Source organism: Bidens hawaiensis, unplaced genomic scaffold (assembly GCF_021521415.1).
Source record: "Bidens hawaiensis isolate Kalapana, Puna unplaced genomic scaffold, B.hawaiensis_p1.1 tig00016075_1, whole genome shotgun sequence".
In the NCBI taxonomy this organism is placed as follows: Eukaryota; Viridiplantae; Streptophyta; class Magnoliopsida; order Asterales; family Asteraceae; genus Bidens; species Bidens hawaiensis.
The window spans coordinates 181909-253997 of NW_027505002.1; the positions used below are offsets into that span (position 1 = coordinate 181909).

The 72089-nt window shown below is 35.3% G+C and overlaps 4 protein-coding genes and 2 pseudogenes across 5 annotated transcripts; 2 read left to right on the forward strand and 4 right to left on the reverse strand.

Annotated features, from left to right (window-relative positions):
- Nucleotides 1–10402: 10402 nt before the first annotated feature.
- LOC143609810 (uncharacterized) lies at nucleotides 10403–12015 on the reverse strand. The gene has a single exon (XM_077084459.1). It carries the CDS (start codon nucleotides 11611–11613, stop codon nucleotides 10654–10656), a length of 960 nt encoding a protein of 319 aa, XP_076940574.1. The 5' UTR covers nucleotides 11614–12015; the 3' UTR covers nucleotides 10403–10653.
- An 8980-nt stretch (nucleotides 12016–20995) lies between these two features.
- Nucleotides 20996–23131, forward strand: LOC143609817 (U-box domain-containing protein 1 pseudogene; annotated as a pseudogene).
- Nucleotides 23011–29007, reverse strand: LOC143609816 (UTP--glucose-1-phosphate uridylyltransferase 3, chloroplastic-like; annotated as a pseudogene). Its single transcript, XR_013149482.1, has 17 exons — nucleotides 28116–29007; nucleotides 27532–27715; nucleotides 27297–27446; nucleotides 27039–27200; nucleotides 26780–26952; nucleotides 26643–26709; nucleotides 26388–26551; nucleotides 25898–26056; nucleotides 25139–25230; nucleotides 24939–25033; nucleotides 24659–24736; nucleotides 24433–24528; nucleotides 24268–24342; nucleotides 24095–24183; nucleotides 23860–24022; nucleotides 23691–23751; nucleotides 23011–23551 (listed from the first exon to the last, which is right to left on the reverse strand). The product of XR_013149482.1 is annotated as a UTP--glucose-1-phosphate uridylyltransferase 3, chloroplastic-like (transcript).
- Nucleotides 29008–34408: 5401 nt separating this feature from the next.
- Nucleotides 34409–36942, forward strand: LOC143609803 (large ribosomal subunit protein uL11c-like). The gene is made up of 4 exons (XM_077084452.1): nucleotides 34409–34763; nucleotides 35602–35774; nucleotides 35871–35934; nucleotides 36584–36942. The coding sequence occupies exons 1-4, from the start codon at nucleotides 34529–34531 to the stop codon at nucleotides 36790–36792; spliced, it is 681 nt and encodes a 226-aa protein (XP_076940567.1). The 5' UTR covers nucleotides 34409–34528; the 3' UTR covers nucleotides 36793–36942.
- A 964-nt stretch (nucleotides 36943–37906) lies between these two features.
- LOC143609814 (non-classical arabinogalactan protein 30-like) lies at nucleotides 37907–38425 on the reverse strand. Its single transcript, XM_077084462.1, has one exon. It carries the CDS (start codon nucleotides 38423–38425, stop codon nucleotides 37907–37909), a length of 519 nt encoding a protein of 172 aa, XP_076940577.1.
- A 6162-nt stretch (nucleotides 38426–44587) lies between these two features.
- LOC143609798 (inactive receptor-like serine/threonine-protein kinase At2g40270) lies at nucleotides 44588–48123 on the reverse strand. The gene is made up of 8 exons (XM_077084450.1): nucleotides 47332–48123; nucleotides 47076–47214; nucleotides 46925–46996; nucleotides 46694–46837; nucleotides 46121–46596; nucleotides 45846–46036; nucleotides 45635–45767; nucleotides 44588–45446 (listed from the first exon to the last, which is right to left on the reverse strand). The coding sequence occupies exons 1-8, from the start codon at nucleotides 47435–47437 to the stop codon at nucleotides 44884–44886; spliced, it is 1824 nt and encodes a 607-aa protein (XP_076940565.1). The 5' UTR covers nucleotides 47438–48123; the 3' UTR covers nucleotides 44588–44883.
- Between the last annotated feature and the right edge of the window lie 23966 nt (nucleotides 48124–72089).

Here is a 72089-nt window from a genome sequence, read left to right on the forward strand (position 1 = left end):
GAAGGGATTTAAATTTAAATTAACATTTTTTAGTTAGTTGACAATTATATTTTAATACTATGATAGAGCCCGTGTAACACATGAGTGATTAAAAAAAATACAATAAAAAATTAAATTTAATAATATGCATATTAACATACTTTATGGATTCATAAGATATAAATAATTTTCTAATATACACAGATTTATAAAAACAATTTGTATTTGTATTAGAAATCAAAATGAAAGGTTTTGAATCTTTACCATTTAAGAAAAAGAGAAGGTTACCATCAATTTATTATAGTTGAGTTGGTAAGCTACAAGCATTTTAAAAGCAAGATAATGAGTTTGATTCCCGCTAACAACATATTTTTCATATTATTATTCATGAAGTAGAAATTATAAAAATGCAAACTTTGGTAGTTTATGTGGAGGGTCTAGTTGAATGACATGTGAAAAGATTGTTTTGATTTAATAGTATAGGTAGATACTATGTTATGAATGACTAATCATTAATTATTCGTACTTATTATACGATCAACAACACTTAAACTTTCACTTTCGTTGATAAGTTGAATCTTATTTTTAATGAAAAAGTAACCCCGCCGTCTAGTAATATACAATTGATGAATTTTTATATCAACTAAAATGTTGTAAATTGTTTTGAGATAACTGAATGAAAGTTAAGATCAGACGAAACTACTTTTTTGTTTGAGTGAGATCCGCATTTATAATAAAAGTGAAAATTAGAAATGTAACCGATTATGTATTATCAGTAAAAAATTTAGTTTAAATTATTAAATTCTAATTAGCATATTTTGTTATATATTATATCGTTTCTTGATTGATATATGTTTTTCGTATTGTCACTTATAAAATTTGTTTTTTTCTTTCTAAACCATCTTTTATACCATGAAAATCTAGTACCGACCTCACAAGTCACAAGACCCCAATAATATTTTACTTAGTAATGAGATCAGATAAAATTGCAATACAACATAAAATGCATATTCTTCACGATATTCAATATAGAAAATTATTCAAAATTTAAATTTTCTCATTATGTTTCACGTCTTTTCTCTTAAGTTTTGCTTTTAGGCTTTATTATGTATTGTAAAACGTGTTATTAGTGCAACTACTATGAATGTTATATCTAGTAATCTACTTTTATATGCACAACTAGTATCATCAAGTCAGAATCAGGTTCGAGTTAGGCGAATATGAGAAGATGTAGTTGAATGCAAGAATTTTAACGGGTTCTTTTTAAATCCTAACTTTTTTCCTTCAATAGAAAACCAAATAGGAACTTTCAACCAACCAATAATGAAAGATTGAAAAAAGAAAGAAAAAAAGAAATAATAATAATATACACGTTGAACATGATTAACTAGTAAGTATATTATACATTGTTACCTTCACAAACATACACTTCAGACCAAAAATTAGACAAAATATTTATTATTATTTTTCTTTCCAATTTCAAGCAGATCTTAACAATATCTACTTCTAACAAATGCATTATTTAAGGTGTTTCACAGTGTTTATTAATAATAATCATGATATTTAGTTACTTATACATTAAAGAAAAATCAACATATTTTCTATTTTTTCTATAAAACTCATTTAATAAATTTTTACACATAAAAATTCTTGTGCATGCTAATTTTGAATACTTGATTTTTTTAACTTAAAACAACTAACTGATAGAATTCTTCATATCCTTCCTATAAAAATTAAACTTTCTATTTGAACCTAGCTATAATATATAAATATTAATCTTATAGTGCCAACCAATCGTGTCGATATCATTGTGATACAAACTTCTAAATTTCCTTTTAGTTCTTGCTTATGTTCCACTAATGTAGTTTCTACTTCTAGCTAGCATGTATCAAAGTTCTTAAGTTTATAAAACAAGCTTGAATTGTAGTTTCCAAAAAGAGGGCAACTTTATTTATAAACACCATGAACCTATATTTATTTCTGGTCCAAAATTAATTATTTTAACCACCTATGGTTCTATTTGGCCACAAATATTCATCAACTTGTATATTAATACCTAACCTTTTAGGTTGCATTAATAGCCCCTAAATGAAGAAGTTGCATAAAAGGTAACATGCCACAAATCTTATGAACATCATTCTAAGAGATCTTAACGCGGTCTTCTTTATCATAGTTATTTCTTAAATATGACGTTCTTTTTATCAATGTTACATCAAACTTGAGAATTTGTAGGGTATGGCATTGCTAAATCTAATTACATTTTTAAGCAATTGAGATAGATTGGACGGCCAAAGGCTAAAATATAAACACACATTTATCTATGAACAAGCAAGATATAAATCTAAATTCCAACCAATCTACGAACAAGTATACAAATACAGAAAATAAGAAAAATTTTATTTTTGGCCGAATAAATTATAAAGACAGCCGTAACGTGGTAAAACGAAAACAATAAAAAAAATAAATTTAATAATATATATGTACTACATAAACATTTAATCTCGCATCATTTCTCAATATAATTTCATATATTCTAAGCAAACTCGCAATTCCAAAACAAGTGATCCAATTGCTCTTTTCAAGCGCACAAGCCACACATCACATATTGTGTTCTAATTCATGGCGGGTTCAGAAATATTTCTTGCAGGGGTCGGAAAACTTTCGGGTCGGTACTTAGTTGCGTATCGCTATATAAATTTTTCTTTGGTCCGGTTCGGTTGTACGGGTCGGGTGAAATTGGTATCTAAATGATTTTCGATCCGGTTTGGTCGTTTAAGTCGGGCCAAATGGGGCGGTTCACATTAAAAAAAGATAATCAACCAAAATATCATATTACAATATAACAAAAAATATAAAAAAAAAATACATGATACGTCATAACAATAATTAAAATACAATATATTTATAGTTGTTTTCTACAGGCTCTTAATTTTTGGTATCTAGATAAAAACAAAACAAAAGCTTATTAAAAGTTAATTAATCATATACGAAATAAACGGGCAAGTAATTTAGGGAAAAACATATTGATTTTTATTATATATTAGGTTATCTAAGAAATAAATAAATGTGCACAAATAAATGTTTTGTTGACTTTATCTTTATTTTCAAATGTCTTATTAAATTTTGGTAAAATAATGGGTTGTGAAATAGAGTTAATAAAGGCTCATTACATCTTAAAATGTTAAATTATGTATATTCTTTCTTTTCTTCTTTAACTGCAATATGAGAATACTTATTTGCGCCGGTTGCCGGAAAATATGGTTGGCTTACTCTAATCTTTTAATCTCAAGTTCTCTTAGTTAATGGTCGTTCTCAAATCCACAGGGGTCGGTGTCAAAATTTCACAGGGGTCGATCAGAATTTTAACATATATATACCATTAAAAAAATTTTTCTCACACAGGTCGGCCGATCCATCCTACCGCTAAGGTAGGTACGCCACTGGTTATAATCTATCTAGATAAACACATTATACATGAGTAAATAAAAACTTGAATTATGTATACATATGTGTAAAGGATTGAACATAAAATCTACATATTTACATTTCCAATGTATGGGGATGAAGTAGAGATATAATCATTTAGGGCCGTCAAAATGGCCATTTGTTTAGACACGATATGTCAAAATGGCCAATGCATGGGCATGTTAAGCAAAAAAAATACGCTCTGTAATTTTATACTTTTTTAAAAATAACTTAAATTAAGACAGTAGAGTACATTATGTCTCTTTCTTGGTACATAAAAACGTATAGCTGTCATGCTTAAACTACCAAAGTCAATTGTTAAACGAGTCATTTTCGTGTTTAATACTTGTATTAATCACATCGTCTCTAACCTGTTAAACACGTTAAGACACATCTCTAACCAAGTCAATCATTGAACCAAAAACTAACGTCGAGGAATCAGCCTAATCGTAGAAGCATATATGTATATCAGGATCCAATCCCAATTTATACATCTTTCATAACCACTCTAATTTTTATTCTAATACTGGCCTACCTTGTGTCTTTACTCTTTACTAGAGAGTGTCCTTGTATAGGGCCCAGTCTAGCAGGGCCTGACTTAATTCAACTCGGTCCATTAAGATTAGCCCTATTCACTAAGAAAGATAAAGAACTTCCCACTATGAGAAGCAGAGAAGGTTCGTTCTTTCCTTCTAGTAAGGGATATATTCGAGATTTCGAGTGTCTTGTACGAGTATTAAAAAATAGCCATTATATAAAAAAATTTTAAAAGATCAACAATAATTGTAATCCTTCATTACTAGGTACAAAATTTATTAGATTATTTAATATTTAATAGACTTGTTCGTATTAATTTTTTTTTGCCCGTGTTAGTTTTCTTTCAACCATTTAAAGCACAATTCACTAATTAAGGTAAAATAAATTTATATATCTAATTTCTTTTAAAATATCCCGGGTCGTTACGAAGACCATTTCCTATACGTCTGCCGAGCCCTGTATAAGATATGAGAAAACCATGCCTAGTCTTATCCCACAAAGCAACCCCTCTCTGGACCTCTATATATCTCAATATTCTTCGTTGCTTATGAAGTAATAATAAAGAGAACAAAAGGTAGAAAATAAAAGAGTTTTATTCTTAGGATTTACATTCACATGTTTTAATGTTTTATATTAGTTAAAAACTAGCATTTGAAGTTATGCATATTTTCAACGTACCTTAACAGCTTTTTTTTTTAAGAGAGCCTTGTTGCTCCGCTCTGTCTATACCGTGTTGTCTTAATCAAGCTCACGCTTGCTGTAGAGTTTGGTTTGTACGTTTTCCCGAAAAACCATACCACTGGCTGCTACTTGACAATTGTTGCGCTACCACAAGAACATAAATCTATGACGTAACACACTGTGGGGTGAAAACACGAGTGGACTTGGGTTCAAACTGACAACATTTGCACAAATCTTAACTCAAATCATTTATTGTCAATATCCACCACACAAATAGAAATCAAACTTGAGTCTCCATTAAAGAAACCAAATCTCTTATCACTAGAACACATGTGAAGATACGTACACGGCCGTCTCAACGTTTATGAAGGCCTAAAGCGAACTAAATGTTGAGGCCTTTTTTAAAAACATTTTGATATAAACTCTTCTTCTTTACCCGAGCTTGAGACAAACAATAATCTATTAAGTTTATAGTTGGTGGTGTTAAAAAAAAATTAAAGAAAACATATTTTTTTTTTCCTATCAGGTATCTATGCTATCTATGTGTCCTTTTGTTGTTTTGTTCTTTTTCTTTTCTTTTTTTCCTATCAGGTCATAATCAAAAGAAATTGGGCCTAACTTTTTAGTTTATGGCCCATTTTAAAACATAAATTGTATGCAGGCATAATACTTGAAGGCCTAAAAAGATTGGAGGCCCAAGGCAATGGACTTAGTTAGCTGGCCCACGGGCTGGGCCTGGATACGAACCTTAACAGATAATGAATTGATGTTAAGTATAAATCACCAAAGAGGATTTAATATAAAAATTGAAAATTTGAAAATTGATCAACAGAAAAAGCTCTAGATAAAAAAAATGTATTGAAATTGATTCTAATCTTCTTTTCTATCACAATTAAATGTATCAAATTAATGCCGTTAAAAGAATTTATATCAAGTTAAAATAGACCAATTTTTTTATTATGTTTATTTATGAAAGAAGTAATCCTTTAAAGTACGTTTTAATCTATTGTCAGGTGGTTGTGTCCTAACATCGTTGTATCACTCTCACATGTTATTTTTAGTACAAAAGTATGTCTTTTGTGTTTTCTATTTAAATGGCACAAAATATTATTAAACACCAACTGACAAGACATGAGATACGTAAGAACAAAAAACAATTTCATGAATAAAAGTCCAAGTTACTTTATGTTGGCCCACACGGCTACACGGATCAAACAATTATATCAAACGAACTTATCAATAAATAAGTACGAAATATTAAGATGATAACCATCGACTCTTTTCATATAATCAAACGAACATAACTTCACAAACATAAAAAGAGAAAATACTCTCTTGACTCTCTCTTAGAGAAACAACTCTCTTAAAAAAAACAATAATCTAAACTTCTATTTAGACATATTTAACTTGCTTTTCAAGACAATCACTAAACTTCCTTTTCAAGCCAAGACCTTTCCTAAACCTACTACAATTAAATTAATTAAAATAAAACATAACAAATAAAACCCTTAACTATATTACTAATTCAAGAATAATCCTTCACTTTACCGTATTCTTTCTACTCGAAACCCATAAATAAGATAAATACATAACATCATCAATCAACGACAAATTTTGGGGCTCGATCGTCAAAAGACACAACCATTTCGAAGATTCCATACAACTCACAGATCAACAAAAATAATCACTCTCACAGCCTCTTTCTTAGCCGAATTTAATGAACAATTATCGAGCCAATCCCTTAAATTAGAAGGAAATCACAAGATTGACATTTTCACACAAGCGACCTTTCCACCATATCTGATATCTCAAATCTTATTACCAAACAACAATCACCAAAAACATGAGGAATATAGAAAATCCGATCCGTTATTACACAAGGGGCATAAAGGAGATGGTATATCAATCTCTTAGCAACTAAATTGATCGTGTTAAAAGAGGATTCACAAGACTTTCCATCCGCATACATTTATTTTGGAAAACCTTTCTAAAAGTATGATTCTTTACGTAATTCAATATTCTTCAAAAATACGGTTTCTTAATTAAATCCAATATAATAAACCTAATAAACAAATTTATACAATATATATATAAAGTTTTATATTTTTTAATTAAGTTTCAAGTTTGTATAAATTAAGATTCCTTACAAAATTCAATAAGTTTTTTTAATCAAATATAATACAATTAGAAAACAAATTAATATAATTTTTTTTTTTTGAAATTTCAGTTAAGTTTTAAAACACGGTATCTTTTTAGGCTTATGCATTCGGATCTTTTTGTTTGCTTGATTTAGAGCACTCACATCTTAATTATTCATCTATATCCATATATTTTAACTTAAAACATCATTTTTCTCTAAATTTTATTTATGTTCTAAAAAGATCTCATATCGTATTTTCTATTTGTATCTATATCTTAAAAACTTTTATTTTTTATTTTCTTCACTTACCTAAATAATCATATAACTATATAAAATGATGAATATTATTTACAAATAGAGCTACTATATATTACTCTCTATTATACATTTTAGAGTAAGAAAATAAAATATGAAAACTAAATACGTAAAAAAACTTTATGTACGTACGTTTCTTTATATTTTTCGAAATAAAGGGTAATATAATCTAATATATATATATTATATATAAAACATGGTGGGAGACCTTTTAATTTTAAAAAGTACAAAACTTGTTGCTTTTAGTACAAACTATAATGCATAAGAATAAGACATTTTATGGGCAATTTTGTCTTTTAGCAAAAACAAAATCATGTTACGGTTGATTTTTAATTTATTCAAAAATAATTACAAATTTGATCTTTTAACTTTAATCACATTTTGTTAATTTACATAATAGTTACATATATACCACTTATTTTAAACCAACTACCTCGACGACATTTAAACGTTTATAACCTTTTCACACACTACTATTTTTTAAAAAAGATTATATCATAAAAACAAGTATTTTATTCTCTTTAATTTGAGTATGGTATTGCTATACTTTTTTTCATTTTACAAATTTAACGTGTTCCGTGATTAACATTAAAGACCGGCAAACGAATCGGGCGGGTTTGGCCGTTCGGGTCCTGGGTCTAAAAGGTTAAGGTTGAAATTGGTCGATATAAAAAGGTTAATTTGGTTTGGGCCAGGACGAGTTTGGATTGAAAGGGGTCAAGTTATAACGAATTTCAGGTTAGAACATTATCAAGCGGACCGGGTTGCGGGTCAAGACGAGTTCAATGTAGTGTTACGTGTGCACCAACACCTGATTGAGCGCGCACAGTCATTGTGTGATGTGCTTACTAACACCGATTAAGACTCCAATGCCACAATACAAGCATACTATCGTCCGGTTACAAGCGTACTATTGTGAAGTCACGCACATATAGAAACTTTAACATCTGTTACGCATTTGATGTCATGTTTGCGTGCATACCCCGCCGCATCGCGCGGGCACGCAGCCAGTATATATAAAGTGTGGGATTCTCTTTTATGGTTGACCGGCCATTAAAATTAAACTGTTGAAGTCCAGACGAATCATGGTATTCTTTTACCACTATGTTAATATAGGGATGGTTTCAAAATAAATATTTTATCAATATAAAACCCTCATATCGATAAAATGATTTGAACTACGTATTGAAGGTTTTTTAGCCAATGCTAAATCGATGAACTATTTATTGCGTATAAAGTAAAATAAACTTATTGGATTAAAAAAAGTAAACAACTTTGTTGTCAATTACATATTTTTTGTTTGGTCAGAAGAATCCTCCGAATATTTTGATCATGAATTAGTGATTCCTTTTGATATTTTGATTTCATTTACCGCTATTCCATCCCCGTTATCCATTGAACCCGCCCTAAATAATCCCCTTTTTTGCGAGATTATTTCCGATGTAATTATAAAAGGCTAATTTTTCAAGAATTTTAGCCCAAGCTTCTGATAAACTTTGATTTTCGGCTAATCCAGCACTGACTCTTCTATATATTTCTTGTTGGAAGTATCCTTGATCCCATTGATAACGAGTAGGCCCAAATAATTCGATGGGAGCAGTCGCAGAACCATACCACATAGTTCTGACAACAGTAAAAATGATTGATCAAATTTTATTGAGTCTGACTCATAGTGATCATTTATCAAAGAATGACTCTGGTTATCAAATGATTGAACAGCCGGGTGCAATTTACTTACGAGACTTTAGTTGACATTCGTAAAAAGTATCTAATGAATTATGAGTTCAATACATACTCTTTATCAGAAAGACGGATATTCCTTGCTCATTATTAGACAATCACTTATTCACAAACTTCGTGTGGGGCTAATAGTTTTCATTTACCATCTCATGGAAAACCCTTTTTCGCTCCGCTTGGCCTTATTTCTCTCTAGGGGTATTTTAGTGATAGGTTTTATAGGAACTAGACGATCTTATTTGGTCAAATACCTAGCGAGAGACTCCTATCTTCCTTTTATTACGGTATTTCTGAACAAGTTCTTTGATAAACAGTTTCAAGGTTTTGACGTAACATATGTGAAGAGTTCAAATATCGTTTGACAGAACTCATGTCTAAACCTAATTATATAGAAATTAACCAATTTGAGATAATCTCTTTTAAACATAATTAAACAAATAAATGGTTCAAGCCTTCATATCGAACCATTTTGGCCGGTTCGACCTATATATACAACCGAAAACAACCAACACAATCGATTTGGTTTTCCATGCAAAATTTGTTGAAATTGTAGCTAGCTGGAATGCAACCATATCGCCTCGATCAATCAAAAACCACATATTCATCATCAAATGCAAGTATGCAACCATGTATATCGCCTCCAAACTGGAATGCAAATTAACACACTGGACTCCATCAACAGTTCAAACCCCACATATTCAAGCCAAAACAAAAGTTTAACACAAAAGAAAACCTAGAATTGAAACAAAAGGCATACTAGTTAACCTTTTTTCCGAAGGGCAATGTCCCTTCAAGCTCACTGGCATGTCTTTTCATAGCCCAATGTGCTCATATTTCAGACATGATTTCAACCGTCCATCGTTAGTTTGACGCTACTCGAGGATGACGCCAACCCGTTCTAAAAGGAAACTGACAGCTCGTAAAACCCTCTGACTTGCCTATGTGCACGAGAGCTCATCAATAACTTCCATGTTAGACTGAGTGTAGTGGGGCTACAACTTGGGCGAGAACGGGCGCGAACACCGCCCCCCTGGGCGATTTCTGGGCGAAAAGGGCGCGGGCGAGGAGAAGAAGTCGCCGTGGAAGAAGAAGAAAATATTATTATTATATTAGTATGTGTGTGTGTTATATATATACATATATATATTATTATTATATTACTATTGTAGCCCCTACACCATTACACAAAAAAAAAAATTCTCACCCCTTGCTGACTGGGCGCCAAACGGCGCAAAACGCCCCAATTTGTAGCCCCTCCACTACGCATAGCCTTAATAGGAGCAAACGTTTTGTGCTAAAAGTAGGATCACAAGGGTTACCAAGTCTTATAACCCCGGTTGGTGCTAGTAGACCAAATGATCACTGACCGTACTAGTTAACCTTAAAAGCCTAAAGGGGGGGGGGGGGGGGGTGGTGGAAGCAGTCTTGAAAAATGATAAAGAAAATTAAACCAAGAGACATAATATATTTAACTTCTGTAACTAATCAAAATCAAGTACTTGGAAATATAAATAATCTAATTCACTTGGTAAAAACAAAATCCACACTTTCCAAACAATGAGACGAGTACATGAAATCTTCACGGTCAAGATCACTTAAACCCCAACTCTAGATCATCACAAATATTGGCTCATGATATCAAACCAACAGTTTCCAAACTGAAACACACTCTATATAGCCTCTTCGTCTTGAATTAACTTAGTTTCTTCAAACTCGAATCGAATAACAATCAATATACTAGCTAACCAAATAAGTATCACACACACGATAACACGTACTACCAAACAAATGAGTATCGTTCACCTTAAAAACGAAAAATCAAATGAAGGATCATCATAATCCCATATACTAGGAAGCGGGTACTCGTCATCGTCATTCGCCAACGACCAAAAAAAAGGCGAAGAAGGGCCACCGCCAATCACCACAGTGGGATCGGACACTGAATCTCCTACCACCATCGAGTTGGACACATGTGAAAAGTTTGATTCCACCGAACCCACCAAAGAATTAATCTCTTCATGCATTTGCTGCGGTTTAAATTGTTCTTGTTGACAAATATTATTTCCAGGGTTAGGGTTTCTGTTCGGATCATACGAGGTAGTACTAGGATTTGTAGTACAGCTGTCTTTATCCATGTAGGGCAAGTACGGATGTGGTTGTACAACTTGTAAAGAGTATTGTACTATATTATTATTACCACCAGCAGCATCCGTACCATGTTGTACGGTAGGGTTATAAAATTGGTAAGGCATATAATTACCCAAAACCGGCTTAGTTTGTGAATTTGAGAATGTCAAATTAAAAGCAGCCGGCCGAGGAAGTATCGGCCGGAAAGTCGGCACAGTAGACGCCAACGAGGACCCACCACTTCCATCAGAAGTAGATGCAGCGAGGGCAGTTTTATTATTTTTATTATTAATACCGCCCTCACTACATGGGTTCTGGAGGTTCAGTTGAGCCCTAGAACCATAAAGAACCAACGCGGCTCGATTATAGGCTCGAGCCGCGTCCTCAGCCGTGGCAAACGTACCCAGCCATCTGCGGCTACGTTTGCCCGGCTCCCGAATCTCTGCTACCCATTTTCCCCAACTACGTTGCCTAACACCTCTATACTTGAACTTATTATTATCAGGGCCTCCTTTGCCTTTACACTTTTTATTATTAATGTTCACCGGCGAAGTTTCGGTGGTGGTGAGTGGTGGTGGAAGAGGATCAGAGGTGGTGGGAATGGGAAGATGGGAATCATTGTTTGTGTCCATTTTTGATTTAAAGAAAGTGAGAGAGGTGGCGATAAAACCTAAGCCCTAAGGTGGAAGAGAGAGAGTAAGAAGAGAGAGGTTGAGAATGACGGTTGGTGATGGTAAATGGTGGAAAGAGGCGGTGGTGTTTGTTATATATATATATATATGTATATATACTGTTGGTCAATGAAGAGATTGTTGGATAGTTAAGAAACATGGGTAACAAGATTGGTGCATTAAGTTTGTGTTGGGTCGTGTCATTGTCATGTGACATGTGTCTTGGATAACCTTAACCTACTGAGCAAGCATCTTTTAATTTTATCTCAAGACACCTTTTAATTCTAACTAGAACTAGAATAGTACAGCTAGAAACAATATGCTTCCCATGCGCGACTGGTTTGGTTGATACTTAACCGGGTAGGTCAAGTTTAATACTAGTATATTTTTAAATAAAATAATACAAGCAATATTTCATAATTTCTAAAAGATATAAATCGAAAATAAAAGATAATCACATATGAAAAGAAGATTTTTAAAATCCGGTCATCTTATAAATTGGTAAACAACTTAATAAATATGAGAATTCTGGATTATACTTCTTGAGACTTCAGATAGGTTTATAGAAGATGTGTGTACGTACATTAAATTTTATGCACGTATGTAAGTGATTTATTTGTATGCATGTATGATATATATCTATGTACGTATACATGTGTATGTAAAATATGAGATGTGTATGTATGATAATTGTATGTGTTTGTTAGTTTCATTGTGATGGGTGTTAGTCTGAACTAACCTTCAAACTTTTAATCATGACTTTTAATTTCTTTTTAAAATTTGAATCCATAACACTTATGATGTCTTGAGCTTTGACCTTTGTGGTCGGGGAGAGTATATAGATCGATAGCGGAGGTAGGGTAGCTATGAAAGTAAATTGAGGAGGACCGCGAGGATCCCATTGAGGTTCTTTCCTCTAAATATCGTCATAGTAACATTTCTACCTAATTAAGTTAACATCTTTGCCCTGGAAAAGACAAATATTATCATCAATTGAGATTTCCAATTAAGCTTTCGTCGAGACGGAACCTTTAAATACAATGTTATAGAAACTAGAAAGACACTGGGTATACTTGAGAGTCTATCGAGTGTGGAAGAGGTAGAGAAATTATATGGAAGTAAATAGAAAAGGACCAAAATAATTGGAAATAGATGAAGGGTGACGAATACATAAAGGGATAACTAAAAAAAATGGGAACATATTGTACTTTTATAATGTAACTTGACATTCCGTATTTTATAAGTTGAAAACGGAGAATCTGTAATCATCTATCGGAATTAAATGTTATTTGCGAATTTTTTATTTTTTGTTGCTTGATGATTTAAAAGTTTTATTTCTTTTTTAAGTTTTGAACTTATTGACAAGTACCAAGAGCTAATCCGTCAGTAAACAAACCTTGGTTGGAGAAATGTCTGTCGATAATCCGTCGGAAAAAGTGACTCTTAGTCATTGGAAATATCCACTGGTAATACATCGGAAAGAGCATCACCCACGGCCAATATACCGACAAAGCTAATTTACCGACGGAATCTTGTCGGTGAAACTCATATTTTCTTGTAGTACGTGACACAAACATATATATAAATATATGTGTGTGTATGGGTTTATCGATGTGTGTGAACAAGCTAGCATGTCTGTGATAGGACGAAATGGGGATGAATAGAAAGAAAGCAGACTCATAGACATTGATACGTAACATGTCATATGGTACTTTATATAGTACTGAAATTCATAAAGCAAATTTAAGTATCTATTTATGTTTGGGCGCCCTTTATGTTTATAATTAATATCAAAAGGCCTTGTAGTTAAGCGGTATGAAGATGTATAGTAAAACAAATTTTGTTCAAATATAAATCATTGTAAATCTATTCGTATATAATCATATAATATCCGATCCACTATTTAGAAAATATAGAATATATTAAAAAAAATAAAGTGAATACGTGAAAAGTAGCTTATATATGAAAATTAATGAACATACAATAGATTAGAATTTGAAAATGAATATACGATAGATAAACAAAAGAATAATTGAAGTAGATAATTTATCAAAAAAATTTACGTGTATGGAAAAGAAGAAATACAATGGTACATCATTCAATAACATTTTTTTACATTCATGAACACAAACTTAAAACAAACTTTACCTATATATGTTAATAGTTATGATGTAAAACTGGTGACTAATAGTTCATGGTAAAATTCTTGTGCGTGTGTTTCTTAGTTGATAAGCTGGAGGGAATTAAAAAAAAGTGGCGGCTAGGCGTAGCAGCCTGCATGGACCAAACTATAGCACAACTGGAAGATGCAAAATCTGATTTTGACTCCATGGGTTAAGTTTATGTAATGTGTTTCTGTTTGTCCTTTAGTTTCTGCAACGCTAGCTGTCCCCGACCCAGCCACTATTTCAATATAACAAAATAAAAATGAATATTAACTTTTGTTAGGCTTACGTTTTATGGAACAGTAGTGCATACCTCATACTTCGTTAGTAAGGTAGCTGCACTCCACTCAAAAAAAACATTTTTTAAGAAATAAAATAATAAAAAACGGTCTATTAAATTATAAATAACGGTGCTGAAGTTTAGTAATTAGTAAATAAATCGGAGAGTTGGTTCCAATCTGGGAGGAGCCACCAATTGAGCACGTACGTACACCGTACACGACTCCTCTTGTGTTTTCTTCTGTTTATTTGTTTTTTTTCTAATGACTAACAAATTAAGATGACCACTCGGGTACACTCATTGACAAAAGGTCAAAAGCCTACTAATGCCTGCGATTGCAGACAGCCGGTAACCATGATCGCCTAGCTCGCGCATAATATTCTGTCACAAACAAGACTCGAAGTACGACTCCTCTTGTTGTTTTCTAATTATTTAAAATAATTAAGTTTGATTGTGAGATAGCGATAATATAATATGATTAATATCACACTGTTTGTGTAATCTCTTTTTTTTTTCATTTTGAAATGAAATTTAATTATAGTTTTGATAATTTAGCTAAAATTGTCAAGCTTAATGTGGTGAACTGATATCAATAATAAGCTGTTGTTTTTGTTTTTATATATACACCCAAAATAATCATGACATTTAGTGACTTTAGTCTAGGCACTTTCATTATTCAAACCAAACTGAATTCGAATTCCGAATTCGATTTTCTAAGTGAATCCGAACTTCGGAGTTTAGAACCGTATCAACATCTGTGTGTGTATATATATATAGGTTGGATCAAATACGAATGAAATTAACATGCTAAACGTAAGAATCAAGTAGAGTAATTATGTAATTACTCTTTGATAATTACTCTATGATGTAATTACATAATTACTCTACTTGTATATATATATACTAGTCGAGTGCCCGCACGATGTAGCGGGAATAACATTTTAAGTTAAGGTTGTTGGCGAGTCAAGGCTAGCTTGACTCGAACTTTAAATCTTAAAGTCGAGATTGTCTTGATTATTTTGATATTTATATAACTTGAGTATTATTAATTATATTTTTGTAAAACATATAAAATGAATATAAAAAAAAGAATTAAGTTGAGTAATTTGGATATACACGAGGCCAGGGGTCAAATTTGTACATTAAATAGTATAATATTTAATAAGTGAACTTTTTTTAATTGTAACAAGTTTATTTATATATTTGTTATCAAATAGATAAAGGGTTAGATATGTAACTAATGAGATGAAATTGTAACCATTTATGTTTAAAAAACTTGTACATTCATGCATATATTTATGCAGTTATAACTTGTACATTTTAAACCATTCATCTGATTTGAAAAAAAATTATATTGGAACGTAGACAAAAATAAGCCCGTTTAAATAGGTATGCTCGGATTTTTTAAATCATATTTTTGTAAAACACATATATATTTGATTAAAATAAAAAAAGTATAAAGTTGAGTTAAAAATGGATAAACATGAAGGGTCAAAGTTGTAAGTAGTTCTTGAATTACAAAATTTGAGTAAAGTTGGGGTACTATAATTGTAATTATATTTGTTAAAACTAAATGAACGTGGGTTAATTGTGTTGAAAAGACTACTTTACCCCTTTGTGTGCATATACCATATACATTAAAACTTATAAATTACTTAAAAACTTGCGACTTAATTTACCCCTCTTTGATGTATTATATATAGTAAAGATATATTTACTCTGCTTGATTCTCACGTTTAACATGTTAATTTCATTTGTACGTTAATCTTCCTCTGTATATATATATATATATATGTATTTTTTTATTTATATGCATGTAGACATATTCTCAATTTGAATCAGTTTCAGTTAAGAGTTTAAAAAATAAAAAGCTTGTTTAGTTTTTCATATCTTTTGGGAACAAGCATGAATAATTCTTTGATAGATGAATCCAATTAAGCGTCATTCTTTATTATCTCTTGGAAGTTGGAACTCAAACCAATTAACTATCTTGGTCAGTTGGTCAAACTTACCAACTTTAATTGTTTTTGACTTTTTTCCTTAGCTAAAATAACTATCTTGGTCAGTTGGTCAAACTTAACAACTTTAATTGTTTTTGACTTTTTTCCTTTAACTAAAATAACAATAATAATTAATAAAACTCATAGTATAAACCAAATAGTAAATACACTGATCGCCGCCGTAAAAAAAGACACTTAAGCCTATGTGTGTTACAGAAGTAGATGTGTAACGTAAGATGTAAGTTTTCTCATATAGGCGAGTGGCGACATGTAGGCAGGAAGGTTTCTCATTTCACGTCTAAAAACATGTGATGCCAGAGATAGAGAGCTTTGTTTCAATCCGTAAGCGCAACACGATTATCAGAGATATCAAGCATTCAATCAAGAAAACACTACAGTACGTTCACAGATTGACATGCTTTGTTTTTATGGATGCACCAACAAACTAATCATACATTTCCTTTGACTCAGCTGGTGGTTTGTCACATGAATTTGGCTCATTGAAACGTTTTTGTTCATTGCTTGTGAGTCTTATAATTCCAAATAAAGTGAAAGTAATGTCCAATTTATGTTTAATTATTACACGTGATATACCGACGACTAACTACTGGGAATCGTGGGTGTCGTTGAACTTCTCATGATAGAAATAAAAATAAAAATAAAAAAAACTTCTCGCCCACTTCTTACAGTCCGGCCTTACCCTTTGGGTAGGCTCTGAAGCTAGGATCAACAACAATAATTTAAGAGATAGCACATTCATAATTGGAATAATTGACAAAGAGCTAGAATTGTTGTTGATCCTAGCTCTTTGCCAATTACTCTAATTATGAATGTGTTATCTTTTAAATTAGCTCCGAATTAAGTCATTTGGATTATTTGGCTATTAGTTCAAGGAAAAGGATGCCATTTCAATCACTAAATCACTTATCAATGTTTTTCCTCACGCGTCTTCCAGCTAGTGGAATAATATGAACAAATATATAAAACTGTACAACATATTCTCTTTATAGCTATTTGCCTTTATGGCATAATTTAAAGTAAATCACTGCAATTGTTTTGTATTTTTGTAAGACAGATTCCATAAAGATAACCAATTTTGTTTTGATAATTAAATGTTTCTTTTGTTGAATGGGTTTTAGTTAAGAAAAAAACAGTTACTTTATGTTAGTAAATCACTGCAATTGTTTCGTATTTTTGTAAGACAGATTCCATAAAGATAACCAATTCTGTTTTGATAATTAAATGTTTCTTTTGTTGAATGGGTTTTAGTTAAGAAAAAAACAGTTACTTTATGTTAGTAAATCACTGCAATTGTTTCGTATTTTTGTAAGACAGATTCCATAAAGATAACCAATTCTGTTTTGATAATTAAATGTTTCTTTTGTTGAATGGGTTTTAGTTAAGAAAAAAACAGTTACTTTATGTTAGTAAATCACTGCAATTGTTTCGTATTTTTGTAAGACAGATTCCATAAAGATAACCAATTCTGTTTTGATAATTAAATGTTTCTTTTGTTGAATGGGTTTTAGTTAAGAAAAAAACAGTTACTTTATGTTAGTAAATCACTGCAATTGTTTCGTATTTTTGTAAGACAGATTCCATAAAGATAACCAATTCTGTTTTGATAATTAAATGTTTCTTTTGTTGAATGGGTTTTAGTTAAGAAAAAAACAGTTACTTTATGTTAGTAAATCACTGCAATTGTTTCGTATTTTTGTAAGACAGATTCCATAAAGATAACCAATTCTGTTTTGATAATTAAATGTTTCTTTTGTTGAATGTGTTTTAGTTAAGAAAAAAACAGTTACTTTATGTTAGTTTTCTAACCAGTTCGCTAATGGCGACAAATAGCAAGAGCCTCAACTTATTGTTGTGTGATCGAAATAAGCTTATATACATCCTTCATTCAATTTAGTTGTGTTCTCACTTCTCAGTATGTAGTCTTGGATGAAGATGTACGGAGGCATGGGAACATTCAAAGGCAACTCGTTACTCGTGCACTGTATCTGGAATTCTGGATCATACTTAATACCGAGCCGAACCGAGCGAAAGGTTGCTCGTTGCTTGGCTCGTTTACAACCGAACGGCTGAAATTCGAACCGAGGGAAAACCAAAACGAGCCAAAATCGAATCGAGCATTTTTCGATCGAACATCTAGCGATTTCCAGCATTATTTATTTATTTTTCAATTTAAAATTTTCAATAAGAAACAAATTTGAAGGTTGTAAATAATATATTTTATAAATAAATTAGTAGTTTTTAGACAAACATGCAATATATTGTAATTTTTTATTAAAAGTAAGTTTAGTGTGAGATATAATGACCATGTAAACAAACTTTTAGTATTCTAAAAACTTGAATCGAACAGATAAAACTATAAAATTGACGGAATATGAAAAATTTAAAGAGGTAAAAATAATTGTAAGCTTATATTTATGTGTTTTGTCTATACATTTATATATTTGTTCATATATAATTATATATAAAAAATAAATAAAAATATTCGAGCCGAACCGAACCGAGCAGGCCCTTGCTCGTTGCTTGGTTCGTTTACAAATTGAACCGAACAGAGCGGCTCGTTTTCAATCGAGCGAAAAAATGAGGCGACATTTTTTGAGCAATTTTCGAGCGAGCGGCGAGCGAGTTCGAGCGACGAGCGGTTTGGACGACCCTATCCTCACCAGTCACCACCCTCCGGCTCTCCCGCACGGCCTCACCAACCTCTCTAGATGCTCCTTACACATTGGTTATGCACTCATACAAATACCAATTATACAAGGGTGGTCTTGAGACCTGAAGACCCCTTCTAACAGGTTTACTATATGTTGCAATTCTAGATAAGATCAACGAAGGCTTAGAGCCAGTTCAAGCAGGCCCCAAGGCCCAAGACTGACAACCGGTGCTTCAACATGTACCTAACCGGCTAACCCAGTACATACTAGTATTTACATATTGATGCTTAATGACTATGACTAATGACTCTATAACACGAGTTGTTGCTTGTTCCAGTAATAGTTTCAAGCTCGAGAGGATGAAGAACGGCTCATCCCTCTTCACATGAAAGTACATACTAATATTTACCACCAAATCACCAAAAACATAGGGCTTTTCTTTTGAACGTTAAGATAAATTGTAGAGCCAACAATTTAGCCATATATTCATAAGTCATAACTAGGTCAACCCATGCATGTTTTATCTCTAACGAGTCAAAAACATTTAAAAAGGGAACAACTCGAACGTGTCAGCAGTTATCAGAAGTGTATTCAAATGCATTAACCTCTGAAGATCGCTTTATCAAAAAGTTGGATTTTCATTATAACAATATAACTTTTGTAATCCCATTAGAACATTAATTATTTACAGAATCTCAAAAACTCTAGATTAAAAATATAAACAGGCCACTCTACGTCTCTCACTTAAAACACCTAGTCACTATGACACTTTATTTAACCATCTTTCTGGCATTTCTTTATGCATTCAAAAGCAGTGGTTGTTGGGTTTTTGTCCTAGAAACTGATTCAAATGTATGACGAGGTCAAGGCTTTTTCAGTCAGAAACTTACAAAATATAATTCAAATAGGCATATTCTTGTTACACACCTACATGAGAACGACCCCTAAGTAAATTAATGAAAATGGAATACAATTAACTGTTAATTACTTGGCCTTTACCAAAGCCAAATATTAGGCTATTTTGGCGTTTCCTCTGTCTATTCAACATTTCTTGTTTGGAAACATCTAACCAAAACCGAGTCCTCCGCCAGATTTTCAACATGCCAGCTCTTACCCGTAGTCTTCATTATAAATGTTGGTAAGTTTAATAAGAGTGACAATATAAATAAATCTCAAGAATATTGAGAACAGATTTGTTGATGTTGATTTCAACAGATAATCCAAGAACAAACTGACAATTTCCCAAGTCAATACGCCTACTTCCTTTTCTTTTCGTCCAATAAAATAGCTCATATAAAATAATAAGAAATTGCTAGTCTTTCTCCTACCAAATATAGATGTTCATTAAATCTCACAAAAATGTATCAACTTGGACTGGTTCAAAGCGTGTTATTATAAAAAGGGCACGGGTTGAAACGCCGTTTGAGGGGGAAAAGTATCAATATGGGTTCAACTTGTCATATTGGCGGCAGATGGTTGGGGGAGGGGGGGTGTTATCCCATTTGGAGTTTGGACATGTAATAAGTTGGTAAGTTTAATAAGAGTGACCCGAGTTCAATAAGAGTGGCCCGTTGTATAATTTAAGTATACCTGTATTAAACTATCTAGCAACCAAAGTTACCCAAACCAACACATTTCTTGAAGAACGTGTCACGATTTCCGGGTGTAATATTCATGACTAGACCATGTTTGATTACATCAGGCTTAATGCAAATCCCACTTTTTCTGTGAATTATAAAAATAATAGAATTTATTCTGCTGGTTTCCATACCATAAGGTCCTTGTAGCAATCCTAACAGCTAATAATATAAAAGATTTTAGATCTAATGTAGCTTTCGAAGATCCGTTTGCAGTGATACTTGTACCACAGTTTGTATACAAGGTACAAGTCCTAAAGCATCAAAATGGTAGCATACATTTAACTAACAATAAGGAGGTGAAAGAAACTTGAAAGAAAATGACATCAAACCAGCTAATTAAAGCTTTGACATGGCTCTTGTGATTTAAATATTGAATATAAAATTAGGAATAGAATAAAATTATACTAGGACTTACAAGAAAGCCTGCAAATTCTCCAAGTGGCAGCAACCAAAGACTCTGCCGTCATTCTTCTTGCCATCCATATGAATAGTACAAACAGAAACAAACAAATTATATTAAAAATTCATTTATTAAGACATTTATGTATTGAAGTAATCTAAAACCAGCCATTGATCATGAATATTAGAGAAAAACTAGAACACCATGGATGTAACTTTACCTCCTCCAATCATGGTTTCTTCAGGCTTACTTCCAACTGATTCTTTGTTAGAATCATTAATCCAAATCTCTGATGAAGTAACAGCCATTGAGAAGATTCCAGTCACACGATACAAGAATGTTTCTACAATGATTAGAAGGATCAAGCTTCTTTCATCATTGTTTGAAGAAATTCAAGAAACAACCAGTCAACTTCCACCTTCTTCCATTTTATGTCTCACCGAGCTTTATTCGGTTATTCGAAGGGTGAAATCGTTAATACAAGCGTGCAAAGAAGGTAGCAGTTTGTGGAATCTTGTTCGGTCAGAAAGCATTTCAAATCAGTTTCATGTGATTGTAAATGAAATGAGTAGAGCTTTAGATATTTTACCTCTCAGCTTGTTGAAAATAACAACTGACACCCGAGAGCAAGTGGAGCTGCTTCACAAACAAGTCAAACGAGTTGACTCGTTGGTTGATGTTAAAGAGCTGCAAAGAAGAGAGGAGCTTCTTGAAGTGATGATGTCTACTAGATCTAAAAGCAGCAAGAGTAAAAGTGTCATTGACTTTGAAAAAGTCAAAGTGATCATGGCACAAATCGGATTAAAAACCCCGATCGATTATGAAGAAGAGATTTCAAAACTCGAGGCTGAAGCAGAGAAGCAAGCAGGAACAGGCGGGCTTATCGTGGTCTCCAATATCAACAATCTAATTTCACTCGTTTCACTGTCAAAGTCAATGGTTTTCAACATAGAAGATCACAAAACCGTGCAAGACGAGTTTATGCATAAATATTCTCAACAAAACCACTACCCATCATCTCAATCAACAATCCTCAATATTCCAGACGAATATCGTTGCCCAATTTCACTCGATTTGATGCGGGACCCGGTGATAGTCGCATCGGGACACACATACGACCGTGTGTCAATTGCACAGTGGATTAACTCGGGTCACCATACGAGTCCCAAAAGCGGACAAAGATTAATCCACATGGCACTCATTCCAAACTATGCACTTAAAAGCTTGATCCACCAATTTTGTCAAGAAAACAACATCCCATTAACCGATCCCGAATCATCAAGCTCTTCATCATCTCATCTTGAAAGAAGCCCGAGTATGAAGAGAAAGCTACCCGAAAAGGCGATTGATCATATCTCCGCCACGAAAGCCGCCATGGATACGGTTAAAAAGACAGCTGAGTTTTTGGTTGGGAAGTTAGCAATGGGTTCGATCGATATCCAAAGGCAAGCAGCTTACGAGTTGAGATTACTTGCAAAAACCGGGATGGATAACCGGAGGATAATATCAGAAGCGGGAGCGATTCCATTTTTGGTAACTTTACTTTCCTCAAATGATGCAAGAATCCAAGAGAATGCAGTCACAGCACTTCTTAACCTTTCTATATTTGACAACAACAAGGTGTTAATAGTGGCCGCGGGTGCAATAGATAGCATAGTAGACGTGTTGGGTTTGGGTAAAACAATGGAGGCGAGAGAAAATGCAGCAGCAGCAATATTTAGTTTGTCATTAATCGATGATTATAAAGTGGTTATCGGTAGTCGACCAAAAGCAATCCCGTCTTTAGTTGGGCTGTTAAGAGACGGAACTACAGCTGGAAAACGAGATGCTGCAACCGCATTGTTTAATCTTGCGGTTTATAGTGCAAATAAAGTGAATGTTGTGGTTTCAGGGGCGGTACCGCTATTAATTGACTTGTTGATGGATGATAAGGCGGGCATTACTGATGATGCGTTGGCGGTGCTTTCTTTATTATTGGGGTGTTCTGAGGGGCTTGAGGAAATTAGCAAGAGTAAAGTTTTGGTACCGATTCTTATTGATCTTTTAAGATTTGGGTCGCCGAAAGGGAAAGAGAATTCATTGACTTTATTATTGGGGTTGTGTAAAGATAGTGGTGATGAAGTTGCTAGAAGATTGTTAATGAATCCGAGAGGCATACCGTCTCTTAAAAGCTTGGCTGCTGATGGGTCTATGAAAGCTCAAAGAAAGGCTGACGCTCTGCTTAGATTGCTCAACAGATGCTGCTCACAGTCTTCCAAACCTGTTGAATGAAAATACAAATTAAAATTGAAAATGTAAATTCATGAAAATGACATAAATGAAAGAAGTTGTTTTTACCTGTTCATTGAATGCATGAGTTTTTATCAAGATTATGGAAACATGGAAATAAAGATCGCTCAACAAATGGTTTTGTTTATATAGATAATAACGATTTTTACACGGGATTTACAATAAATTACAAGAAATATAACCAAGACCCTATTGGTCATCATACATTTATACTAAGCTTGCATTAAAGATACTATTATTACAAGGATAACGGGTTAAAGGGGATTAACCAAGCAGGTGAAATGGGTCGGATTCTTCTGTGAACGATGATTCTCAAAAGGTGAAAAGTCTTGCTTGTGGTCTAGAGTTCCACCAATTCCAATTTAATATGTTGGTCCTTCAAAATGTACTTCCAGAACCAGCTTCCACTGTCCATGCACTCCTTTTTAATAGGATTTAATTGTATAGATAAACCTGAGTCAAAAGTTTGAAGGGCGGCGTAAGTAAGAGACACGGATATATTTACATGTGTGTGTGCTTCTTGCAGAAACAAAGGTGATAAACACACACAAGCATAGATGCGCAAAAGTATTAATATGGGCAGTGAGAAAACCTGAACTTCCAGATGTGACCATCATCTTGTAGCCATCTGGGACTTCAAACACATGATTTCCCTGAATAAAGAACAAAAAATGACAAGTGTTGGACCATGAAGATATTAATCAGATTCTTAAAGAAACTCCAGAGAGTGAAATGACAAGTCAGTTTTGTGAAAATCTAACCTCGAGGTTAACATCAAAAGCCTCAAATTCAGCATTTCCATGCAGTATGACTTTTAGTGCCTCAAACCGCATAACATCATGCTTCCAATACAGATTTTTATCTGAACTCCAGTTTATTCCTCTGTTTCTGATGTTTACGTTCACAAACTTGCATCGTGCACACCTACATGAACAAATCTCATATTCAGCCTATAGTCTCATAGTGAGGACTGAGGACCAGTAAACCATATACTACCTGTAACCATATTGTAGTATGGACTCATGATTTATGTCAATCTGAGAGCCCATGACATTTTCAGCCATGACCAATAAGCTCCCATCAAGCTGAGATCAAAAGAATAACTTTAATATAGAGAAAAAACAGGATATAAACTGAATGTCTGAGTGTATCTGGTAAACAGGTTATACCTGAACGTTTCTCCATAAGAATTCGGAAACCTCAAGTTGTAATTCTGAACCTTTTGAAATTGAACCTCCATGAAACTTGTAAAGTAAAAATAACAAATGAATAAGTGAGAAATAATATAAAGTGAACTCAACAGTTTTGATACAGAAGATAAGATATGAGCTTACTTTTTGTCGAGTGACTTCCCAAAGAGGACCTAGGGAAGGATGAAGAAGGATGAGATATGGTGGTCCGGAATCAGCATATTTATCATTACTCTCTATCTGCAAACAATGATTTGCTGGTAAATGAAGTACCAAACATTCTCAACACTCCAGCAACCACATATCCCTCGTGTATGAAGATATTATATAAACATGATACCAGAATAACAAGCGAGTATATGGTAGGTACCTCAGGGAGTTCAATATCACAACATGAAAGAATATCATATGCATTTCTTATTGTGTCAAGTAGTGCGCCATCTGGAGTCTGCACACACATAGTAAAAAGTAAACACCATAACATACCAACTTGAAAACACGACAGACTTACAAGTTGAAAATTAAGAAATAGAAGCAAATACGTTTAATATAAGAAAAAGTAAGGAAAACAAAAAAGAACGGATCAGTATAAAAAACATGATGTTGTCATAGGTACAAAAAGAGAAAACATAGAAAATAGAGAAATGCACCTGATGCAGGGACATGTCAGCAGGCTTTCTTTTCTTCTTGGCAGATGATGTAACTTTCCTTCGATGATTATAGACAATGAATGTATCTAGCATTTCTGCAATTACATTACACGGATAGCCCTTTAATACAAGAAACTTACAAGATTTGTTGGATTTTATGATAATACAACACATTAAATCGAAAAGAAATTGCATTATACCTTCTACGCCTTCAGAACATCGATAGGAGAAACTATTGACAAGATTATCAGCAATGTTTTGCATTGTACATTCTAACCTCCCACCTGAAACACTGTCAACAGAAAAGACAAGCTAGATCTAAATCTTACTATTTTCAGCAAATTTAAAAATTACAGAAGCTATTATTATGTGCTATGTATAACAAAATTTAATAAAATTTAGTTAAGAGCCTAGAATTGTGGCAATGTTCATTAAATGCTAGTCATTTTCTAAAAGATTCATTTGGTTTTCTTATCCCCGTTACTCAGAAGTCAGATTGCCAAAATATGCAATTTTGTTTGAAAATACAGATAAAGAATACGCATAAGATGCAAGCACTCATGTTATGCAGCAGTTTGAACTTTAAAAAAAGTTCAACAACAAGCAGAGATAAAATGTCCAACAATTAACCACTTAGAAACAATGTCGAACTAAAACACTAATTGAAATTCTTGGCTTTTATGAGGTTTCAACATAATTAAAACCTAAAACAATAAATGTAAAAGCTTAGCTAAATACAGTTTTTAACTTCTCATATTTAAACCGGAAATGAAACATTAATTTTAGTGTTTGCTTCCAAAAAGTTCATTTTAGGTTCACCTCTTGTATATGTTATTAGATGACTCATATATCACAGATTCAAAGGGAAAGATGACGATCAAACAAGCATAATAACATAAATTAAATGCAACATGAAACTGAAAGATCCTAGGAGTATATTATGTAGACAGATAGCATACCGATGTTGAAGGCCAAAGCGGTCCACAAAGTTGATTGTTTTTTTCACATTTAGCACCATGCCAGGTAAGCTCTTCTCATCCTTACTTGATGCAATATGCTCTGCAGACTTTAAGTCTACATAAAGGATATCTGTATTTGCTGGGAACTCTGTCTGCAAACTTAACAAACGAACATGGTTGATTGGAGAATATAACAAAAATCTTCCGGTTACAAAACTTCTAGACAAAATAAAAAAGGGAATAATAACAAGATTAAGTATACTGAAAAATAGCCATTGTAGCTAGTCAAGTACTCTCTGATTTCAAGCTAGATAACATAACTTAAATACCAGACAAGTAGTAGCTACTAATTGGAGAAAAAAATCATTGGTTCAGTTTGTATAAGCTACAAAAAAATATTCAGTGTAGCTGACTAGCTGCCTAAGTTAGGATTAACTATCATTAATCTACTTGGCTTCCTTGAAATTTAATAAACGAGTTCAAATAGTACCTATTAGAAGAAGATCCATCAGCAATTCCAAATTTGTCAAACTCGGTATACTCGACGCATGACACGCCATATGTCCATGTTCCATCAGGCTTGCCTTTTTCAACTAAAACATTTATGCCTTCTGTAGCACCAGAGTTCCGCTTGCATGATGCAAAACCAAGTTTCTGAAATACTATCAGTTAGAACTTGCTATTTCAATTATTCTACTCAAAGAAACAGCAGTATTAGATTGTTTAATGGTCACAAAAATGTTACCTTTCCTTCATGCAAACCAATCCCTGCCATGGCCAAAAGGGTCACATCTGTAGCAGCTACAACATTACTGCAAGATTACAACTGTTAACAAGATAAAAAGTACAGACCGACACCTTAAATAACAAACTTATACAAACCTGACTTGTCGAACAGTTGCACCTTCTCTTCTATGATCGCGAAACCATTGAAAAACGCCTTTTTCGTAAGCAAGTTTCCATATCACACCATGACCAACAGGCTTGCAGACAGGTAAGAACTGTCCCTTTGCTAACCACTGGCCATCTTCAGCACTAACAGCAGGGACGAGTGGCTGGCAAGCACAATTAATAACAAAGTAAGTATTGTCTTGTATTACAATTAAGCCTAAAAACACCATCAACATTCTGCATATAAGACCTGTTCAAAAAGTCGGAAACTTGATCGACCTCGTCCAAACCAGTTTGATCTTTCACACAGCAACGTGATATGTTCATGGTTGTTTTTGGCCGAACTTGTCATTATCGCAACTGGAGTTATGCATTGCTCTCCATATAATTTGAAATATAAGAACTCCCTAGCCTTGCAATTATTCAAAAGTTGTTACTACTTGGAAAATTAGTATCATTAAAAAAGTAAATGCAAATTCAAGTACTCAAGTTTCTGTAAAATATATACCTGAAGGTCTCTTATAAGACCTTCCAACAAGGTGCGGCCACAATAAGGAAGCATTGCTGCAGGAAGACATTCACCTGTAACTGAATCCACTAATCCAAGCCTGTCAGCGGAGCCTCCAAGAGGATAAATCTCTCCTAAGCGTGGCAAACCCTAAATTCAGTTTAAAACCCTAAATATCCTGATACTATTTCCTGGTATGCTATGAAATAATCGACAACACACGATCTCATCTTACCTCAATTCCTCATAAAGCAGCCTGAGCCGCATATTCTGTGTCTTGAGAAAGATCAAGAACATTTGGAGGATGAATTTCTACAAATTGCAGCCCCATTGAGTTAGAGTTATCTATGTTATGAAAATTAGCATCCTTCTCTCCATTCGGAGACTGAGAAAGAAGCTCTAAAACCGTTAGCTGGTATCTGCCATAAATTCAATGATTTAAATATATGATCACCAATACATATCTTATAACCATATAACGTTGTATACTTGTATATCAGACAGCATTGATACAAACTCCAGTCAAAAGCAATTAGCATTTAATATAAGTGGTATATATTCACATAATCATCAAACATACCGACTACATGCTCAAAAAAAACATGAACAACAATTAGGCATCCAAATCCAAAGAATAATGGAACATACATGCTACATGCTCAAAATATTAACAACAACTAGGAATGTCGATTTCCGATAATCATGCATCCAAATTCACTAATATCTTCCAACTTCTATTAATCTGAGTTAACTTAGTATCATAATCAGGTTATAAGTGGCAATTAACATCAAATTTATACTGAAAAAGGCAGAACTAACCCAATAATCCCTCCAATACAATCATAGAACTCCTCGACATCTCGAAGCGTTTTCAACAACGAATTCAACGCCACAGCATCAATCTTCTCCACACGAGCCTCCCGATCATCACTCCCATCCCATTTCTCAATCATTTCAACCAAACTATACAACGCAGACTTCAACGAACTTCTAGCAGACACAAATTCACCGTTCACATCCGATTCCGTATCATACGATTCATACTCCGATACTAACAAATGCTCCTGACCAACAGCCACAATGCACTTAACCAGAAACAACTCATACTCATCCAAATCGACCGAGTCTAAAACCCTAGCTAATCCGCTTTTAAAAAACCGCTTCACTTTAGAATCAGACTCAACGACGCGAATTTTACCTCTCAGAGTTTTTAAACCGGATAGCTTGTCGCGTAGAGTACGGAGGCGCGTGAGCTCTTTATTTAAATCAAAATCCGGCGCCGGAGGAACATACTCCACCGGTACAGTTGTGACATGCGTTCTCCGGCGACTTGACGGCGGTGAAGACAGATAAGTGAACGGAAGTTTGTTAGAATGACGGAGGGAGTTGTGACTGTGAGAATTTGTTATGGAGTTGAAGAAGAGAGCGTTGGAGTCACGCGCGGGGAATGTGAAGTAGAAGCCGTTATGGTGGAGGGAGGAGGTTGAGGTAATGGTTACTCGCGCCATGGTGTGTGTGTTTTTGAGAAGGTGCGAGTGAAATGGGGTTGGGGTGGGTGGTGGTTACAGTACAGGGGTATTATGTTAATTGGAAGCGGTGTGGGATAAGAAGAGATACCCGGAGCATATACCAAAGAAAGAGAATGAATGAAAATTGGAGGGACAAACGGTGGGAGGGTGCTTTTTGCGTGTTTGTTTGCGGAGATTTCTAGTTTGCCCTAGGCCAAACAAACTCTATACTCTTTCTTTTTAACGGCAAACTAAGTAACGCCGGGTATCCCGTACGTGGCCACTAGTCCAACGGACGGATGCCCTAGCAGTCCACATGTTAAGGGATTCACCGGATAAAACCCAACCCCCACGCCCGCCAAACGGCACGACAGCGAGAAGCCGGTAAAACCGGGTGAGATCAGGACTCGAACCCTAGCAAGCCAGGGTCATCCCTCATATCTCTCATATAAATTGATGGTAGTGAGATTTGATCCTCATACCTCTCACTTGTAAAGTAAATGCTTTACCATTGAGTCACAACCAAATTATTAACAAACTCTATACTCTAGTAATTAATTGATATTTTGAAATAAAATATTTTAAGTGATTTAAATATTCTACTATTAAGCATTTACTATGCTACTACTTAACTACTTTATTAAATTTGTGGGATTACATCGGTTGTATATTAGTACTGAAAATAACGTTATTGAAATTATAAAAAGGTGGAATTTTAATTTTTATATGATATTGGTACTTAATACTAAATGATTCAAGGTGTGTGTATGTATGTATGATGTAGGTGATGTCTAACGATTAAGAGAAATGTGTGCATAATGAGTTTGTAGTTTGTATAGTATCAACAGGGCCGTCCCCGAGAGCTCGATGGTTTTTGTGGGCCTTGCACGAGTTATAAAAATGGGCCCCAAAAAGTTAACTTAAATACATACATACGCGCGCACGCGCACAAAATTTCAAATAATCAAGTGGCTTTATAAATGGATAAACCTAATCAAATAAATTTTCAAGGCATAATTTCAGAACATGAGAACATTAGCGTCCCACTCGTCCAACGTCGTCTTGTCGGTTATGACTTACGTAAACCTACACGCTGTGCCAATGGTGTTACCATAACTTTTCAACTTGAGGGGTCACCACATGATTTTAGCCGAATTATCATTAATTGTTTAACGCAATGTCAAGTCAGTAATAATTTTACTTTTTCTCTATAGTTTTTAGTCTTAATGTTTGTTTGAAGTTCTTTCACCAGATATCTTATAAAATGAAATCTTGATAAAAAAAATACAATATGTACATATTTAAAGGAGAAAAGAATAAATGTTATAAAATATTAAAACAATAACTCTTAGAAAGATAAATGACTAAATAATCTACATTAATGTAATATATAAAACAAAGTTGATTGGTTTATTTATTTGTAAATTAAACATATAGCCTAAGCTGTAAAGTAATTGTTGCTAACGTTTTTATTTGTTTTAAATTATATGGGCCAGTGTACTAGTGATGGGCTATTAGCTATTGCTTGAAAAAAAAAATCAGGCCTCTTTGATTTTTGGGCTCCGTGCGACTGCCTAACCTGCACATGCCCAAATCTGGCTCTGAGTATCAATTAGCTACAACAGAGGAAAATAAAGTAACAAGATGAAAGTGAAAGGAATTAAGAAAATCAACATTTTCTTTCTAGGATGGTTTAGGAATAAAGTATGAAGAGAGGGAATCTTGGGTTGATCGATACATTGGATCGCACAACGGGCTATTAACTCAGTGGGTATAGCGCGCCCCGAGTAATTGTGTCGTGATTGGGTTGTGAGGGTTCTCAGCCATATGGATTGTTCAATGTGCCCATTAGTGCCTAACCCTGGGATGTGGATCATCCAAGGCACATTAGCATGTCGTACTCATATTCAAGCCGGGGTTTGAAACTATACTTCTCCTCGCATAGATGGGACAAAGTAAGATCTCATGTAGATCCAATTTTCAATGAGGGAAACCATCATAGCTTCTCTTTTCTTAAGAATCTATACATCCCTTCAAGAAATTGAAAAAAGCCTAATGGAAAAGAAATTATGTCAGAGTTTCCTAATAAAAGAAAGTGAAAAAAAGAGAGAGAAAAAAGTTGTTTTATTTAATAAAAAATCTTCTCTACTATCTCTTCAACATAGACGTGTTTGAAAAAGGAAAAAAAAAAATCAAATACGAATATAAGATTTTACTATTTATCTATTTCACTTTTTCACTTAACATTATGAACCAAAGGTAGTTAAAATTGTAACTTATTTCATCTTTCTTTCACATATACCATCTTTAAAGTTTTTTTTTTTATGTTCTTTCAAATTACTATCTCTTAAGGCGAGCTGGGATATCAGCTAAAAAGGAAAGCCCCCGTAAACTTCCTTACAGACCCCACGGAAGGGAGATCCACTCTACGACCGGCAGATTTGCTCGTCTTTGGTTGGGCCGGGGATAACACGCTTGTGTTGACCTCACAGGGGTATCTCTTTTAGCTGGTTTGAGGGATAATGGGCTTGTAGCTGGGCAAGCAATGAAAAGGGCTGAAACGAAGAAGGTGGAGAAACATGCTAAAGCCTGCGAAGAGAACCAACATGTTTTTGTCCCTCTGGCTTTTGATACCTTTGGCTCCTTGGCACCGGAAGCTATCCGTTTCTTAACCAGGGTCCAACGAATTGTGCATAGCAATGGGTCGACTCCAAAGGGGCAGAGGTATGTCTTTAGCAGGTTAGGGTTTGCAATTCAGAAAGGGGTGGCGGCGCAGCTTGTTGCCCGCCTACCTGCTATGTTGATGTAATATCTATGTTTCTAGCATGAAATGAAATTGTATCTTTATACTTTATATAAAAATATATATATATATATATATATATATATATATTGTTTTTCCTCCTCTTTTTTTTCTCTTCTTTTACATTTTCCTTATTTTCTCTCATATATATATATATATATATATATATATTGTTTTTCCTCCTCTTTTTTTTCTCTTCTTTTACATTTTCCTTATTTTCTCTCATTACTAAACTAGGAACACAACGGTGAGGCTTTGCATATGAATAATGTATTTAGTACTATGGGAAACTTTTTGATTATGTTTGCTAGCATTTCAAAACTATACAGATATTGATAGCAAATTCAATTAAAAGAGCATGTCAGTCATATTATAAAAAATGACAAAACAGCATTAGTTGCAATTTTTCTTCAAATTTGAAACATTTAATTAACATTTTCACTAATTTTATGACTAACAAGTTCTCACTCATCTTAAGAAGAATAAATGACGTCAAAGCCATGTTACGTAGGATATACTTAACCATAATATCTAAATGGGGGGTATTTATTATGGCATCGTTTGTTTGAGTTGTATTCATTTTTAACTTAATATAGAACGGTTAGATAGGGAGTCGCTTTCACTGTTTGACACCAAAACTAATAAGCAAATATACATACAAACTCTAGTTGTTAACACCATCACGTGGTAACTATTATTAAGAGAAAAAAAAGTGCATAACCTTAAATACGATAACGAAGAAAAATGTGATCAATGTGATTAATATGTTAGTTTTTTACACGGATACACGTAGCTTTTTTTTCTTAAATTAGAGTTGTATGAGATTTTTTTGTTAAAAAAAAACTCTCAATTTATGAATGGTTCCTAGTTTTCTTTTCTTTGATGACTTAAAGCTTTGGCTTCGTTTTTTGTTGTCTAGTGCACCGTAATAAAAGCAAGTTCACATTTTCTGCTGCATCCAATGAAAATTATATATGCTTGGGGTTTTTTTGCTATGCAAGATTGACATTGTTTTGGATTTGTAGAAATGTTGTTCATTCAATTGCCTCTAATCCAATTGTGTTTATTGTGTTGAGTGTTTTCATCACACACATGTATCTAGTGATGATATATATCATCTATGAGAGAAGTCTGTACACAATGTTATCAACCGGTCTAGAAAGAAGAGTATGAAATAATAACTCTTGATGGACTGTTAAAAAATGAACATAGGATTTATCCTGAATCACTATAAATCAATATTTTTGTGTACTGTATTCATCTTTATTTAACCATCAAGTGCTCATAAAAAAACCTTTTATAAAACAAAAGTTGTAATAAAAAAAAGAGTTAAAAATAGAATATTCATGTATGAGCTCCATGATTCTTGTAGCATGTTACATAAAAGTATTATTGTAGCAAACTATACATGAGCTCTATGATTTTTATAAATAATAGTTAACATGTATTGTATCATATCATAAATCATAAATACAAGAAAAAAAGATTATAGTGACACATCTCACTTAAATTTTTATTCATTTAATGTGGACGGTGTGTGAAATAAAACATGTTACATATGTTTGAAGAAAATTCGACATAAAATTTCATCTTCTGCCATGTGGGAGTTTGTAGGTTTTTCTTGAAAATAAACAAAAAATGCATTTTTTCAAAACAATTTTATTTTGAAACAAGCATGCAACTAAGTAGAGGTGTATAAATCGGGTTACCTGGTATAGAACCGGGTTCGGGTATGATCGGGTATTGGTAATAATCGGGTCGGGTTCGGGTCGGGTATTGTCTCAAAAAACCATACCTTATGCATCGGGTTCGGATCGGGTACATAACCGGGTATTGGAAAAAACCCTATTTACGGGTTTTTTTAGTTTTTTTCCGGGTATTTTCGGTTATATATTGGATTTTTAAAAATTTGCACTTTTTATGGGTATTTTTCGGGTATTTTTAAGGTATTTTTCGGGTATACATCGGGTATTTGAAATACCCGGTTTAGGGTATTGGAAAAACCCGGTTCCGAGTATGGAACCGGTTCAGGTTTTCGGGTATTAGTGGGTACAAATCGGGTTCGGGTTTTAGTGCCAACATGCATACCCTATCCGTACCCTACGGGTAGGGTCGGGTACGGGTTCGGCTATTAAAAACCCGGGCATTATAAAAACGGATTCCGGATTTTTATTTCAGGTCCGGTTCTGGGTTCGGGTTTTTTTTTCACATCTACAACTAAGAAAGCCTGCGAGTTGGACCACATGACACAAACATAACCTTAAATTCGGGCTCCTTGCGGACTTGTATGAAGCTGGGCCATGCCAACCTCCAGCCAGATAAGGTGCATCTAATCCCATCACAAAAACGGATCACACAAAATCTATAGAATCGAACGAACTTGAAATTGCTAGAACAAAAACTAGTAGAATTGTTGTTGGAGAGAAACTTTAAAAGTGTAAAATTCATAGAAATAGTAGAATAAATAAGCAATCAGAACTTATAAATACAATAACCATAGAACTTGAAATCGATGAAATGCCAATCGAATAGTCAAATGAACTTGTAATGTAGTATACTACACAAACAAACACACACTATTAGGGTAGAAAGCACAAAACAGTTTTTTCGACTTGACCCAAAACCAGAAATGAGTAGCCAGTAACACTAATTGAATTTAGGTAGCGTAAATTCGGGTTCAGGTTCCATGGATACGAGTACTTTCATATTCGAATTAACAGTTTCTCGGCTCGGGTTTCGAGTTATGGATAAAAGTGACAGGCCCGCCTACCGAGAGAGTCGGGTCACAAAACCCGAAAGTAACGGGCTTGTATGAAGTTGGGCCAATACTAATCTTCGGTCCGTACCAACATCCAGTTAGATAAGGTGCGTCTAATCCCATCACGATCTTCTTCTTCTTCTCCCAAATTCAGAAGAAAAAAATGGCTTCTTGTTGTTGTTTATTATCCACATTTCACCCAATTTCTTCTTCCAATAAGCAAAACCAGTCACTAAATCTCTCATCTTCCTTCCTATCGTCAATACCATTATCCTCCAATTCAAACCTTTCTCTTCAATTCCGTTCCAATCACAAGAAGAAATCATGTCCCGCTATTCTCAAACCTCTCACCATCCGAGCCATGGCCCCACCTAAACCCGGAGGCAAAGCTAAAAAAGGTATTAATTTATTAATTAACAGTTAACATCTTCTTTACACCAGAGTTTGTTACACCAGTTTTGACCTAATGCGGGTATTCAGGGCTGTAAATGAATGTGAACTGTTCGGCATGAACATAGGCAGCTTTAGGGATACGGGTTCGGCCAAGCCCGTACAAATTTTTGTTTTAGTGTTATATATTAGTGTATCTTGACATCGCACCCGTAGAAATTTCAACATCAAACCTGTAGAAAACCCAAATCTAAGTGATAAACAATCGGTCGTCCGTCCCTTGAAATTTTCTGAACCTGTGTGAAATAGATTCTGGCTACGCCACGCCTGGAAGTTTGTTTATTAAATGTACAAATATCAACAAGGAATTTTGTTCGATTAACTAAATGAACTAGCACGGACACATGCTATATGCTATGTTTGTTTATCTGCGTTCGTCAACGTTTGATAATATGTGAGTCTATATTTGTTAATGCTTGTTTGTTTATGTACGTTCATTAAAGGTTTTTAATATTTTTATTGACTTTTCAAATCTTATCATATAGGTTTAAGAAAAGTTGCAAAATTATTAGTTATAAAAAAATATATATATGACTATTATGTGGCTACGTTATTACAGTAAATAAAACACAAACTTGGTAGTTGGACCAAACGGACCATTTCTCGGTTAGCCAAATGAAATAAAACTTTGTTTGTGTTCATGTGTGTCGCTTCATTTGTGTTCGTGAACTATTCATGAACAAACTCATTTTCACTAACAAATAAACACGAACAAGAAGTTTCGCTTGTCCAATAAGAGTTTAATGGACGAATATGAATGTTAACGTGATGTGTGTGTTTGTACAGTGACTGGAATGATTAAGTTGGCGTTGGAAGCCGGGAAGGCTACACCGGCGCCACCTGTGGGTCCAGCGTTGGGTTCCAAGGGAGTTAACATTATGGCGTTTTGTAAGGATTACAATGCTAGGACTGCTGATAAAGCTGGTTATATTATTCCCGTGGAAATCACTGTCTATGATGTCAGTTTTAATCTCCTTCATCCCTGCTTTGTAATGAGGGTTTCATTTTTGAATTTTATTTGTTTACTAGCGTTGTGTGATTGATTAAATTTACAGGATAAAAGCTTTACATTCGTGTTGAAGACGCCTCCTGCTTCAGTTCTGCTTCTTAAAGCTGCAGGTACTATGATTTCAAATTAGGGTTTGATTTGGTATCTTAGTATAATTCTACAAAGATCAGATAGTTTCTATAGCTTGTCTTGATTTTGCTAGTTTTGATGAATAATTGGGCACCGACTAGCGATTAATAGGGATTAATCAGATTGGAATTTTATATGTAATTTTTCAAAAATGTTCAAAATGTTATATATATTTTTTCAAAGTTCAAACACTTCAAAGATTTTTACCAATCTTGACCGAAATTTGACCACTTTTTAACAGATTTTGATTAATTTTGACTGAAATTACTACGGTTTGGACCGGCTTTGACTGACCACCTATTATTGTGTTCGATTAGCTTAGATCGACTCGGTTACTCATCTATAAATACTTGTCGACCAATCGGCCACTAGCCCACTATTACCGATTTTTACAAACCTGTTGAGATATAAATAACTTATGAGCTTTTTTAAACTCTTAAACGGATTAATAAGTTTGAAGTCACCCAATTATAACACTATATTCAAAGATTTGGATTATTATTGTAAAACATTTTGACACGCTCTAAATGTGACCCATTTTGACACGTTACAAGACCTGTTCATCTTGCACTGTTCTTCACAAGCAAGTATTTTGTTATTTATATGTTGCATACTATATTGTTTTTCCAGGGGCGGATAAAGGTTCTAAGGACCCACAAAGGGAAAAGGTGGGGAAAATTACAATCGAGCAGCTACGTGTGATTGCAGCAGAAAAGTTACCAGATTTGAACTGCACAACCATTGAATCGGCAATGAGAATCATAGCAGGAACTGCTGCTAATATGGGCATTGATATTGATCCTCCGGTTCTTGAACGCAAAGTTAAACAACTACTCTAATTTTCTTCTTTTAACACCTTGATTCGTGTTTAAGTAATGTAGCAATATCTGGAATGCAAATGTATTGTGTTTCTTATTGTTTTGTTTCTACTAGTTTCACAGTTTGGTATGAATATAGAGATGTTTGTCTTGTAAAATACACTACCAAAAGACTTGCATGTTTTGTATCCCTCGCATTTTAGTATTAACGAAGTTCGCTTCGATGTCACAGAGTTCATGGCAAAGGTGTGTTGCTGAAGCTTTTAGTTTGGTTTTTGGTTTTCACGATGAGTTTGGTTTGGTTTTGTCATTTGGGCTTAAATATTTTGGGCTGAAAATTCCCCAAATAATGAATTTGGGCCTAATTTTTTTAATTAATGATTTGATGTATATTACACGTTTGGGCCTATAATTTTTTAGAGCATTCTCAGCAAATCCTCTATATTTTTTATGAGTGGGTTCTCTATATTATATAGAGTAGTTGTAAGTGGTTGTAAGTAAAGGATATAGAGCAACTTTTGTTGGTGAGTAAATTTGGAGAAACACTGTTCACCATTTATAATTTTTTAATGTTTTTTGAAAGTGGTTGTGAGTGAATGAGAGAAAAAAAGTAATGATAAAAGTATAAAAGTATTATTTAATTGAGAAAGAGGAAGAAATGTAGTGTGTTTTAGTGTAATTATAAAGATGGAGATAGAGATGCTGCTGGGAATGCTTTTAGTCGCGTCATTTGTTGCAAGTTTGGTTCAGTTTTTTCAGGGATGTTCACATGCAAAACCAACGAAAATTTTGACTTTTGAGGAAACATAAAACCAAGCCGGTGCTTTAGGGTTGGGTTTAGTTATTTCAGTTCAGTTACATCTAGTTACATATGTTATTTTGGTATTTCAAGCGGTAGAAACACATGCAAACTCCATCTCTTGAAAACAACTAGTTTTAAAGCTAATGATCTAATTCCAATTCAACATCACTAAATAGCTTCCATTTCATGTTTGTCAATTGTCTTTTATGATAAAAGTTCTCTTTCATTTCATCAAGAACTGCATTAATACATTAAATATATTATAACAAGATCAACCCGGATACAAAAATACTTTTTAAGTCAAAAATCAAACAGTTAACAACAATATCAAGCTTAGTGAGTGGTTTCCGGACCACAATTAGTAGGGCGAAAAGCCAACGGTCCGGATCCATACACAATGGCTTCATAATTCTTTCCACGCACCACCTTGTTCTCATACCTTAAAGGAGAGCCATTAATGCCATTGTTAACATTTGACAAAAGATTGCATGATTCAAGAGGAGATGACACTAGTTTCACATGGCAAGAATGTAGAGGATGGTCCAATAAATAATGGGTCATCTTGAAATCTTTGAGTTCTGCATAAAAGTAACCATCTTTATCGGTCTCAAATGCGTTATAATAGCTCACTCGTTTCTTGTGGTTTTTGCAAACAACACTAACTTTGGCAGCCGGGATTGGCTCAGCATCAGTTAGAGACCATGACCCGAAGTATTTACAACTCTGGCAGTACACCTTTCCTTCCACCACCACCGTGGCGGTTTTGTCTTGCTTGGCGGGTGCCTCGTGGGCGGTGGCGAATGCCGATAGGAAGAGGATGGTGATGATGATGGTTAAATGTTTGTTTGCCATTTTTGTTGATTGTTGTTTGTGGGGTGAAGATGATTGAGGAATGTTGCAATATATATAGTTTCCTGAGATTAATGATTGATGAAAAGTATAATATACAAAGGAAATTTAGTTATATGAACGTGGTTGCGACTTATGTAAAATTTTTAAATTGAATTTGAATCAAAATTATAATGTTTTCTTAAAGAATCAAGACTACGTGAAAGGCATCACTTTAAATTTGTTTTGGTTTAATCTACTAATACATTCCATCTATTCCCCTAGATTATATTTTTAGTATTTTGCGAGTACGGGTGGGTTCGATTATGGTTGAAATTTAATTTATACCGATGTTTTGGTTTTTAGATTTTCATAACTGGATGAATTGTGCTATACGGAGTACATGTTTTGGTTAGTTCGGTTACTGTAAAAGATTGCTTGGTTAATTTGATCAACCATCGGCAGGGGCTGACTATATAGGTACCGTTTTCACGTTGTATCAGTGAAAAAACACAATATTTATATGTACTTTTGTATCTAAAAGTTGATTTACACCGTATATTTCGGGAGGATAACACAAGTAAGAAAACCGGCTACCATTGATTAACCATGTTATTTCCTTTGATCAATTAGTGGCTACTCACTAAAATCTATACCGTATATAAAGCATGAGTGAGGGACCTCTTAATTTTTAAGAGGTACTAAACTTGTTGCCTTAGATACAAAACATAATGCATATGATTAAGACATTTTAGGGGTAATTTTGTCCTTAGACAATTTTGTCTTTTAACAAAAATTATGTACTGATTTTAATTAATTCAATTATAATTACAAGTTTGGTCCTTTAAGTTTAATCACATTTTGTTGAATTATATAATAGTTATAAATATGCCCTTTATTTTTAAACCAACTACCCCCACGACGTTTAAATGTTTATTATTTTCCATACGTTAATATTATTTAAAAACAATTATACTATAAAAACGAGTATTTTATTCTCTTTATTTTGACTATGGTATTGCTATACTTTTTTATTTTAAAACTTAATGTGTTACGTGATTACCATTAAGAATCGGCAAACGGGTCGGGCGGGTTCGGTCGTTCGGGTCATGGTTCTAAAAGGTTAGAATGGGTCGATACAAAAAAAAGGTTAATTTGGTCTGGGTCAGGACGGGTTCGGGTCGAAAGGGGTCAACTTAGAACGGATTTCGGGTTATAACAGTGTCAGGCGGAACGGGTGGCGGGTCAAGACTCGTTCAATGTAGCCTTACGTGTGCACCGACACTTGATTGCGCGCGTACAGTCGTTGTGTGACGTGCTTACTAACACCGGTTGAGCTTCCAATGCCGCATTACGAGCATACTATTGTCGGGTTACACGTGCACTATTGCGAAGCCACACACTTACTGAAACGATAACACGGTTATGCGTTCGATGTCATATTTGCATACATACCCCGCTGCATTGTGCGGACATTCAGTTAGTGTATGTTAGTGGGGGACATCAATACATCATCGGATCAAACCTACATAAATGCATATATTTGTATTTGGTTTAGATAGTTGATTCATATTTCTGTATTTTTTTAATCTGATTTGATTTAAATAATTATTACATATCTTAACTATATATCTATAATTGCCTATCATGAAATCATAGGTGTCGTTTTCAGGTTGTTCCCCTCATTCTCTAGAGACAACAGATTGCTTGATTTCAAAATAGAGGTTTCCCATGCGTTTGATCCAAATTCACGGGTATGGGGGCACCAAACCCGGATAGTCATTAAATGAGTTGAAACATCGCATTTATTTGTGAAACTCTTTAATAATAAAACAATAATTTTTACGGGTCATGGAACTCACCAAACCCGGATAACCCTTAAACGGGTTATAACATTTCACTTATTTGTGAAATAACCCCTTAATCATCAAAGAATAATTTCTACGGGTTATGGGTTTTACCAAACCCTAATAGCCCTCAAGTGGGTTATAAGAGCTCATTTATTAGTAAACACTTTCATTATCAAACACTAATTTAATTTATCTCCTTTACATGTTCTCCGTTGTTGGTCTATCATGTCCATCGCCGGTTAACTTCCGATACTACCCACCAACGTCAACTACATCAACGTCCCATTTTTCATTAGACAAATATTTGTGTTCATGTTTGTTCATTTAAAAAAATCAACATGCTCGTGTTCGTTTATGTTTGTTTGTTAAAAATCTAAAAACCTACATATCCTAAATGAAAAAAAACAAACGTTAAAAAAATATAATAACAAACTATCATATATGTATTAAATTAAAAAAAACCACGTTAAATATAAAATAAATCATGATAAAATAACAAAACGATTAAAAACAAAACTTAAATAAACTTTCGTAACACGGGAGGATCAAACTAATTTCCTATATTTTTTAAATCGGAGTTGATTCAAAATTCTTTCAAACTTTATGGATATGCACATTATTAACTCAAACAAACATTTATAAATTTGGTGCTTTAGTTAAAATCGAATAGAAAAAAAGAATGACTTAGCTCAAAACCTTTTAAGTGGTAATATGAGCAATTGTAAAGCTTGATATGTGCAGTCAGCGGTAAGATACCCACAAACAATTAATCAGGATTAATCAGATTGATATTTTATATGTAAATTTTCAAACTTTTATATAATGTTTCAAAATTTTGTATATAATGTTTCAAACTTATTAATCAGATTGGATTTATTAGTATATTTTTTTCAAATACTTCATGAACTTTGACCAATGTGACATAAATTTGACCGTTTGACTGATTACTTTTTTAGGGCTAATTAATTGAAATCGCATTGGCAGCCCAACGTTTAGCGAGTAATTGATGATTAATCATCCCCTAGAGACTAGGTGTGCATAGTTGTATGATTACTCATTATACAAATGTTTTTGTCAAAATTAAACTATCATTCGTGACAAGTCATTTATAATCATTAATATCTTCTCGTTTGGAAAATAATTCGATCTCCAAATTCGACCTAGACGTAGTAATATTTTTAGAAACCAATGAAATGAATTACCATATTCAAGTAAGCATTAAAATTCAAACTTTTGTCATCTAATAGTGAATGACACACCTACAATTGGCATTCAAAACTAGCAAACGAGAAGACCCGGGTTAATTTTATCCTGTTTATAAATGGGGGCTGAAAAGCCAACATTAGTTATTTAGTTTATAGCCCGAAACAGAACAGCCCAGCCCATATGAGATTGTTTTATAAAAGTTTAATTATTAAAAAAAAAAAATTGAAAATGGCCAGTTGGGGCAAGAGACTCAAGATTAGAAGTGCAATATTGAAACCGGTTTGAGATCCAAAACCCGTTCTTAATGGAAACCGATTGACCTAGAAATCGGCTTGGGAGAAACGGGTTCGATCTCGATTTATCCAATACACTCTTTAATCTGTTTGAGAGAGAACTCCTCCTTTGAAACCGGTTAAAACTGATCCAATCCTCTTTGAGCTCAAAACCGATTTTATACAAACAGACAGTCCCTAGTGACTTATTTGGTTTTAACCAAACAAGAAAGCACACTTTGATTCACAAACAAACACCACTTAAAAGTTAAAACCCTTAAATGTTATCAAAACATATCACAGTCATTCTAATAAAAATGATTGAAAAAAATTGGCTAAAGCAAGAGGCTAGAAGTTCGAGTTTTATTGTATACATATTTTTAAGATGATTATTATTCTAGACCAAAAGTTCTAAGTTTTTCTCTTAGATAGACTGTAAAGTGTTATTCAATGTTGTTCGAAGGTTGTCTCTACGCTCAAGATGAAGACTTTTATTAGAAAATATATATTAGTTAAGACTTTATTGTATAAACATTTAAAAAATTGCAAGGCATGATTTGATTAGACTTGTGTATGCTATCAAGTTTGTGAACACAATGGCTTTAAGACTTGCACGTTTAGATTTAGTCTCCGTGATTATTTCTCTATCATCAACTCACCAAGTATAACTTGTTAAACTTAATTAGTATGGTTAGTTGGTTGACTACACATATTGATATGTTCATTTACTTTTGAAATTAATTAACAAAATAAATTATGTCTACATCCTCATTACATAAATAATAAAAAGAGTTAAGTGCCATTTTAGTACCTGTGGTTTGGTCAACTAAGCAACTTTAGTACCTATTCTTTATTTTGTGCAATTGTCTACTTCAGTTTCAAAAAACTTGCATTTTTAATACTTTTTTTCTAACCCCGTCTATTTTTTCCGTTAAGTTAGGGATAGTTTGGTAACTTCGTTATTTTCTTTGTTTTTTTTTTATTTTCTTTTAAACATTTATATCTTGTAAACCCTAAATCCACAAATCATAACATCAAAATCCAAATTCTAAATCCCCAAATATAGTAAAAATTTAATGATATGGAGAAAGGGTTTGAGGATTTAGGATTTGGATTTTGATGTTATGATTTGTCGATTTAGGGTTTATAAGATATAAGTGTTTAAAAGAAAAGAAAAAAACAAAAAAATAACGAAGTTACCAAATTATCCCAGCCTTAACGGAAAAATAGACGGGGTTAGAAAAAAAGTACTAAAAATGCAAGTTTTTTGAAACTGAGGCAGTCATTTGCACAAAATAAAGAATAAGTACTAAAGTTGCGTAGTTGACCAAACCACAGATACTAAAATGACACTTAACTCTAATAAAAAAATAAAATGACGTCGCTAAGACTTTTTCAATGATAAATTAGTAAGGACTAAGGACAACTATAATAAAATAACAATAATTTTTTTTTTCTTGTGGACATCACACATACGTAACATACATGAACATTAGACTTTTTCTAACCCAAAATTTCCAACTTTTGATGCTTTCATCTGGATTTTACGTGGCAACCAAAATTGGACCACCAAACCAATTAATCCACAGGCTGGCTGGCTGCCGTCTGCCAGTCCACACTTTTAAAAACAAGAAGAAAAATTAAGCCACCGCACCTAGATTCTACCTACTAGTTTAAGGTCACCTTCATCAAAGATTTTTATTTTCTTAGGCTAAAAATCTTTTGTAATACTATTCATTTAGCTACAGAAAAACAAAAATCAACACGAAGCTTATCCAAGAGCTAACATACTAATATTTGGATCGACTAAACATAAGTAAACTTAGCTGTAAAACACACAAAAACTAGCTATCAAACTAATAATCAGATCAACTAGACATTGATAAATTTAGTTGTAAAACACAAAACCGATACGAAACTTATCCAATAGCTAACAAATTAATATTTGGACTAACTAGACATAGGTTATTGGTAACTTTAGGTCTAAAACACAAAAACCGACATGTAACTTATCCAATAGCTAATGAACTAATACTTGGACCCAGTGGACATAGGTAAATAAGCTAGAAAATAACCCTACTTAAAAAAAGACATAACTTGAGCTGCATATTAAGTTACGGGACCTATAAATAATGGACAAAAAAATCTGACTCAACTAGATAACGTGGACCCAAATTTCATCATCTGGAGCCTCATATTTGAATTTAGCCGGTTTTCCCAAATTTTAAAAACTATTATTATTTCATTGTAAAAACATGTAACCTTAAATTTTTTATTAATTTACACGTTTATTTAGTCAATATAATTTCTAGACATTCATTTCCATTTTTTCTCTCCAAAATTTGGCTAATATTCAATAAGATATCAATTTTCTCACAGACGCCCTGCTTGAGTTGCGCGCATATTATGTATATATGTGTAAACCCTCGGGTGGGCAAAAGTGAAATTGCACTAATTTTGACGTTATTTTACTAATCTCGTGAAAATAACGTTAAAAGTGGCGGAAGGTTAATCAGGCATCATGTGGTGGCGTTGATAGCCGAAAGACGAGGGTACATGCACCAATCAGCCGGTATCCCGATGATTGAGTGCTATGTGCTTTATGTCCAAGGCTTGATGCAAAACTACTATCGAGCTGTGGGTCTCACCGGAAGCAGCCTCTCTATCCCTATGGGGTAGAGGTAAGGCTGTCTACATCTTACCCTCCTCAGACCCTACCATAGCTTTGCTATTGGTGGGATATACTGAGTACGATGATGATGATGATATCAATTTTCTCACAGAAAATATTCAGTTTTTATTATTCATGCTTCAAAACTTGAACACAAAACTACAATTTGTTGAAAGTAATGAAACATGCAGAACAATGAAGGCAGAGTCATAAGAAACAATCATTGAAGACAATGATACAAAAAGGGAAGTGACAGTACAGAAAGAATGAAGTTATTAGGAGTTGCAGGATTCTTCTTCACTCCTAAACTCACCACACATCCACTTACCACCATAATCAAACAACTCTCATCTTCTTTTTCTATCTATTTACATCTACCATATATAAATTATATATACGTATGTATGTAGCATATATATGTTCTCTCACTCGGATTAGTTTATAAGACAGAAAAGACGACGAGTAAACACTTACACACGTCGATTATGTTGCTTCGGTTGATAATATTTCAAGCTCGGCCCACCAAAGAGGTGATATTTTCGGTATAGCTCCGTCTTGTGCTATTCTTGTTATCTCTTTTAGTCTAGAAGTTACATCTCTCATTTTGGGCCGTCTGGTCGGGTCAGAACAAACACATGATCTTATCACATTGTCGATTGCTTCAAGTTGATCCGCGTCGAATGAATCCAAAGTGGGGTCCACCATTTCTATCAGGGGCTTTTCGCCTTTTAAGAAGTCTAGTACCCAGTCATCAACTGCATCACTTCCTGCATAAGGGATTCGGCCGGTTATCATCTCGAATAAGATGATAGCGAAACTGTAAACGTTGTTTTCAGGGGTTTGTTCGGTGGGTGTGGTGGAGGAGTCGTTGCATAGGCCAAGATCGGATATTTTGGCTGCGTAGTCTTCGGTTAAGTTAACGGATGATGAGTTTAGGTTTTGGTGGGATATGGGTGGAGTTAGTTGGTGCATGTGGTCTAGACAGTATGCCATTCCCATTGCAATTCTCATCCTCATTCCCCAATCCAAATGCTCTGATTCTTGTACTGCAAAATTTATAACTTGTTGCATAAGTTTCATAAAAAAGAAGATACTCATATTTGATATATAAAAAATGGGTTTTGGAGTCTGCAGTAGCTCTGCTATGAGTGAGATTATACTGGGTACGCTTGTTTATTACTATTATTAATTCAAATTGATTATATAAAAGGATTAAAAGAAAGAAGACACTCACTATGTAAATGTTCAAAGAGTGTTCCATTAGGTGCGTATTCAAACGCTATCATTCTCGTAAAAGGCTCATCTTCCTCGCAAAATCCAAGAAGGTTGACAAAGTTCTTGTGGTTCACTTTCGATAACATGTCAATCTGAGATAATATCAAGATGAAAACGATTAAGCAAACACGAAACTAAAATTTTTTCCAAAAAAATAAAATAAAGCATACCTTCTTTCTGAAAAGGCTCTCAAAATGCTTTGACCAATCTTTAGCTGAAGGTGCAGCCACAGAAGCAACCGCTATTTCAACACCGCTTGATAATGTCCCTTTATATACAGTCCCGAATGATGTTGAACCGATTACATTGCTGAAGTCTTCACAAGCTGCCTCGAGTTCTGATCTTTTTAGCTTTGGAACCCCTGAAATTATGTTAATGTTTCAATAAGTCTAGTCTGAATTCTGAAACTATACTTATATTTAAAATGTTGTTAAGAAATGTTTACCAGTGACAAATGCTTTTTGTAATTGTCCACTTAGTCCTGTGGCCCAAGGTCTTACAGTTGCGACTTTATTGCAGCGCCATAATATTAATGCTGCAAGGCCAATCAAGGCAGAACTACCAATGGCAACAGGTAAAATTAAACCAAGACGATTATCTGAGTTTGAATTATCGCCATTGGATGGTGGTGGACTAAGGGAAGGTGGTGGCCTAGTGTTTGTGGGCGGAGCAGGAGCCGAGCGTGGAGTTGGAACGGCAAGGGGTTGAGTTGATGGTGATGGTGATGGTGATGGTGTTGGTGATGGTGACGGTGTTGGCGACGGTGATGGTGTTGGTGATGATGACGGTGCCAGTGATCCTGGTGCCGGTACGGGAATATTTTGTAGCAGTTTTCGGTGGGACTTGATTTCTGCTTCAGGTAACAAGGTAAGTTGAACTTCAGGAGAAATGTCATCAAGACGCGGGTTGTTGTCTAGTAATCTACATTTGTTAGATAAAACTGATATTAAGATATGCCTTAAATGATTGTAACTTATTGGAATTATGAATAATAAGGTAAGACTTTTATAAAACTTACATAATCTTTGGGGATTGACTATATTCAAGGTCAGATGTAACTGCAGCACCAAATTTATTGTACCCTAAATCCAACAACTTCAACTTCTTCAACTTTCTGAACTTCTTAGGAATCATACCATAGAACGAGTTGTTCCGCAGAATTCTGCATAGATCAATTTTTCATAAACTCGATTAGCCGATTCACGAAACAATATATTCCAATTGAAAGAATATTTTTCATTGTTCATACATAGACTTAATGTGAGCAAGATTCCCAAGTTCTGAAGAAAGCCTTCCTCCAAGACCCATATTTCTCAAGTTCCTATGAATATTAAAAAAGTTTAAAATATAATTAACATTCGTTCGCCGTGAAAAAGTTGAATCTTAAATGAAATACTTACAAAGATACAACGTGCCCGTTGGAGCATTCTACACCGAACCACGAACATGGATTAGGTACTCCGATATCATCCTTCCAATTTGACAAGACACCAAATGGATCATTCTCCACTCTATCTCTAAATCTTAACAAATTAAATCCTGCAATAAATGTTATAGTGTATTATTGATAAACTATATATACAGATAAAATAACTAAAAGTACAAAGTAAATACAAACTAATTTATTTCTATTAATCAAAATCATCTTTAAGTTACCTTCATCATTGAGAGAGAAGCCGAAACTCGAATCCGAATACAACAAACATATGATCAACGTCAAAACCAGCAGTCGATGCTGGTCTAATCTAACAACCTCCATCATGTATATACAAAACAACCTTAATTTTCAACCAGTAACAATATTGTTGTTACTCCAATCAACGAGTTGACTCGGTATAACTCAGAACCTCTGTAGAGCAAACGAAATATTCAATCTCAGAAAAAAAAAGACCAAACCTCGGAATAGCAGAATCGAACTATAAGATAAAGGAATATTAAAATTAAAAAATGGTATCAAATGATATTACAGTTGTTCGTGAACTAATATGGACCGAATCAACTTACAGAAATAAAATAAAAGTCGAAAACGCGTTTTACTTACTACCAAAACTGAAATTTATATTTTTTGACTTATAAACAACAACTGAATAAACATAGCATACCGGAAAAAAAACTTGATAACACCACGATAATTATTAAAGGCTCCGGTGGTTATTATAATTATTATTATGAAGTATGATGAATCTATGGATTTGTGAGTGTGTGGTGATTGACCAAGAGTAGAGTAGAAGTTAACGACGGGGTCATGTCATGGGTGGGGTCGTGGAAAATGTGGGCATGTTTCGTAATAATAATATTCATAATAATAATAATAATAATAATAAACGAGTAAATGTGGAGTGCTTTGGCGGGTGGAGATTGGGAAGTTGCTGAGAAGGTGAGAGTTGAGGGCCAGCAGAATATTTTTATAATAATGTGGGCAAGAATATTTCCTTTTCACGTTGCTATATACTAGTCTTCATTTTTTGGTTTTCAAATTCAGCCTAATTTCAAATTATTCTATTTATTAATTCCTTAATAATGCTTTGATCTTTCAAAATTCAAATTACAACATAACATTCCATACTAACATTGTATTCCCGAGTCTTATTTAACAAGTGGGGGAGAAACATAGAAGAAAATATAAAATATTCATGTTCCAGATATTTTTTAAGAAAGAGAAGGGAGGGGAAATGAGGAAAAATGCTAGAATATTTAAACGTATTATCATCCTCCCAAATTGGAGAGATTATGAGAGAAAATATTTATGTGTAATTATAACTTTTATCAATTCCTAAATTACCCTTATATCTAATTTCATGTAATGGTTTACTTAAATGGTATAATAGGAAAATGTATCTTTATTTTCTTTTCCTCTTAACTCGGGAACACCTAAAATGTTTAATTTCCCTCCCTTTCCTTTCCTTTCCTTTTTATTAAACTCGGGAACACGAAATAAAATCACATATTTTCCTTCCCCTACCTTTCTTTCCTATCATAATTCTTCTTCCTTCCCCTCCCCTCGTTAAATGAGACTCGGGAACACAACGTTAAACTAACGTTATTTTATATCTTCATTTCTAAAACTCGAGCACGATGCAAGAGTAGTTTTTCAAGATCAAGATCAACTTGGGCTAGGCTCATTTATATTTGTTTACAATTATTACAATACTAGTTTTAGAGCCCGTGTCACATACGAGATAATTCATGTTATAAGATTACAAGTAAAACAAATAATTACATAACGTATATGAAAAAATGTATTACATTAATGCTTGTATCTATACTATATGTACATAAATTAATTTTATTTATATCAGAAAATGTATTTTTAAACGAACATAATAAAAAATTAAACGTGCAAAAATACACTCGAGAATGCTTATTTCTATTAAAATTTTATCCTCAATATCATATATGTATAGTTGAAAGAATTTTGGTTACCGATTTCGGAAATAAGACTTCTCATACGATAATAGTTCTAACCACTCAATCTAAATACAGAAGAAATGTTACCTTTATTGATATATTTATCAATTTATCACTCATCAAAGGAAAAAATAAAATTAAATTGTAACAACAGATGTTCTTCAAGAACTATGTTTTTTTGAGCTATACCATGAATTTTTTTTTTTGATAAGTTTCAGAGGGCTTATCGACTTTATTATAATGACAACATAAAAAATAACTTTCATTTGTATAACATTTTCAAGTCATAATTTTGAACCCATAACAAATTTGACGATAAATCAATTTGGATTCTCAAACTTTTAAAAATACATCTCCTTTCCATTTTTTGACCCATAACAAACTTTGACCTAAATATAGTTAACTTGTACCAAACAATCTATTTATCAACTTTTAACCATAAAAATCAAATTTAAGTCCACAAAAAACCCGAAACAATCCTTGTAAAAAAAAACTAAGAATTTAAATATGATAAACTTTGTTATGTCTGAAAGTGATTCGTATATATTATCCTTACATTTAACATATATCCTTACATTTAAAACATAATTTATAAATTTATATGACAATTTACAATAATAATAATAAATAATAATAATAATAACAATAATAATAAATAAATGGATTTTTTTAGAAAAATAAATTGACTTTTAAGCAAATATTATAATTTAATAATTAAAAAAATTACTTTTTAAATTGAAAGCATATTCGAGTTTTATTTTTCTTTACAATCATCTACAGTATACATAGTACAATATGTTAATGATATGGTTTGTTGTTGATTTTTGAATTTCATCAATTATTTTGGAATATATAGTGAAATAATATGTTAATATTTATTGTTATAAAATGTATATATATAATATAAATAAAGTGTAAAAAAAGTGAATAATTATTAATCGATTGCATATATTAGGGTCAATTAAGATCCTAGTTTTGAAGGAAAAAAAATTATGATAATTAACCAAAAGATGACAAGTGTTCTAATTATTTTACTTTATTAGAATAGGTAGATTAACATAATATATAACAATTGTTATTATTCGTTTACTATCTAATAACAATATATAACATTAATATTAATTAACAATTATTATAGTTTTTATAAAGTTGAAAGGGAAAGGGGATAAAAAAAAGATTAAAAGAATTATGAACTGACAAAACCACACCTCATCTGGATGAGTTTAATGGAGAAGTATGACTATGTTAATCATTTGAATTGAAATTGTTAAAATATGAAACTTTAATGACTCGACTGTTAAAGGTAACAAATCACATAGACCCAAATAAAAGTTATCTCAAGATATAACAAAATTATTAGAAAAATTAAAATAAAAGGAAAACTAAGACAAATAAAAATTTAATAACACTTTAACGTCCTGCTCTTGAGTTTTTTTAAGGGGGGGAAATGAAAGGAAAACTAAGGATAGTTAAAAAATTGACGTTCTTGAGTTTTTTTAGAATGAAAAGAAAAGGAGTAGGATGAGTTATGAGGGATTAAATTGATGTTTTTTCCCAATAAATTATCCTTAAAAAAATGGGCTGATTACAAAGGATAACGTAGTTATCCTTTCCTTTCCTCTAATTTCCTTCAAACTCAAGAGCACACCTAATTAAAAAAAATTTCTTTCCCTTTCATTCATTTTCTTATCATTCCCTCTCCTTTCCTTTCTTTCCTTGGTTAAAAAACTCAAAAACAAGGCGTAAAAGTAAACGCTATTAACATTTTTAAAATAACGTTGGAATAGAATTAGGGTGAACCCACACAATAGACATCGGGTCACCAGATTCCATTGAATTTTGAAATTTAGTAGATATAACTATATAAGTTATATCAACCCCATGCCTGAACAAGCCATATCAACCCCATGCCTGAACCATTCCCATTAGTCTTTGATGCATGAACGAGATTATAGTTTGTGGTTAAAAAATTGTATGTTGATATTCTTATCATCTGAAAATGATCTTCAAGTCATCTTAAATACCAACTTAAAATATCACAATGGCACAACCGCATGTTTAACAATTATGTATTAATAATAACTATATATATCTAAAAACTATGGATAATATTTGTTATATTTATTAACGATATATTTCTAAGTCTCTAACCGCTCAGATTTTGTTTCGTAAACAAAGGCTATATAACTTAACTAAATAACTAAATAAGTGTAGTGGTAGAACTGTAAATTTCAAATTCAGTGGTTACGGTAAATAAAAATTACATCCCTAATTATTCCACACAACAAATTAAAAGATAAAATTACATAAAAATGAGAACTTTTAATACATTTATTAATAAAAATGTAGTTGATCATATGCTCAAAGAGTCAAAAATTATAAAATAAATGATTATACATAACAAATATATCTAAAATTAGATACACATGTTTACTCATGACGAGGCTTAATTAAACTCATAATTGATGATTTAATACGTTTAATCATGCCAATTTATTAAATACATTGTATGTTGAACACAATTAAAAATTAATGTTTAAACTTGAATCCACATGGTAAGAACGTAAGAAATCAAGAAACTAAAAATATGTATGCAGCCGAAAAAGTGAAACTTGCTTAGACTGCAATCAAGTAAACGCTCTACAAGTCTTGGACATTATATCACTAAGTTTATGTGATAAATTCTAAATCATATCTGTTAGACATTCGTAAGCATAGTTACTTTAATCATTTATAAGTTTCTCGTGTTAAGAGTTATATATATTTGATTCCAACACAAATAGTTAAACATAATATCATTTTTTAAATGTTTATATTGAAAAAAAATTCTTTTTTTGTAAGAAAAGGATGCTAGAGACGTGTGTGGGTTAACACAAACGTCTATGTAACATCTGCGCACTGTTGTTTGTGTGTGTGTGGGGGGGTGAGGGAGGGGGGGGGGGGGGGGTTAATTAAAGAGAATTTTGTGTTTAAAAACATTAAATTACCTTCTTATGGTCAAACAAATTTATCGGTTTATAACTATATAAAGATCAAGTTTACGTAATATCTTAAAACATTAACAATTTTTGTTTTCTTATTTTACATTAATAAGTAGTTTATTGTTATAAAAGTTTGTATTAATATAATTAACCTGTTTAATAAAATCGTATTATATATATATATATATATATATATATTAAATCCTAAGTTACGGTTTACTCACAAATTTATACTATTCATAAGAGGGGCCTGTTGCTTTTTGACACGTGTTTAAGCACTATAACTTCCAAGGTGACCGTTAATTATGTATTTTTTAAATATTTACAATATTCAATATTTAAATATCACCCAAGTATTTTCCCTAATTTTTATAAAAATTTTAGTAGTGTTTTACAAGTTTTTTTTATTTCGCAGTTTTTCAAACTTTTTTTTTCTTTTTTGCAATTTTTTTAAAACCTTTTTCAATTTTTCACAATTTTAACACTTTTCTCACAACTTTTATAGAATATTTTGCAACGTTAAAATATTAATTTTTTTAAGTAAAATGCATATGGGATGGATTCCTGCCTTTTCAAGTTAAATTTAGGGTTGAAACATCAAAGAAAACTTTTGTCACCTAATTGAAATAAAATATTTTATAAGTGACCTGATTAAAATAATATTTCATAACATGGTCATTATTTTGCAAAGTTTAAAAAAAAATCTTAAAAATATCAACCTGTCACAATCTCTACTATATATAATACACCTGTTAGGCCACGATTTTTATACTGAGAATCCTTTATCCTTAACTGTCTTATGGATAGTTTATCCTTGAAATATACATCAGGATATAAAGGATCGACGATCCTCGGTATTGTTTGTTTACTAATGATTGCGTTTAGTATGGTGATGTGTTAGACATGTATATCAACTTTAAGATGAATTTGCATCAATTATCCTCACGGGACATCCTGTAGCTGGAACATGGATCTAGGATCCTAATTCAACATAGCTGATTATGGACGAACTCTCTAGAAGATTGACGTTTAAATAACAACAACGGTATCTAGACCTGGTCTACCGCTTTATTCGCTAGTGAGTGGCTATTAGCACGTGGTCAAAGAGCACGTTGGTGAAGAATGGAAGACTAGCGGATTTATAGGATGAAGTTGTTAAGTTTGTTAATTACTTTTTCCTTATATATTTGAGTATGATCGATAGGAATAAACACATGTACTTATACACACACACACTAGAGCAGAAGCAAATACTCTCTCTAGACACTAGCTCTCGTTTTAATCTCGATCACATACTCCACAAACACTTGTAATCACTTTTTATTCACTAATAAACTCGACGGTGATAGTTTTCACCGTCCGGGGGTTTTTTGTGCCGGAAACCGAGATAACCATATACTATCGACCAAAGGTTACCTTTGTAACACCGTGAAAATTTCGAGTTCAAAGTATCAACTTTCCAAAGTCTAGGGACTAAAATTGCCAAAATCCAAACTAGAGGGTTAAAAATGAAAAATTAGTTTTCCTGACGCATCGCCCTACGCGATGAGTCAGATGAAACTCCCATCGCGTACCGCGATGGGATGTCTGACAACGAGACACGTGGTGCGCCACGTGTCCACACGTGGCACAACGGTCTCCACGTGTCCCAACACGTGGCCACACGTGGCGCAACGTCCGCCACATGTCAACACGTGGCACAACGTCTGCCACGTGTCGACACGTGGCAGACCTAGGGTGTGACTCACCTGGGCTACATCGCGGTACGCGATGGGTGCCCAGAAGCCCATCGCGTACCGCGATGGGACATCAAATTTCGTCTATAAATAGCGGCTAAGGGCAGATCATTTCCACATCCCAAAACCTGCTCTCTAACCTCTCTCTAGAACTATCACTCTCTCTCTAAAAAAATCCTCTTAAAATGTGCCACGATTTCCTCGATAAGCGTTCCTCGATTATCTCGTTTGTGTATCGACGTTTCCTTTGGTTTGTGTTACCCTCCACCCCCATACCTAGAAGGTGTTGTTGTTATGGCAATGAATCTCGATAAGCGTGTCGACGAGTATGAAAGTTTGGTGTAATCGTTTGACGATCGAGAAGTAAAGCGGCGTCGGAGTGCTGCTCAAGTCCCTAGGATTTCTATACGCCACTTAAGGTTAGGCGTAATATCGAATTCAATATAATTGAATATAATATTCAAGGCTCAAGCCTTAAGTCAAGGTTATACTCGATACCTCGATAAAAAAAAGAAAAGAAAACATAACAAAGAAATGATTGAAAGATTGAATGTTGAATATGTGATAACATATATATGTGTGTAAGTATATATGTATATATTCTTTGTTATGAAAATATTATTTAATGAATAAAGAGTATTCTTAAATAATAAAATATTACGTTTCTTGGAGAAGAAGAAACGTCGGGTTTTAACATAAACTAAAGGTTTATAATTTACTTTTAAATAAGAGGTTTTCAAGTAAATAAAGAATTGAACTAAAGGTTCAATCGAGGATTGAGATATAAGACTAAAGGTCTTAAGCCGGATCGTGTATCCGACTAACAAATATTTATACTCCTACTATAGGTGCGAGATAAAGAAAGGGAAAGACGCTTGGACGGTGAGTGAAGCCGATCCTAAAGAGACAAGGTGAATACGCCCCCAAACTTTTAAACTTGTTTTCAAAAGAGTCAACTTGTTATATGAAATTGTTTACAAGGAACTATGTGTTCCTAAAACTGTTATAACTATGGGTATAAACCTATCCCTCAGGCTGTGGTATACATATGTCTGGATCCTTACATAGGTGGTACTATGCGATGTATGGGCATGATCGCACCACCCTTGGTCGTAGGACGCTCTCCTGCAGGGAGTACGACCGTATGTGTATATTTACGGGTACTTAATGAAGTCGAACGCTGTGGTGTTTTTGAGGTGACCTAGTGTAGAGGCTCTAGTTTATAATGTGTTATTTGACTTTGTTATTCCTAATCCACGTTGGTCCGAGGCAGGCGTAGTCTCGAGGGGTAATAAAGTAAAAGAAAGTATTTTTGCGTCAGCATGTTCACCAGCATTTGTTGCTGACGTATTTTCTTACATTTTGCAGGTGAACAAGTTTAGCGCTTGGAGTATCGAAGTGCTACTTATATAAATCCGATGGCTCAGATTTTCTTTTGTAAACTTAAACATATGGTTGTTTGTAAATTATAAACACATAAATATTTTGTTAACCGTTGGATGTTTTAATCCCGACTTTTGATATATGTAAATATTACATTTTCGATCCTTAAAGTTTATAAGTCTTCCGCAATTAAACGTAACTCTGATTTATTTACAATCACGATACCAACTTATGGGTCATGCTCCTAGGCCCTAGAAGGGGGTGTGACAGGTTGGTATCAGAGTCATCGATCTTAGCGAATTGGGTATCATAAAACAATACCCAATCTTCGATCCAAGTATAGAGATTAATTGTTTATGTGTTTTAGAGATAAGATAGGCTGGTAACCTTTCTTTCTCACTCCACACTCTAAACCACCCATATTAATAGATGTCGTTCAAAGCTCACATCGAGAACTTCATGCGCAGGGCAAAGGAGGCCGGGATTGCCGAACCCTACCCTGAGGATAACATGAGCGAAGGATATTATGAAGCTTACTTTAACCAAGACGTTGAACACGATTTGTCCAAACCTGTGTACTACCCCGGAAGTCGACACTACCCAATAGATGTTCCCGATAGTCCACCAAACCAAGGAATTGAGCCACTAAGACATTCAAGCTATCATCCACCAACCCTACCGATGTATCAACCTTCTGAAATACCAATTTACCAACCCTCGGAGATACCGCAATGCTATCCAGCCGGATACCTACCAAACTCTCAACCATCCTCCAAGTGGATGAAGTATCTCTCCGAACAACAAGAGTGGCATGCCGGAAGCTCCACTTTCAATGAAGTCAACTCCCAACCAACCAATAATGAAGGACCATCTCGCAGACCCAAGATGAGGGTAATGATGCCTACTGAGATTTTCCAGAGAATCTCAATAAACGATGAAACCACACAACCCATGGAGGAGGATGAACCGGAAGAAGAGGAATCATAAGAGGAGGAGGAATCCGAAGAAGAGGATCCTGAAGAAGAAGAGGAACCCGAGGAAGAATATGAGGAAGAACCAGAAGAAGAGTGTTTTGGATAAAAATATGCTAAGGATCCAGTATCCAAATTCGTAAATGTGAGGTATAGTGCTACTTCGATATTATTGGATGCGTAATCGTAATTTGTGTGAGCACAGTGATTTAATCACGAGGGAAAAAGCCCTTAACCAAGATAGTCTTACTTCGGTCAAAACTTATCAAGGTAATCTCTGGTCGAACTTCCTCGGTCAAGGATTAACTAAGTAATCGTTGGTCGAATCTTTTCAGTCAAAGATCAACAAGGTAGCCTTTGGTCGATGAATATGTGATTATCGTGGTCTCTGGCACAAAAAACCCTCGGACGGTGAAAACTATCATCGTCAAGTATATTGATAATAAAAAGGTGGTTACAAGTGTGGAGATTATGATCAGTGGTACAATAATTCTAAGTGTGTGAGCTGTGATAGAGAGAATACTCAGGTGTGTGTGTATACAATGTGTCCTATATCTGATCATAATCTCAATTATATATAATAGATAATAACTCAATGGAGTTATTAATAATAAATGCTATTAACTAATTTTTCTAAAAATCCGCCTTTATCTTCAATGTAAACGTAACAGCCACTTTGACCACGTGCTCCATCACTCAGGCTGCGAAATAGGGGGTAGACCAGGTCTTGGAGCCGTTACACTTGATAAATATCAGCCTTCATGTAAGAAATAACCGTTAATAGCACCAAATACCGAGGATCCATGATCCTGACATAGCTTTGGAACTCTTCAGAAGGATAATTGATCCAGATACGTAAATATCTTCTTGACTACAAGTTAGTAGATAGACTGAGTCTTCTAATCATTATACCTGCTAAATATTAGATTACACATGAGAACAACCGTTAGTAAATAATAAGTACTATGGATCCTTGACCCTGACGAGATCTGGAACACACGCTAAGGATAACTGATCCAAAACATATGCCAGGATAACATATCTACATTGTCAAATTTCTGTGCACTAACAATTGTCTCCAAAATGGCAGTTGTGATAAGATCACAACTGTCATTTTGCCTTTGAATTCAAACTTCCTGCAAAAACATATGAGATTTGACAAGTTGGATATAATTGTCACATATCAATGGAGTTTCCATGGGAACTTCCCTTCCGGCTGTATATCCTTCTCCCTGCAAATCATGAACAACTAGTAACACATGTTTAACCCGGATGGATTGTCCATCTTTAAATGGTGAAATCCGGGTTAAATATTTTTGGTAATTGCAAGTAAATAGTATCTTTTAACTATTTGTTGATTGTCTGTTATTTTGAAAGTATGTCTGATATAGCTTAAGTCTCATTGAAAGTTTTAAGAAATAATATTCTTTAGTAAAAAGTTTTTAGGATAAAATATCCTTGCAAAAATAAACCAGGATCTTAGATCCTTATAAAAATAGATTGAGAATAATGAATCCTTATATCTATGAAGATATAAACTGAAATCAAATAAGTACAAACCGATAAACAGAAATCATACCGTAAGGTCTGGTTAGACCTAAATTACCATAACTATTGATCCTTTTGCAATCCTTATAAAACTGAATTTTAGGATTTTGAATCCATAAGTATTGATCATTCGGTGATTCTCAGAATCTAATTTATGATACCTGATGCAAATAACTTATGATATTATCTGGGATTAGACCCAATAAACTGGGGACAAGCCCGTGCAACTGGGGACAAGCCTTATAAAACTGAATTTTAGGTCTGGTTAGACCTAAATTACCATAAGTATTGATCCTTTTGCAATCCTTATAAAGCTGAATTTTAGGATTTTGAATCCATAAGTATTGATCCTTCGGTGATTCTCAGAATCTAATTTATGATACCTGATGCAAATAACTTATGATATTATCTGGGATTATACCCAATAAAATGGGGACAGGCCCGTGCAACTGGGACAAGCCCGTGTAATCTGGGGACAAGCCCGTGTAATCTGGGGACAAGCCCAAAAACTGGGGACAAGCCCAAAACTGGGGACAAGCCCAAATACGGATGTTAACTGGGGACTCGCCCAAACCGGGATTTAGCCCAAACGTGAGATAACGTGAAAACGTTATAAACCTTAGCTAACATGAAAATGTTAGAAACCTTTGTCTTGAGATAACGTGAAAATGTTATAAACCGGTGGTATGGTACGTCTACCATAAATCGTAGGAACCTCCATATAGCCGAAAGCAATGAAATTGTCAGCCACTAAGCGTGTACTGGTCCCGCTGCCACGGACTATACGTTGGATAGCGTGCGCTCCAGGCGAGAGTGTAGAAACTATAATTTATAAGAAAGGTGAAAACCTTTAAACCTTGGAGGATATGACCATCGGGGGTCATATCCAATCGTGGGCTAGGCCAAGGAAAATAGAAATGTACCTTAAGCGTGAGGGTGAGGTGGCCAACCTCTTAGACATTGAACCTCTTATTGAAATCTGCATTGTTACTTAACAACTTGGAAAAGATAAATGTTAAGAATTCATTATCCTTAAATTATTAACAAGAATATGAAATAAATAAGTGATCAGATAGATATTACCAATTTTAGGATCCTTGATCCTAGATGGATGCTTGATTTTCGGAGGATACTGGATCCTGACTAGAAAAAATACTTCTTGAGATGGATAGCATTCCATGCTCTTGGTAATCTGTTGCCTTCCATGGTGAGCAAATGATATGCCCCTTTCCCTGCTTCCGACTCGATCAGATAAGGACCTTCCCACTTGGGTGCTAGTTTCCCATCTGCCGGATTGGTTGTGTTTTGGAAGGCTTTCCTCAAGACTAGATCTCCTTCTTGAAATCTTCTTATCCTTATATTTTTGTTGTATGCCCCAGCTACCCTTTGCTGATATGCTGCCATTCTGATTTTGGCTAGGTCTCTAAGTTCTTCAGTAGTATCCAAGTCTTCAAGGAGAATATCTTCATTGAGTTCAGGATCACGGATGCTCGTTCTGGCTGTAGGAACCACCATCTCTGTAGGGATTACTGCTTCTGATCCAAACACCAATGAGAAGGGTGTTTGGCCTGTTGCCTTTTTAGGTGTAGTTCTGTCTGCCCAGAGAACATAAGGAAGTTCTTCAGCCCATTTTCCCTTCTTGGATCCTAGTTTCTTCTTTAAATTGTTGATGATGATTTTGTTGCTAAACTCTGTTTGACCATTGGCTTGAGGATGAACTGGTGTAGAAGTGATCATCTTGATGCCCCAACTGTCACAAAAGTTAGTGGTTTTTTTCCCGATAAATTGGGAACCATTGTCACAAACGATTTCAGAAGGGATACCAAATCTAGTTATAATATTTCGTTTAATAAAGGATATAACTTCCCTTTCTCGGACTTGCACGAATGCTTCTGCTTCAATCCATTTAGAGAAGTAGTCTGTCATAGCAAGCATAAAGACCTTTCCGCCTGGTGCCTTTCGTAGCTTGCCCACAATATCCATTCCCCATTTCATGAAAGGCCATGAAGAGGATATATGATACATAGGTTCTGCTGGTTGGTGAAGAATGTTTCCATGCCTTTGGCAAGCATCACACTTCTTTGAGTATTCCATAGCATCCTTCTTCATTGTTGGCCAGAAGTATCCAGTCCTAAGTATCCTGGAGAATATTGCTCTTCCCCCTGTGTGGTTGCCGCAATCGCCTTCGTGGAAGTCTTGAAGTACCTCTTTAATCTGAAAGCTTTAGGATTTTCCCCTGCAGGGATCTCTCCATCTTGAAAGAATTTTTTGATTGGAAGGATCCAAGATCCTACTTTTGAAGAGGATGGAGGATCCGTATGTTCTCCTGTGCAATCCACTGTTATCTTCACGGATTCTTGTTCTCCAATTGCCGGAGACAATATATGAATGATGGGTATCTTTACATCATCCGGGATCTTCAACGATGATGCTAAGTTTGCTAAGGCATCTGCCCCAGCATTCTCTTCCTTTGGTACCTGTATTATACTAAACAATTCGAAGGATTTCGTCAATTCCTTCACAATTTCTAAATATTTGACCATATTCTCACCTTTCACAGTATAAGAACCGTTAAAGTGGTTAGTTATAAGTAAAGAGTCTATATAAACTTGAAGATACCTGACCCTCATCTGTTTAGCTAAGAGTAAACCTGCGATAAGTGCTTCGTATTCTGCCTCATTGTTGGTGGCTTGGAATGCACATGCAATGGACTGGGGTATTATGTCCCCCTGTGGCGATTTTAGTAGTATGCCCAAACCTGTTCCTCTTACATAAGATGCTCCATCTGTGAAGAGGATCGAAGGATCCTTGGTTTCTTTAAGTTGTTGGACTTCTAGATCAGCTTCATTTTGCATGTTACTACTGAAATCAGCCACAAAGTCTGCAAGCGCTTGTGATTTAATGGATGTTCTAGGCTCATACTGAATATCATATTCACTCAGCTTCACAGCCCACTTGGCCATTCTACCTGACATTTCTGGTTTTCTAAGCACATTCTTAACAGGATAGTTAGTTCTCAAAATATTAGTATGTGTTTCAAAATAGTGTCTCAACTTGGTTGAGGCCATAATCAAAGCAAGGATTAATTTTTCAAGGTGAGAATACCTGACCTCCGCGTCTAAGAGGCTTTTACTTACATAATAAACGGGATGTTGTTCACCATCGTGATCCTTTACAAGGACGGCACTTACAGCATTACCTGACACAGCTAGGTAGAGGTATAAGGATTCTCCATCCACGGGCTTCATCAGAGCCAGTGCTGAGGATAAGTAATCCTTCAAGGCTGTAAGCGCAGCCTCATGCTTTTCCGTCCACTCAAACTTCTTATTCTTCCTAAGGATGTCATAGAAGTCCTTACACTTCTCGGAGGATCTTGAGATAAACCTATTGAGAGCGACTATTCTTCCTGTGAACCTTTGGACATCCTTTGAGTTTGTAGGAGATTTCAAATTGAGGATGGCTTCAAATTGCTCGGGGCTTGCTTCAATTCCTCTTTTAGTCACCATATATCCCAGAAACTTTCCAGCCTTAACACCAAAGTGGCATTTTGACGGATTCAATTTCATGTTATATTGGTCGAGGATATTGAATGCTTCCTCGAGGTCTCTAAGGTGATCCTCAGCTTTCTTTGATTTTACCACCATATCGTCTATGTATACTTCCATAGTCTTGCCCAACTGATCCTTGAACATCATGTTGACTAGTCTTTGGTATGTTTCCCCTGCATTTCTTAGTCCAAACGGCATAGCAGTATAACAGTATATGCCGGTAGGAGTTATGAATGCTGTATCCTCTTGATCAGATGGTTCCATCTGAATTTGTTGGAATCCAGAGGAAGCATCCATAAAGGTAAGCATTTCATGTCCTGCCGTTGCATCCACCATGGAATCTATATGTGGTAATGGGAAAGGATCCTTGGGGCATGCCTTGTTTAAATCGGTAAAATCGATACACACCCTCCACTTTCCATTCTTTTTTGAAACAACGACCACATTGGCTAGCCATCGAGGATACTTAACCTCTCTGATCATACCGGCCTTAAGAAGTTTTTCAACTTCTTCTTGTATGATCTTGTTCCTCTCAGGAGCGAATTTTCTCCGCTTCTGATGGACGGGTTTAATTGACAAATCAAGGCCTAACTTATGAGTAATTACCTCCTTTGAAATACTTGTCATGTCTGAGTGCTTGAAGGCAAAGGTAGATTTTCTTTGCCCTAATAAGGATATGAGATCCTCCTCGATTTTGATGGGGATACTGGATCCTAGGAACACCTTTATCTCTGGATCCTCGGGGTCCAAAGATACTTCTTTAAGGTCTTTCTCCCGAGCTTCCAGCACGTCCCTAGGATGTTGCTGTAATTGCTATGCTATAGTTTGCTTGGTCGTTGGCTTCATCGATGAAGAATAATAGTTCTTGGCCTCTGCCTGATCACCAACTATCTTCACAACTCCCCACGGGGTAGGTAATTTGATGCATTGGTGGTAAGTTGAGGCCACCGCCTTCATTCCATGCAGCCAGGGCCTGCCTAAAATAACATTGAAACAAGAAAGGTTATCAATAACACAAAATTTTTTATATGAATTTAACCCTTTAATATATATTGGGAGGTTGATGTCCCCCAATGTTTTCTTGGTTTCTCCACTGAAACCGACTAGCACTGATGTTCTAGGAATGATCTCCGAATATGGTATATTCATCTTATTGAGGACATCATGCTGGATAATGTTGACCGAGCTCCCACCGTCAACTAGGATCTTGCGTACATAATGGTTAGCGATAAATAAAGTAATAATCAAACCGTCAAGGTGAGGATCCTGGATGTTTAGTTTATCTTCCTCATCGAAAAAGATCCTTTTATCTGTTGTCAAAGTGGTAGATACTATTGGTCGTTCTTTGTTATCCAACTTGATCTCTTTAGCGAGCCTCTTTGTTGCCGAGAAGGAAGTTCCACATATGTCTGATCCTCCAGAGATGAAATTGACCATTCGCACATCCATTTCATTCTGGTGAGGATCCTGGATACTTGAATCGAAGAAGACTCTCTGATTAGTTATTCGAGTAGTGTGGATGAGCGGCCTTCTTTCATCGTCCAACTTGAAGTCTTCCACAGGTTCTACTTATGCAGAACAATAGGTTTGAAATATGTTATAATCTCTGGCGACGAAGTTGATTACATGAGCATCTTGTGGTGGTGGTGTCGCTTTCTGTGGAAGGTCTTCAGGATCCTGGATCTTGGATTTCTTCCTTCCCAAGAGTTCTTTAAAGTGACCCTTGCTCAAGAGGTATCCAATTTCCCTTCTTAAGCCGATGCACTCATCTGTCATGTGGCCAAAATCTTCGTGAAAAGCATACCACTTAGACTTGTCCTTGAACGCGGTTGTCTTCTCGTTTTTTCTGGGCCACCTTGCTTTTTCCCCTAGGTCCTTCATGGCACAGATCAATCCATGAGTGTCCACAGAGAAACAATAATCAGAGATGCAAGGATAGTCTTCATCGTCATCTCCTTCTTCGACTGCTCGTACGTTTTGATTGTTGAACTTGGTGTACGGCTTCGAATTGTTGTTCCTGTATGAGGATCCTTTATTCTTATTGGGGGATTCTTGTTTTGTTTACCCCCCAAGACGATCCTGGATCCTTTTATCATCTTCAAGTCGGATGAATCTTAACGCCCTGTTCCTGACTTCATCTAAGGTCTTGCAAGGAGTCATCATAAGATCATCATAAAATGGGGAGCCCCTTTGAAGTCCCATCTTGAATGCTTCAACAGCCGTAGCCATATCAAGATTAGGTATTTCTAGGGCTTCCCTGCCAAACCTTGTAACAAAATCCTCTAAGGATTCATCATAAGGTTGGACAACTCTATATAAATCACTAGTTAACTTTTCAAATTTTCTACTACAAGAAAACTGGCTGTTGAACAAGTTAACTAAATGTGAAAAAGATGTAACAGAATAAGGAGGAGGACTTAGCAGCCATTTAAGTGCAGATCCTGTTACTGTGGATCCGAAACCCTTGCATAGACAAGCTTCCTTGAGTCTTTCAGGAATTGGATTGATCTCCATCCTTTCCCTATACTGAGCCACGTGCTCTTCCGGATTTGTGGTCTCATCATACACCTTCATGTTGGGTGTTTGAAAGCGTTTTGGGATCTCCGCATCACATATCGGTGGAGCAAATCTGGACAACTTATGGCTCCCTTCTGGTATTTCAGGAATCGGATGGACCACTCCTGGCACGCTGGATATCATATCCTTAAGCTTCTGAAGTTCCCTAGCCATAGCCTGATTGATACCTGTATCCTGCATAGAGCCACGGTTAGTGTCTGAGGATATGTGATTATAGGCGTTACCTCTTGGTTGGTTGAACGTTGGCATCCCAGAAGTGTAGTTAAGATAAGAGGCATATGCTACAATAGAAGGTCCACTAGAGGCAATGGTCTGCATGGGGATGATGTCCCCTTCATAGACCTCTGAAGACCTTTGATGGTGAATTCCTAAGGATCCTTGATTCTGCCAGAAGGATCCTTGAGGTTGGGAGCTGAAGGATCCTTGAGGATACAACCCAGAGGATCCTTGAGTTTGTTGACCCACGAACCCTTGTTGAAGGATAAATGATCCTGGCTGAAAGAACGAGGATCCTTGAGTTTGTTGACCCACGGACCCCTGTTGAAGGATAGATGACCCTGGCTGAAAGAACGAGGATCCTTGAGTTTGTTGACCCACAGACCCTTGTTGAAGGATAGATGATCCTGGCTGAAAGAACGAGGATCCTTGAGTTTGTTGACCCACGTACCCTGGTTGAAGGATGGATGATCCTTGCTGAAGGATCGAGGATCCTTGAGTATGTTGAGCCATGGATCCTGGAGTAGTGAAATCCAGCACCCTAGGCATCAAGGGAGTCTGATCCTCCGCTGGCCTCTTTCTTTTCTTGAGATCTTCAATTTCATGTAGCATCCTCTGGTTGGTTTTGTTCTGTTGCTCCATGTATGCCTTAACCTATGAAAACATTGCAGAAACATCGTTGTTAGATTTGACCACCGAAGTGGCAGCAGTGGTTTTTGAGCTCTGTAAGACTGGAATTTGTGTCTTGTTTCCAGCCGCGGTGGTCCTTGGTGCTCCCGTAATTGGAGGAGGCATCGTCGGCAAAGTTCTTGATGAGAGAGAAACCGAGGTTGGCATGGTTGATGAAGCAGAGGTTGATTGAGAGGCCATTGATGGTAATATGGGTATGAAAAGTTGAAAATTGATAGGAAATAATACGGATTATAGCACCAATTGCCCCACGGTGGGCGCCAAATTGTTTTGGATAAAAATCTGCTAAGGATCCCGTATCCAAATTCGTAAATGTGAGGTATAGTGCTACTTCGATATTATTGGATGCGTAATCGTAATTTGTGTGAACACAGTGATTTGATCACGAGGGAAAAAGCCCTTAACCAAGATAGTCTTACTTCGGTCAAAACTTATCAAGGTAATCTCTGGTCGAACTTCCTCGGTCAAGGATTAACTAAGTAATCGTTGGTCGATTCTTTTCGGTCAAAGATCAACAAGGTAGCCTTTGGTCGATGAGTATGTGATTATCGTGGTCTCTGGCACAAAAAACCCTCGGACGGTGAAAACTATCATCGTCAAGTATATTGATAATAAAAAGGTGGTTACAAGTGTGGAGATTATGATCAGTGGTATAATAATTCTAAGTGTGTGAGCTGTGATAGAGAGAATACTCAGGTGTGTGTGTATACAATGTGTCCTATATCTGATCATAATCTCAATTATATATAATAGATAATAACTCAATGGAGTTATTAATAATAAATGCTATTAACTAATTTTTCTAAAAATCCGCCTTTATCTTCAATGTAAACGTAACAGCCACTTTGACCACGTGCTCCATCACTCAGGCTGCGAAATAGGGGGTAGACCAGGTCTTGGAGCCGTTACACTTGATAAATATCAGCCTTCATATAAGAAATAACCGTTAATAGCACCAAATACCAAGGATCCATAATCCTGACATAGCTTTGGAACTCTTCAGAAGGATAATTGATCCAGATACGTAAATATCTTCTTGACTACAAGTTAGTAGATAGACTGAGTCTTCTAATCGTTATACCTGCTAAATATTAGATTACACATGAGAACAACCGTTAGTAAATAATAAGTACCGTGGATCCTTTATCCTGACGGGATCTGGAACACACGCTAAGGATAACTGATCCAAAAATATGCCATGATAACATATCCACAGTGTCAAATTTCTGTTCACTAACAAAGAGCATCCTGAGAATTTTAACGAAATGGCAAGCCCAATGGAAGGATCACTCACTTCCCAGGCTTCATCAAGCTTCCCACCATTTCAAGGTGAGATTCCGTCAATCCAAGAACAAGCGAATGAGATCCGTGAGCATAATCAAGCTGCCAAGACCTACCTCTACCTTTCATCCACCATGGATTATGTTCCGTATCCAGAGCCGAGGAACCGTTACGAGATGGTGACGTTGGGTTACCGTGACCCACCCCCGCAGTATGGATACCCCAATGTAATCCCACAGTCATACGAAGAGCACTTGGACCGCGCTCTACATGAAACCGACGATTGGAGGAAGAAGGTGCACGAGGAAGAGAAGAAAAAGAAGAAATTAATAGAAACAATCCTTCGTAAATGCAACAAGATATCGAAGGTTGTGAAGAAATTTTTGAAGAATTAAAGATGATGGCCATGTAAAGACTGTGTGTAAAATAGTCATGTCTGTTATGTGTAATATAAGTACGAATAAATAAAGAACGTTTGAAACGTTCTCTTGTAATGATAGGACTAGTTATATATATCGTTGTAACGATATATATTTATGTGTAATATGAAATATACATATCCTTTTGTGATATGTATATATGAAATAAAATGTGTGTTTAATATGAGAAATTGCTAAATTTCAGATAAAAGACATATTAAGAGAAAATGTCTGAACAAAGCAATAATAACGAGAATGTTCGTAATGAGAGAGAAATGAGAGATAAAGGGAAAGGTCGTGAGAACGAGCGAGAGGAAGAAATTCATGAGAAATACATGAATAGAATCCAAAAGATGATTAAAGATGCGGTTAGGGAAGAATCCGCGTTTAGATCTCAATATAGACAATCTAGACATTCCCAACTGTTAATCCTTCTGTTTATCCCTCTTGAAAATCCAAAAAATCTCATCCAAACCCATCTCGAGTTGAAGAGAGTGTTCATGAGTCTAACGCCGATGGCGGAATTAGACGTGAGTTCAAGAAACTCAAGATTAGTGGTTGTACATTCAAAGATTTTAAGTACTATGGACCGAAGAAATTCCATGGTGACAAGGGAGCCATCACAACCGTGAGGTGGCTCGAGGAGATGGAAACTCTTGTTATCACAAGCAAGTGTTTCGAGGAGGAGAAAATTCAATACTCCGCTCTCATGTTTAAGGGTGAAGTACACGAATGGTGGAATGCTCTGTTGATGAGCAAGGGAAGAGAAGTGATGTACGGCCTGACGTGGGAAGAGTTTAAGGCCATGGTGATGGGAAAGTTTTATCCCATGCACGAAACTGATCAAATCCAAACTAAGTTCCTTAACCATAAGGTCGTAGGGACAAACCTCCGAGAATACAATACCAAATTCCTTGAATACTGTCGCCTAGTTCCCCAGCTGGTTAACCCTGAGTCTAGCAAGGTCACAAGATACATTTGGGGACTGCCGCGGGAAATCCGTGACATGGTATGGTCACACTTGCCTCAAACCGCTGACTCTGCGATGGAGTTGGCTGGTTACTTGATGGGCGGCATGGTCCGCAACAAGGAAGAGAACAATAAGGTGACTCCAACGACTGCTCAAGGAAGGACTGGTGGAAGTTCCAACTTTAGAGGCAAGGGCGTAAACCGAAACAACTCTACGCCGTGCAAAACTTGTAGGAGATACCATAAGGGTCGATGCAATTTCGCCCCGTCTCCTAAAGTCTGTGAGTCCTGTAATCGTACGGGACATGATGCTGCTAATTGTTGGAAGAAGAAGATGACTTGCTTTAATTGCAAGGAGATGGGCCATCTGAGTTTTGAGTGCCCAAAGAACAAGCCTGCTGCTGGTGGTGAAGGTGGAAGTGGCCAAAACCAAAAGGGAAACGCTCAAGTCTTTGTACTCAACACAAAAAGAGCCGCTGATGTGCCGGAAACCATAACCGGTACGTTTCTAGTCAACGACACCTATGCTAGAGTTTTATTTGATTCGGGTGCGAATTTAAGTTTTATAGATTATAATTTCTGTAGTCTATTAAACGAACCATTAACTAAATTAGATAAAACTCTAAGCGTCGAGACTGCTAGTGGCGAAATCGTTAAGATCTCTGAAGCCCTTGAAAACGGAAAAATTCTTTTAGCCGGTTATATTCTGCCTATATGTTTGTTACCCATGAGTCTGGCTGGTTTTGATATTGTACTTGGCATGGACTGGTTATCCGATAACCATGCACGTATCATTTGCAATAGAGTAAACTGCGGTTTTCGTCCCTGTGGTTTGTCCAAATCCGCGGCTTTAGTCTAATATTTTTAAATTTGCAATTTTCGTCCTTGTGGTTTCATTTCACTTGCAATCAAACCCGACCTCACTAACCTCGTTAAGTCTGGTCGTTAAACCCATCAGCGTGCCCCTCACGTGAGGGGCAGTTTTTTCCCCTTTCTCCCCAAATAAACCCCAGTCCTAATTCGCAATCCCCCTCACGTGAGGGGCTAAGGTGAATTTGGGGAGGAAAAGGACAAAACTGCCCCTCACGTGAAGGGCACGCTGACCAGACTTAACGAGGGAGGTTAGTGGGTTCAGGTTTAATTGCAAGTGAAACGAAACCACAGGGACGAAAATCGCAAATTTAATATTATTGGACTAAAATCGCAGATTTGGACAAACTACAGGGACGAAAACCGCAGTTTACTCTTTGCAATTGCAAAACCATTTACTTAAAGCCTCCGATAAACGAACGATTCAAATTGAAGGGGACAAAGACGCTGGCCAAGTTAGCATAATTTATATGATTAGGGCTAACAAATATTTGAATCAAGGATTCCTCGCATTAATGGCCTACGTCACTGAAGAATCTAAGCCAAAAGAAATCAAAGATGTCCCTATCGTTTCTGACTTTTCTGACGTCTTTCTTGATGAACTTCCTGGTATTCCTCCCGATCGTGAAATAGAATTTAGGATTGATCTTACTCCTGGTACTGCTCCAATCGCCAAAGTTCCGTATCGTTTAGCGCCAACCGAGATGAAAGAGTTAAAGAAACAACTCGATGAGTTATTGGAGAAAGGTTTCATTCGACCAAGTTCGTCGCCTTGGGGAGCGCCAATTTTATTCGTCAAGAAGAAGGATGGTTCCATGTGAATGTGTATCGATTATCGTGCGTTGAACAAAGTTACAATCAAAAACCGATATCCACTCCCTCGAATTGATGATCTTTTTGACCAACTTCAAGGTGCTAGCTTCTTTTTTAAAATTGATCTTCGTTCCGGCTATCACCAACTCAAATTTCAATCCGAAGACATTCCGAAGACTGCTTTTCGAACAAGGTATGGACATTATGAGTTCACGGTTATGCCGTTTGGACTTACTAATGCTCTGGCCGTGTTCATGGACATGATGAACCGTATTTGTAAGCCTTACTTGGATAAATTTGTTATCGTCTTTATCGACGACATACTTATTTACTCTAAGTCAAAGGTTGATCATGAAGTTCACCTTCGAACTTTGCTTGAAATTCTTAGAACCAAGAAGTTATACGCCAAGTTCTTGAAATGCGAGTTCTGGTTACACGAAGTGCAATTTCTTGGTCACGTCATTAATGTTAACGGTATTCAAGTGGACCCCGCTAAGATTGAAGCTATCTCTAAGTGGGAGGTACCTAAGTCGCCAACTGAGATCCGAAGTTTCTTAGGTTTGGCCGGCTACTACCGTAGGTTCATTGAGAACTTTTCTCGAATCGCCGTTCCTCTAACTTCTTTGACTCGTAAGAACATCAAGTATGAATGGGGAACGAAGCAACAAGAGGCATTCGATATACTTAAACAAAAACTCACCCAAGCACCTATCTTGGCTTTGCCAGAAGGTACTGAGGATTTTGTAGTCTTTAGTGACGCATCTCACTCGGGTTTGGGATGTGTACTAATGCAACACAAGAAAGTAATCGCCTATGCCTCTCGTCAACTCAAAGTACATGAGAAGAACTACACGACTCACGATCTAGAGTTAGGTGCCATAATTTTTGCGGTTAAGATATGGAGGCACTATCTCTATGGAGTAAGATTTACCGTTTACACTGATCATAAGAGCTTGAAACATATCTTTGATCAAAAAGAGCTCAACATGCGCCAACGGCGATGGATGGAAACGCTCAATGACTATGATTGTGAAATTGTTTACCATGAAGGCAAAGCCAACGTTGTGGCAGATGCCTTAAGTCGTAAAGAGCATGAAAAGCCTAAAAGAGTCCGAGCATTGCGCTTAGAACTTCAAATTGATCTTTTCGAACAAATCAAATCTGCTCAAGCTCTAGCGATCAATGAAAACCAAATCTCCGACGAAAAACGTAACGGCACCATTGACTCGTTAGTCAAGGGTGACGATGGTATCCTTAGAATGGGAAACCGAATTTGGGTACCAATCGTTGGAAGTTTGCGTGAGAAAATCTTGAATGAAGCTCACAAGTCAAAATATACGATGCATCCCGGAAGCGATAAGATGTATCACAATCTTAAAGCAAATTATTGGTGGAATGGGATGAAAAGGGATGTCGCTTCGCATGTTGCGAAATGTTTAACTTGTTTAAAAGTTAAGGCTGAACACCAAAAGCCTTCGGGATTGCTTCAGCAACCCGAACTTCCTGTTTGGAAGTGGGAGTTAATTACTATGGACTTCATTACCAAACTCCCGAAGACGACTCGACAACACAATGCTATTTGGGTGATTGTGGATCGATTGACGAAATCCGCACAATTTATACCCATCAATGAGTCGTACTCTAAGGATAGACTAGCGCGTATCTATGTAAACACCATTGTCGCTTTGCATGGAGTACCGATGTCTATAATACCTGATCGAGACAGTCATTTTACGTCTCATTTTTGAAAAAGCTTCCAACAAGTTCTTGGTACGAAGTTGAATCTTAGCACTGCCTATCATCCGCAAACTGATGGGCAAAGCGAAAGGACGATTCAAACGTTGGAAGATATGCTCCGCGCTTGTGTGATAGATTTAGGCGGAAGTTGGGACGACCACTTACCCCTAATGGAATTTTCATATAATAATAGTTATCACGCAAGTATTCAAGCCGCACCATTTGAGGCGTTATATGGTCGAAAGTGTAGAACGCCCGTGTGTTGGTCTGAAACCGGAGACAACCAATTGTCTGGACCTGAGATTGTCCAAGAAACAACCGACAAAGTTCTCCAAATCCGAGAACGACTTAAGATGGCGCGTGATCGCCAAATGAGCTACGCCGATGTTCGTCGTAAGCCGTTAGAATTTCAAGTCGGTGACAAAGTGTTATTAAAAGTCTCGCCTTGGAAATGCGTTGTTCGCTTTGGCAAGAAAGGAAAATTGAGTCCTCGATTCGTTGGACCTTTCGAGGTACTTTAACGAATCGGCACTGTTGCATACCGATTGCAACTGCCTGAGGAAATGCAAGGAATACATGATTGTTCCATATTTCGAATCTGCGTAAGTGTTTGACCAATGAATCTTTGGCTATGCCATTGAAAGACGTAGAAATAAACAAAAATTTAAAATTCGTAGAACGTCCAATTAAAATTGAAGATTCGAAAACAAAGAAATTGAAAAGAAGAACTTTGAAAATTGTGAAAGTTAAATGGGACTCGAGTAGAGGGCCCGAATATACTTGGGAACTCGAATCGGAAATGAAAAGAAAATACCCACACTTGTTCGAGTAAAGCAATCTCGAGGACAAGATTTGTTTCAAGGTGGGGAGGATGTAACACCGTGAAAATTTCGAGTTCAAAGTATCAATTTTCCAAAGTCTAGGGACTAAAATTGCTAAAATCCAAACTAGATGGTTAAAAATGAAAAATTAGTTTTCCTGACCCATCGCGCTACGATGAGTCAGATGAAACTCCCATCGAGTACCGCGATGGGATGTCTGACAACGAGACACGTGGTGCGCCACGTGTCCACACGTGGCACAACGGTCGCCACGTGTCCCGACACGTGGCCACACGTGGGGCAACGTCTGCCACGTGTCGACACGTGGCAGACCTAGGGTGTGACTCACCTGGGCTACATCGCGGTACGCGATGGGTGCCCAGAAGCCCATCGCGTACCGCGATGGGACATCAAATTTCGTCTATAAATAGCGGCTAAGGGCAGAT

Bases quoted from the DNA above. Each gene is read 5' to 3' on its own strand.
- LOC143609810 (XM_077084459.1), bottom strand. From the start codon at position 11,613: ATGGACACAAACAATGATTCCCATCTTCCCATTCCCACCACCTCTGAT.
- LOC143609814 (XM_077084462.1), bottom strand. From the start codon at position 38,425: ATGGCAAACAAACATTTAACCATCATCATCACCATCCTCTTCCTATCG.
- LOC143609803 (XM_077084452.1), top strand. From the start codon at position 34,529: ATGGCTTCTTGTTGTTGTTTATTATCCACATTTCACCCAATTTCTTCT. The intron at 34,764-35,601 runs GTATTAATTTAT...GTGTTTGTACAG, and splicing joins CGGAGGCAAAGCTAAAAAAG to TGACTGGAATGATTAAGTTG. The intron at 35,775-35,870 runs GTCAGTTTTAAT...TTAAATTTACAG, and splicing joins TGGAAATCACTGTCTATGAT to GATAAAAGCTTTACATTCGT.
- LOC143609798 (XM_077084450.1), bottom strand. From the start codon at position 47,437: ATGATGGAGGTTGTTAGATTAGACCAGCATCGACTGCTGGTTTTGACG. The intron at 46,037-46,120 runs GTAAACATTTCT...ACATAATTTCAG, and splicing joins ACAAAAAGCATTTGTCACTG to GGGTTCCAAAGCTAAAAAGA. The intron at 45,447-45,634 runs GTGAGTGTCTTC...TAAATTTTGCAG, and splicing joins ACTCTTTGAACATTTACATA to TACAAGAATCAGAGCATTTG.